This window comes from Musca autumnalis, unplaced genomic scaffold, assembly GCF_047663935.1.
Source record: "Musca autumnalis isolate F117 unplaced genomic scaffold, ASM4766393v1 scaffold_3, whole genome shotgun sequence".
Taxonomy (NCBI): domain Eukaryota; kingdom Metazoa; phylum Arthropoda; class Insecta; order Diptera; family Muscidae; genus Musca; species Musca autumnalis.
The window spans coordinates 255,969,415-256,041,503 of NW_027411866.1; the positions used below are offsets into that span (position 1 = coordinate 255,969,415).

Genomic DNA, 72,089 nt, shown 5'->3' on the forward strand with positions numbered 1-72,089 from the left:
ATCTGTTCATCTGTTCGAGAGTTATCGTGCGCACCAGCCAACCAGAGAGACCGACGGAAGGACATTGCTAAATCGACTGCAAATGGTCTGAAACACACGTCCAAACATACTTGGAATCTAAAACCATTATTTCGATGAGGCACATTTTGCCCGTATGAAAGTGTATATACCCTCGTTAGCATAAATGCTGAGGGTATAAAAATGGAAAAGAAGGATGTACGCCAACCATCAATAGGCTTCTTTCTCAACCCCCAAAATTTCGTGAGGATCCGATCAAAATTCTGACCTGTAGTGTGAATGCACAAAAAATGGAAAAAGGGATGCATTACCGACCATTGAGATATCTCTGTTGTAAAGGTGATATTTTCTACTTTCCTTGCCAGATTTTGCTTTCGATATACCTCTTACAGAAGAGAGATATTCGTTTTGAAATAAAACGTTGCCCTTTTCTCCAAATAAGTTTTTTTCACATTCCGAACCCTGAATAATATCCGACCATTATCAAAATCAATAGGTTTTTTCCTCTGTGGGACCCCCCTTAACACCCATAATTTCGTGACGATCCGATCAAAATTGCAACCTGTAGCGTGATTACAAAAAATGGAAAAATGGGATGTTGCGATATCTCCTTTATTTGGCTAACTACGCCAACCTACTCTGCATCATTGTAAAGATGGGATTTTCTACTTTCATAGTCATACTTTGTTTTCGGAAGGTCCCCAACCAACCCTGTGGTATTTGTCATTATTATTATTTTAGCTGATGGCCATAGTAGCCAATGCTATCTCTTATTAATATTGTATTTACTACATGTTAATATAATAAATAAATAAATAATAAATAAAATTGCAAAAATGAAAAGTTGTGTTCCTTTAGCGGCTATTCCGATATCTTCGTTGTTTGACCACCTACGACAACCTGCATTACATCGTTGCAAAGGCGGTATTTTCTACTTTCACTAGTAGGTTTTGCTTTTGAATCGGAGATATTCGCTTTGAAATAAAACATTGATTTTTTCCCAAATAAGTTTTTATGCCCATTCCGACCCCTGAATATTATCCGACCTTCACCAAAACCAATAGGCTTCTTCCCCTCCTGGACCTTCATCAACACCCGATCGGATTAAAATGGCAACCTGTAGCGTGATTACTAGGTTTAGATGGACAGACGGAATACTCACGAAAAGGCAGAACTGGGCGTGTTTGAAAGAAACATTTTTCGAAAGACTTATGGACCGATATGCGTTGAGCACACTATATGTATCGGTTCTCGTTCCATGAAAACGTAAAATGAAAAGCTTTTTTACATCATCAGACCATTTCTAATTCAGCTTCTATGCAAACCTCAAGACAGCTATTGTCATGTCATACTATGCCGTAGTAGCTAACGTAAAAACAATATTACTTGATATTCAAAGTGAAAACATAGACTGTCCTACTCATGAGCTGGAAATTATACATTTAGCAAGTGTGTATAATATAATTCCGTACCGTGTATAATGTCGCCCAATGTCACTCAATTACGGATAATTACGTCATATTTTCCTAATTTAATCAATATCTCACATACATTGCGTGTTTAGTGCATCGAATACATAACATCGGGCGAAAATATATATGAGAGCTATATCCAAATCTAAACAGATTTTCGTCAAAATCGGTGAAACTGAAAAAGGACTTAAGAAAACATCCCATGTTAAATTTGAAGGCTATTTTTAAAAAATTGACCGAACTATAGCAAAATCGGTGAAAGATATATATGGAGGCTATATCCAAATCTGTACCGATTTTTGCGAACATCGGTAGAGCTACTCTGCGGCCTAAGAAAATATTACATATTAAATTTGAAGGCTATTCGATCAAAATTTACCGAGTTATAGCAAAATCGGGGAAATATATATATGGGGGCTATATCCAAATCTGAACCGATTTTTGCGAACATCGGTAGAGCTACTCTGCGGCCTAAGAAAATATTACATATTAAATTTGAAGGCTATTCGATCAAAATTTACCGAGTTATAGCAAAATCGGGGAAAGATATATATGGGTGCTATATCCAAATCCGAACCGATAAGGACCAAAGTTGAAATTTTTCATTCCTATGCCCTAATAAGTACTTGTGCAAAAATTCATCAACCTAGGTCAACTCCTTCTATTTTTGTCCACTTTTTTATGTGGAAGCAGCAACACTGTGCTATGTGGGGAGGGTATTATAAGTTGGTTTTGGCCAAAAAGCTTGTAACGCATCGAAATAATGGTCGTAGAGCTGAGTCGATCTGGCTATGTGTGTCCGTCCGTCCGTCTGTCCATCTAAACCTTGTAATCACGCTACAGGTCGCAATTATGATGAGATCGTCACCAAATTTTGGGTGTTGATGAGGATCCCGGAGGGGAAGAAGCCTATTGATTTTGGTGAGGCTCGGATAATATTTAGGGCTCGGAATGGACAAAAAACTTATTTGGAGAAAAAGTCAACGTTTTTTTCCAAAGTAAATATCTGTGCATCTACAATGGGTATATCAAAAGCAAAACCTGCTAATGAAAGTAAAAAATATCACCTTTCTAACGACGTAAAGTAGGTTGTCGTAGGTGATCAAACAACGAAGATATCACAATAGTCGCAAATACAACCCAACTTTTCAATTTTGCGATTTTAATCATAATGACGAATATCACAGACTTGGATTTAAACTTTCCAAAAGCAAAGCCTGGGTATGAAAGTAGAATATCCCATCTTTACAATGATGCATAGTAGGTTGGCGTAGGTGGCCAAATAACGGATGTATAGCAGTCGTCGCTAATGCATCCCATTTTCCGATTTTTTTGTAATCACGTTACAGGTCGCAATTTTGATCGGATCGTCACGAAATTTTTTGGGTTAATGGGCGATCCACAAAGGAAAAAGCCTACTGAGTTTGTTGCTGGTCGGATAATATTACCTATTTGGAGAAAAGGTCAACGTTGTACTTCAAAGTCAATATCTCTATTTCCTTAAAAGATATGTATATCAAAAGCAAAACATGGCACGGAAAGTAGAAAATATAGGTTGTCGTTGGTGGTCAAACAACAGAGATTTTCCGATTTTTTTGTAATCACGCTACATGTCGCAATTTTGATCGGATCGTCACGAATTTTTTGGGAGTTGATGTGGGTCCCACAGATGAAGAAGCTTATTAAGTTTAGTGATGGTCGGATAATTTTCAGGAGTCGGAATAAGCAAAAAGCTTATGTGGAGAAAAGTCAACGTTTTTTTCTTATGTGAATATCTCCGCTTCTGGTAGGAGTATTCCAATAGGAAAGGCCGTCGATGGAAGAAGAAAAGATCTCCTTTATATTGATGCAAAGTATGTTGGTGTAAGTGGGCAAACAACCGAGATATCGCAAAAGTCAGTAATATATCAAATTTTTCCATTTTTTTGTAATCACGCTACAGGTTGGAATTTTGATTGGATAGTCACGAAATTTTGGGGGTTGATGGTTGCCCCACAGAAGAAAAAGCCTATTGATTTTGGTGATAGTCGGATAATATTTAGGGGTCGGAATGGGGAAAAACGTATGTGGAGACAAATTCAAAGTTTTATTCTTTGTGAATACATTGGCTTCTAGTAGGGGTATTCCAACGGTAAAGCCTGTTAATGGAAGAATAAAATATTACCTTTACATTGGAGTAAAGTAGTTGGCGAAGGTGGCCAAACAAGAGAGATACCACAATAGTGGGTAATGTATCCAATTCTTCCATTTTTTTCAATTGGATGGTCACGAAATTTTGGTTGCTTATGGGGGTCCCAGAGAGAAAAAGGGAATATTATGTTTGGTGGTAGTCGGATTATATTCCATAAAGGAAATGTTTACCAGTGAAAAGTTTATGCAGAGGGGTACTGGTGTAGGGTATCACATGGTCGGCCCCGTCCCGACTATAGCCTTTGCTCACTTGTTATTAGTTGAGTTCATTTCTGTGTTATTCGGCGGCTGTCGGATCGGCAGTGGCTCGGTAATCGTCTGGTGTGGCTCGGCTCCACACTAATCGGTTTGCTGTCGGCTCGGGGCAGTCGGGTGGCTTTCGACTTGGGTGTGGGTGTGGCTCGACTCTACAATACTCGGGTTGCTGTCGGCTCGGGCTAATCGGGTAGCTTTCGGCTCGGCAGTTGTCGGATGTGGCTCGGCTCTACAAGACTCGGGTTGCACTCGGCTCAGGGCAATCTGTAGCTTTCGGCTCGGCAGTTGTCGCGTGGACTCGGCTCTACACGTCTCGGCTCTGGGCAATCGGGCAGCTGTCAGCTAAGCAGTTGTCGGATGTGGTTCGGTAATGCTTTCGGGTGGCTGTCGGCTCGGCGGTCGACGGGAGTATGACTCGACTCAATGGCATTCGGGTTGCTGTGGGGGTCGCGGTCGGTCAATATTTAGGAGCTGGCTATGAGCATTGAGCTAGCTATGAGTGTAGAGCTGGCTATGAGCGTTGAGTTTGCTAAGTGCGTTGATCTTGCTTGGAGCTTGCTACGAGCTTTGAACTTGCTAAGAGTCTGGAGCTTGCTAAGAGACTTGGAGCTTACTAAGAGCTGCCTTATCCCTTGGCGAACAATGCCAAATCTTTTCCACTAATTAACTAGTTGTTTTAAAATATTAAAACAACAACAATGGGATTAAGCCAGACTATTTTGAAAAAACAAAACTGAAATATACATTCGGGTGGTAACACGAAGTGAATGAAAATTATTGTGCAGCAGTGATTATCGTTAATTGCACCAAAGTTAAATTTGTTCACTATGTTGACTGTGTAGTCGTAATTAATGGTAATATGAAACGGTCACGTTACAAGCTCCACATACAATTTTTCTAGACTAGAGTATGTGAAATGGTACTAAATTGGCCCTGGGGATACATCGGTACAGAAAAAAGTACTATTGTACCTGGTCTACAATGTATTTGGTACTGATGAAAGCTTTGCAGAAGAGAAGTAGAAGCATTTGTCATTAAAAAATACTTCAAAATATCAAAATTGGGATAGCTTAGTGCATTTTGTAATGACTCTGATATTTCACCATAAATGCCAACACAGATGTCCGCAGCGGAAATAAAATTACACAAATCAGAAATAGTGATATCTGAGCGTCGTTGCCTATATATCAAGTATTTAACCACTTTGGTAACACAATTGGGATAAATTTAAACCTCAAAATGTTACGATTGTTATTTTGTTGAAATGCAGCTAACCAAAGCTGGGATAATCGTCATCACAATTCAAGTAAAAAAGGACTTTGCTTTTGGAATGCCCCTATTAGAAGAGCGGAGATATTTCAATATTTTGATATTTTGCCCCAAAATCAATAACCTTCTTCTCTGGGATCCCCATCAGCCCTCAATATTTCGTGACGATCCTAACAAAATGTCGACCTGTAGCGTGACTACAAAAACTTTATAAAGGTGAACGTTTCTTCTTCTGTTGACAGTCTTTGCCTTTGGAATACTCCTACTAGAAGCGGATATTCCTGCATAGAACAAAACGTTGAAATAGTGGTGTCGGGTATAAAAATGGAAAAGTGGGATGTACGCCAACACATCTTACATTATTGTAAAGGTGATATTTACTTCATCCATTGACAGCATTTACTTTTGGAATACCCCTGCTAGCAGCGGAGATATTGGCATAAGAATAAAACGTTGAATTTTGCTTCACATTAGTTTTTTGCCCATTCCGCCCCCTGAATATTATCCCCCCCACAACCCCCCCATTAACCACAAACAAACGACTATTGCTATATCTCCACTGTTTAACCACCTACGCCAACCTATGTACTTTTCATCAATGTAAATGTGATCTTTTCTTCTTCTATCGACAAGATACTCCTACTAGAACCAATAGAATTAATGAAAATTATCAGGTAACCATACTCGTAATAGAAGCGAGATATTCGCATTAGAATAAAACCTTGTATTTTACCCCACATACGTTTGTTTGCCCATTTCCACTCCAGCATCCGACCAAAATTGCGATCAGTAGCGCACAGTGTTACGACAGAGACCAAAAATGGTCAAAATGAAGTACTTCGGATTACAAATATATTGTTGGCAGTTGATAGAAAACATTCCAGTTAGAAGTATTTTGAATTTTGGCCCTTAGCTCTTTGTTCATCAATTTTGTGAAGCAAATTTTAAAATTAGTGGATTGGGAACAAAATTGTATAAAAGGGTATATTGATATTATTTGCTGCTTGAGTTGAGGATACTGAGTACTTCAAATGTATAAAAGTGTCAGCTGCAGAGGTCTGCAGACGAACATATTACTTATCTTTTTCCGTGACCACCTCATTAATGGGTTACCCCCTTTTTTAACAAAGCGTTTTGCGGTGTCGACTAAAGCTTGAAAACGATTGAACCGATCATCAGATATTTTTGTGGGTTTATTAAGTACCTAATAATCTTGCCTTTAAACGAGGGAGTTTTAAAAATAAAAATTTTTAAAATAATATTGAACAGTCAAAATGGAAATTTCGATTTTTAACAAAAAAAAAAAAATTAAACTTTTTTTAAACATTAATCGGTCAAAAAAAAATTTTAAAGAAAATTCTCTTATTTAAGGGCAACGTGTTAATGTATTCAATAAGCTCTCAAACATATATGAAGATTGAGCATACATTTTTAGTCATTTCGGATGGATAATATGGCTAAAGCCTTCAAATACCGAAAATCGGACGGTATTCCATGGGGGCTAAATCAAAATGTGGACCAATTCCAACAATTCTCTCTAGAAATATTTCGCAGGCCTGTCGAAGACTAAATACCAAATATCAGCTACTTTGGTTGGATAATGTGGCTAAAACCTCCAAAATACCGAAAATCGGGCGGTACCGTTCTATGTGGGCTATATCAAAACGTGGACCTATGTCCATAATTTTTATCAGAAACGATGTTTGTCCACTGCGAACAATCAATGCAATAATTCAGCCAATTTGGTCGAGAAACTTAGGTAAAATCTTCAAAATACCGGAAATCGGGAGGTACCGTTATATGTGGTCTATATCAAAACGTGAGCCTTGTCCATAATTTTATCGGGAAAGTTTTTGTTTGTCAACTGGGAACCCTGCACCTCAAAATTCAGCCAATTTGGTCGATAACTTTATCTAAAATATTAAAAATATCGGAAATTGGGAAGTACCGTTATATGGGGGCTATACCAAAACGTGGGCCGACCATCCCAATTTGTTTCCCTCGACATTGTCAGCCAACAATAAGTACTTCTACCAAAATGCATCCACCTACGCCAACTCCTTCTATTTTTGGATACTGTTTATATGAACTCGCTGCATTGTGTAGCGTGATTACAAGGTTTAGATGGACAGACAGACGGACCCACATAGCCAGATCGACTCAGCTCGTGGATACATTAATTTTGGTTTATAAAAGTATGGGTCTACCTACGACCATTATTTTGATGCGTTACAAACTTTTTTGCCAAAACCAACTTATAATACCCTCCCACATAGTGATGTAGGGTACAATAATTACACTATGCAATATTTTTATTGTAATCTTATGCAAAGAGTTTGTTCTGAGGATTTTTTGAAAGTACAGACCCAAACGTCAAAAACCATAGTTGGGTTTTGGATTTTATAGCCCCATCTAAACATGGTCAAATATTGACTTTTTAAAGCAATTCTGAGCTATATCCCTGAAACCTATGTAAATCTTCAACGTCTGTCCGTCTGTTGTAATCACTCTAGCGCTATATTTTTGCACCCCAGTATCTTTTTCCATAGGCAGGTCAAGTTCGAAGATGTGATATATCACGATAAGTCCCTGTTTTGTTATAGCCACCAAATAACGGAATTTTGGGGATTTTAGTTTCAATTTAAAAACGAAGTAGCGTTGCCGTTTAAGGTTCCTAGCGGTCATAACACCTCTCCAGTGAAAATTGTCAATACAGGTCTATGTTTTTGGAATAAGCTCCCATATAAATGTACATCCCACTATTAGGTGTTCTGGGGATTCTATCCACTTTTTTGATCGAACTACCTGTAGTTTGACATTTGACCACAGATTGTCAACTTAGATCCATACTTTTGTATAGCTTTATACATGTAACGGCACCTTCTGATTTTAGGTATTTTGACAATTTCAACTATATGTTTTCACCGAACTATCGGCAATTTGACGTTTGAATTTCCCAATGGTAACAGAACTTTTCCGCCAACAATTATCACTATTGGTCCATGATTTGATATAGACCCATATAAAGTTACTACCCGATTTTAGGTTTTTGAGGAGTACAGCTACATTTGTGGTCACAAAACTTCTCCACCAAAAATGTGCAACATAGGTCAACACTTTGATATAGCCTCATATAAAGGTGCCGCCCGATTGAAGACATTTTTAGATGCATTTGTTACCTTGGTTAGGTATCCGAGGTCGCAAAATATGTCCACCTAAAGGTAAGGACAGGGAAGAAAATAATATTCTATATTTCGTATCAGAATATTTTATGGTGGAGGCTATAAAAAGATCGGCCTGGCCGATCTTAATTTTTTTTAATTGTTTCCAAATGTGTTCTTTTGGAAAAATTTTCGCTGGAATGTAATACACAACTCTTCAGAACATGTCATTGTTGTAAATGCATCTATCACGCAGTTTTCAGTATATCTTTCAACGACGATTTAATAAATTATAACGAGGGTTGACAAAACCTACGAGGGTTTTTGTAGTCTCAATATGTACTTTCAAAAAATACATACAAGAAGTTGTTTGCATTTTCGGTGTTTAGTGCATAGTGTTATTACAAATGTTTCGAATGTTGACAACTGTATAATGGAAAAGTTGTTAGAAAAAGAGTTTTATTGCGTGGATTTTAATGGCCATTTTGAATGCCGAAAATTTTAGAGACCTATTCGGGTTCTTGGCGTAACCGATGAAGCTACAACCTTGTATGCGTTATTGTTGGTGTCAAGGGGTTATATAAGGGAGACTTCTCTCATATCAATGAGTGCACCCCGATTCATATTAGCCCAATGATATGGGACCTACAGTTTATCGTCGAGTCCGAACGGCGTGTCTTAAGACACCACTAGTAGAGAAGTTTTTCATGGCTGAAATACTTAGAAAATGTCGCCAACTTCACTGAGGGGTATTTTGCCACCGTTGGATATTTGATGTTGCCTGACCTGGGAATCGAACCGCAGACCTTCTGAGTGCAAGGCGGGTGTGCATACCATTGCACCACGGTGGCACCCACTAAAATCAATTAAATATTATTTATTTATATTTTATTCCCTTTCCGCATACGAAGTAGCGGGCATTTGCTAGTCTTTTATATAAATTTCGTGCCATTTTTGTTTTGCATCTCAGTTGCAAATGTTGTGAGCAGTACTATATACTACATAAATGTTCCAAAATACTATAATCAATGATTAACATGATAATACGATCGACTTTCGTCTCTTTTCGTTTTAGGCCGTGAAAAGTTATTAATTACTGACTGAATTAAAATGTATTAAAACAGACATGAAACTCTGTTTCGTGTCAATAGCACATTTCAAATTGCTTTTTGTTACATCAGTTTAGTCGATATCCCAAAAGTTGTACGGTTTAAATTGTTTCATCGGAATAGCACATTTTTAATAACTTGAGTAAAAATGTAAATTTTGAATGCTACTGTTACGATTATTAAAAATTGGAATAAATAAAAGCTATTTCAAATTTAAAACGTTAAAATTGGTCGAACTATGACTTTAATACCGAGGAAATAAGACCTTATGAAAGCTGTGGACTTTACTTTTCTATAATACGTTAGCAATTTGGCATAAATTGAGAGTTTCTTCTTAGTTTTAGAAAAAACTAAAGAAAAACGAAGGAATGAAGAGATATGGTGCAAAATAAACTTGAAATTCTACTGAAAATTGGGTATTTTCAATCGAGAAACTTTAAATTCCTACGACTTCTATTCCATAATACGGGTCAATGATGACATTAAGATAAGTAAATCATTAAAATATCAGGTGATTGTTATTGCTCTGAGTCTGAGCCAACATAATATAAAGAAAAAACGAGATCCTTCCTATACACAGAAAGAAACTAGGTGGAATTTCTGTGGCAGGTATACGAGGACAGTTCGGAAACTTCTTAGCCTAGCGCGGTATAAACAGAAAAAAGTTAAGTGTTTTGGAAACTTCCATCTCTGTTATGAACACATGTTAAATTTTGTTTCGATCTGGCAACTCCTTCATATAGAAACAGGTGTTCAAAAAAAGACGCATCCGCAATTGAAATGCGTGCTGTCATTAAATATTTACATAAAAAGGTTTATCGGGACAAGAAATTCATAATGATATGGTGAATGTGTTAGGTGAAAGTGCTCCTTCATATGCAACAGTAAAAAATTGGTTTGCTGAATTTAAACGTGGTCGTACAAACATTGAAGATGAACCACGTAGTGGACGTCCAAAAACAGCAACAACAACAGAAATTGTAGCCAAAGTGCATGATATGATATTAAATGATCGACGAATAAAAGTGCGTGAAATTGCTAATATCATGGGCATCTCAAATGATCGAGTCCATTTAATTTTGCATGAAGAACTACAGATGAAAAAGCTTTCTGCAAGATGGGTGCCGCATTTGTTAATAGTCGATCAAAAACGCATAAGAATGAACATTTCTCAAGCTTGTTTGGATCGTTTTAAGCGAAATAAAATGGATTTTAAGCGTCGTTTCATAACTGTTGATGAGACATGGATCCACCACTATACTCCAGAGACAAAAGAACAATCCAAACAATGGACTTAAGCTGGAGGAAGTGCCCCAAAGAAGGCAAAAACAATTCAATCGGCTGGTAAGGTTATGGCAACGGTTTTTTGAGAGATTCGAAGGTATTTTATTGATTGACTATCTGCAAAAGGGTAAAACAATAAATTCAGAGTACTATTGCAACCTTTTGGATCAATTAAATGTACAAATTCGAGAAAAACGTCCTGGCTTACAACACAAACAAATAATTTTTCATCAAGACAATGCAGCAGCACACAAGAGTGTTTTAACAATGGCTAAAATCAACGAATTAAAGTACGAGTTGCTTGACCACCCACCTTATTCTCCTGATTTAGCTCCCAGTGACTTTTACTTGTTCCTAAATCTAAAAAAATTCCTTGCTGGCAAGCGTTTTACCTCAAATGAAGATGCAATTACAGTTGTAAACCACTATTTTGAAGACCTTGAGGAAAACTATTTTAATATTGCTAGAAAAGCGTTGGACTAAGTGTATTGAAGTTTCAGGAGATTATATTGAAAAATAAAAATATTTTTGAAAAACTAACTATTCTCTTTCATTGATAGGCTAAGAAGTTTCCGAACCGCCCTCGTAATGAATATTATAAGGAAAAACCAGTAGACATTTCCCGAGGCAAAATAATCATTATATGCAGATAATCGATGGCAGAACCTTTCACTTCTTGGTTCTCCTGGAAGAGAAGAACTTAATAGACCATCTGCATTGCCGAGGTGATCGCCTCATGGAGTCAGAAAGTACAAAATATTGCGGTACAAAATTTAAGGTTATCTCCAGTTTATGTCTGTGTAAGAAATCTAACCTATTTTCGTTCTGTGTATGGGAAGGATCTCGTTTTTTCTTTATAGTATGTTGGCTTAGACTCAGAGCAATAACAATCACCTGATATTTTAATGATTAACTTATCGTAATGCCATCATTGACACGTATTATGGAATAGAAGTCGTAGGAATTTGAAGTTTCTCGATCAAAAATACCCAAATATCTGTAGAATTTCAAGTTTGTTTTGCACCATCTCTCTTCATTCCTTCGTTTTTCTTTAGTTTTTTTATAAAACTTAGAAGAAACTGTCAATTTATGCCAAATTGTTAACGTATTATAGACAATTAAAGTCCACAGCTTTCATAAGGTCTTATTTCCTCGGTATTAAAGTCATAGTTCGACCAATTTTAGCGTTTTAAACTTGAAATACCTTTTATTTATTCCAATTTTAAAGAATCGTAACAGTGGCATCCAAAATTTACATTTTAACTCAAGTTATTAAAAATGTGCTATTCCGATGAAACAATTTAAACCGTACAACTTTTGGGATTTTTGAAAAAAAAAATTAAAAAAAAAATTTAACGGTATGTTATCGAAGCCAAACTTTCTGTTGCCAGATACTTCATAAAATTACAAACCAAGATATATAAACTTTCCCGAGGTTATTCCACGGATATCGACTAAACTGAAGTAACAAAAAGCAATTTGAAATGTGCTATTGACATGAAACAGAGTGTACGTTTTACCATTTCAGTGCAGGAATTCTGTAACTTTTATCGATTCAAAATTTAATTTTAACAACTTTTGTTTTTGTTACAACTACAAAACAAACAAATAAAATTGTTGTAAAATAAACAATGAGTAAAGTTGTTAAAGAGTTACAGAATTGCTTAGTATGAATTGAACACTGTAGCCTCGACAACAGAAATATGGAAAGATGTTCTGCAGTAGAGGTCATAATGCCGGATAAAATATGTAACGCAACACCTTGTTATCATGATGTGCTTAGAGTATTTTAAGTTGTTTATGGCGAACACGTCAAATCCTTTGGGTTTGAGTAGGACAATTAGAATTCATTGCACTTATTAAGTTACAGAAGCTAACATAAACAGCTTTTACGAAATGTTTATAGATTAGTGTATAATTCGATGATATAAAAATGCAAGGAAAATCCTCCACACCTCAATCAAAAATAAAATCGTTACTATAAAGCACACAGTATTTATATATAATGCCATGCCTCTGGAAATTAAATAACAGTTCGTTGCCATAAAACTGAAAACTAATTAAATCCATACGACGGTGTAACATTTATAAAACTCCAAGTCAACCAAAAAATATCCATCATTTGGTGTGGAGCATCAATCACACAACCTTCTGAACTTTAAACTTTTTTTTTTTTAATTTGCAAACTAATATTCTGTTGGATTTTATTATTGTTCGATACTCGATTGAAATTGATAGCATTGCCATTAAAACGGCATTGATTTCTAGCGAATGAAAGAATCAATTTCCCCAATCTCTCATTTTATGGTAAAAGTGACAAAGATGAAGATCTTTCATTAATATAGTTTTTGTATTTGGCGACGGCGACAGATATTTGCATATTATGTGTGTTAAATTTTTCATAGGTTTCAGAGCTATAAAATATTTAGGAAAACAGTCAAGACTGCCTAAGTGGAATGTGATGATTTTAGTAGAAGGAAAATATAAAATTCGAAAGTAATGAAATGTGTTCCTGGATTTGAGTTGTGTTCCGACAATTATCAGTTAAGTTATGTGATAAGCAAATATGTATTGATAAATGTAGCTTGACATAAAGAATATTTGCACAGATTTTGAAAAAAATGCGTTTATTTTGTTTGTCTATACCATCCTCAGGAACACCGGAGTATGGAAAGAGAGTTGTCAGATGTCACTTATAAAAGTAAAACAAATTGGGCTACCAGTTCTGGAAAGCATAAATGGAGGATCTACATATTGCGTGCTTCGCCTTTCCCGGCGCGCTAATACACGATTTTTGTGGTATTTTGTTTTGGTTTTTATGAAAAAAATTTGTATTCTTTTTGTCATATTTTCACTGCTCAGAACTTTGAGATTATAGCAAACATGTTTCTTATTCATATTACCCAGAATCCACTGTATATCAGTATATTTTTTGACGAAGCTTTGGATTAAGAATTGCCAAAAAAAAATCGGTGAAAATATGCATTTTGCAATTTGGGTCATTGTTTTCTATTTTCGTGTATTGGGAGAAATGTCGGTTAGACGCCACTGATCCGTAGTATAAATAAAAACATCAAGTCTTCATAGACATCATGTCAATCGAGAATTTTAGTTATCAGCGAACACATTTCCCTCTTCGGCTAAATAATCAACAACTATGAAATTCGTCTGGGGTTTAGTCATTGTTATGCTGGCAGCAGCTTATGTTGTCGATGGTAAGTTAAGGCAGGCCGACGACTCCCAAACTGATTGATAAGCTATTAATGTATTAAAATGTATTTATTTTTGATTAACAGCTCGTTCTATAGCCAAACAACCTGCCAAGCAAGGTCGTCTTATTGCCGGTGCTGTGGCCATCAAGAAATTGGTTTTGTTGAAGTTCAAGAAAATTGTACCAATTTCATTGATTTTGCTAAAATCGAACAACGAAAATGAAGCTGAATTGGTGCCAGTCTATCCCACTTCTGAAATTCCCACCGATGTTCAATTCATTCCCACTCCTAATGGCATTTCTGGCCATAAGGATGTTCAAGCCATTGCCATTCCCACTGAATTCCATCAACAATTGCAAGCTCATGGTATGACCAATTTGGAAGCTATTGAAAATCTTCTCAACGAAGCTGAAGAAAATGAAGATGGTGAGAGCTCAATTGCTGTTGCTGAACCCGTCAATGCTGATGAAGAACCCTTGAACATCAAGGAAGATGATGAAAGCCAACCTTTGAATTTCTCCGACGATGAAGTTGCTCCCAAAAAGACTTCTGGCTCTTCGACCAGACGTTTCTCGGGTGATAACCACAGAACTTCTGTAAAGGCTGAGGCTGCTGTTGAAGAAGTACCCATCTATTTGTATTCCACCTCTGACAATACCCATGTTGTGAAACACAAGATTGGTGCTCGCCGTTATAAGAAACATTAGATTTCAACTGGACTGTTCGATTGCGATTTAATGTAGCGAATAAAGGAAAATTAAAAAAAAAAAACACCTGAAGCATGACATGTTTCTTTATTTGGTTGTTCTTAATAGGTTTTTAAATTAATTAGTGTACGCTGATTGTCGACCCATGAATATTTCCAGACCATCACCAAATCAATATGACCCAAATCTCTGCCAACAATTTCGTGACGATCCGGTCAAAATTGCCTCCTGTAATTCGATTACAATGTTTGGATGGAAAGGCTGACGGACGAATACACATAGCCAGATCAATTCAGTTCGTCGAGATTTGCAAATTTGCCAATTAAACGTATATCCTTATTTCTTGGTGTTACGGTTAGTACAGTCAAAAAATGAATATAAAACCTTAAAAACACCGAAAATCGGGAGGTACCGTTATATGGGAGCTATACCAAAACATGGGTCGATATACTCCATTTTCGAACTTGACCTGTCTATGGCAAAAAGGGTGCATAAATATAACGTCCTTGTTCGATTTTTGCGGATTACAACAGGCGGACTGACGGACATGGGATTGGTAGTACATGGTATCACATATTTGTATGTAATAAGCATAAGGGAACGAGAAAGGCCCACATCTTATCTTAGGAATATACATAGATTCACTTTCTGGGTCGATTTATCCATGATGGCCGTCTAGCCGTTTATTATTTTATATCAGGATTTCGGAGTCGATCCATTTTTAATTCAACTTCGACTTTCGAGTCGACCTTTTCACGGGTCCAGACTCCGGAGTCGACTCTGAGGGTAATTTTCAATACCCCTTAAAATGAATAAGATATGTACAACTATTCAACTTTTTCCTATATGTTGACTTCCTCATAAGATATTCCTTGAGAGAAATTCGTTCTATTATAATACTCAGCTACAAAACTTGCATATAAACCCTGAACTTATGCTATTGAAATGAAAACTCAATAAAACCGATGTTAAGTTCGACTGACACCCTTCACCGTGAGAAAATCTTTAAGCTTTGAACATTGTCAGCTTGAAGGGGCTATAGAAACATTGACCTATAAAAAAAACATCACGTGAAATTAAAATAAAAAAATAAAACCAGTAAGGAAAGGATCATAGTCGGGCGGGGCCGACTACATGATACTCTACACCACTGTGAATATGTAAAATATAGGAGATATATGTATGTTTATCAATTTGAACTGAGTTCTTTATAATATAGTACACTTATTACTAGACAAAATGCTGTCACACATTCCAAAGTTCATCAAAATTCGCAGATATAGGGTGTTTGGTGCAGCAAAAACGTGAAATCGGGAGAAAATATATATGGGAGCTATATCTAAATCTGAACCGATTTCGATATAATTTGGCACATTTATTTTTAGACCGAATGCAGACACACAAACCAAATTTCATCAAATTCTGTCGTATATAGCGTGTTTGGTGCAGCAAATACGTCAAATCGGCCGAAAATATATATGGGAGCTATATCCAAATCTGAACCGATTTCGATATTATTTGGCCCATTTATCTATAGACCGAATTCCGTCTCGCATTCCAAAATTTCATAAAAATCGGACAGATATGGCGTGTTTGGTGCATCAAATATCTCAAATCAGGCGAAAATATATATGGGAGCTATATCCAAATCTGAACCGATTTCGATATAATTTGGTACATTTATTTGTACACCTAATTCCGTCATAAATTCCAAATTTTATCAAAATTGGACAGATATAGCGTGTTTGGTGCATCAAATACCTCAAATCGGACGAATATATATATGGGAGCTATATCAGCCAAATCGGACAACAAATGCGACCTGTACGTTGCGAACGGACGGACGGACGGACGGACATGCATAAATCGACTCAGAAAGTGATTCTAGGCATATCCCTAGAAGGAACTGTAAGTCTATATCTTTTCCTTATGCATGTTACATAGAAATGCACTAACACGTAATACCCCTTACCACAGTGTGGTGTAGGGTATAAAAATCAGACGTATCTCACCCTTACACATCAACAGCAAGCCACATTTTTTTTATTTTTATACCCTCAGCTTGTAGGCTAAAGAGGGTATTTACACTTTGATACGACCAAAAATGTGCCTCATCGAAATACTGGTTTTAGACCCCAAGTATGTTTGTACGATATCCGTTTCAGACAATTTTGAGTCGATCTAGCAATGTCCGTCCGCCCGTCTGCCTGTCTGTCTGTCTGACTGGCTGGTGCGCACGATAACTCTCGAACAGATCAATCGATTCGGTTCAAATTTTGGGCATCGAAATATTTTGTCCATAGTTGATTAAGGTTCGAAGATGGGCCATATCGGTACACTCCTTCAGGTACTTCCCCCACAAAAGTTCAGAAATGTTCGGAAAAATTTTCCGCACGATAACTCTTGAAGGGAGTAACCGAATCAGTCCATACTTTGCACATGGTGACATTTCTACCAGACATAGTTGAGGTTCCAATATGGACCCTATTGGTCCACTCTTTCGGGTACCTCCCACACATAATGTTGCTTAAGTGCAGTTTAAGGCCTGCTCTCGAATCGCTTTGATTTTTGTTACAGCCACTTGTATTCACCACACCCATTACGACGATATATTTTTTTTCAAGAGCAAGTCCATACGAGTACTTCCTCAGAAATCAGCACAAAAACTGCAAACAACCCATATAATGCCATGTGTCGTAGTTGGAGCGAACGATAACTCTCAAACGGATCAACATATTTGGTTCAAATTTTGGGTCTTTCAATATTTTGTCCAAACTTAGTTTAAGTTCGAAGATAGACCATATCGGTCCACTCCTTCCGGTACTCCCCCACAAAGGTTCAAAATTTTTCGCCAAGATTGTGGGCATGATAACTCTAGGAGAGAGTAACCGAATTGAGCCAAACTTTGCTATTGGTAATATTACTTTCAGGCATAGATCGGGTTCTAATATGGACTATATCGGTCCACGCATTTGGGTACCTCCCACACAAAATTTGGAAAAATTATAGTTTAACAAGTCCTCTCTGATCTTATTAATTTGTGATGCAGCAGGTTGAACTTGCGGCACCTGTTACGACGTTGTAATTTTTTTCGTGGAAAAGTGAGATAATGACCCAAAAAGGTCCAGAAAATCCTACCAGCACCACACAAACTGGCTAATGTGTAAAATAACCCTTTAAGAGAGAAATCGATTTATCTCAAACTTTCTAAATTGAAAAGTAAAATTGTAATATATTTAAATTCAGAAAATTAAGTACAACATTTTTAATTATATAGTCTGTAAGGAAAATATCCACAGACTAATAAAGAAAATAAATTATTTCCTACAGGTTTGTATTAGGTCCGAATATGTACTACATCGGATCACTCTACGGGTACACCCTACCCAAAGTTTGGAAAGAATGCACTCGTCTTGTATCATTCTGAATTTTGTTGCAACATGTAGTTTTTTGCGACCCTTTCCACCCTGGAAAATTTTCCCAACAGCTAAAAAACCTACAGAAGTATTATGTTAACTTTTTTTCTTCGGGTACATGGCTGAGGCTATATCTCTGTCGGCTCAGCTGACTGATACTTTCTTACTTGTAATTAAGGAATTTCTGTCCTCAGAAGGTAACACATTCTTATAAAAAAACCAATAACAATGTTAATATCATTTAGCGTTTTTCGTAACCTTATAGTAGGTTTTAGTCATCAGTGACCATCATACTAAAATTCAGAATTTGTACACATTAAAAAAAAAAAATGGTTATATTGTCGTTCATGTAATAAAAAATGGTATCAAATTTAGTTATTTTGTTACAACTGGGTGTAACCTTACAACATTTCCTTCTTATATCAACCATATATACCAAGCGCGATTCTCATTTCCAGCTACATCGGTTCCACTTAACCCAATTATAGTATTTTACATATATGTAAATACATAATACAAAAATTCCTGCTAACTCCTTCACACAATAACTAATTATACCAAATTCTGTAGCATTTAATATTTCTCATAGTATGCATTTCCAAATCCATTTCCAAATCCACCCCACATACCAACAGTGACTCTAAGAACAAATTTTAGAATTCCAGCTATGTTCCTTCACCCAAAAAAACATTTAGACCGCTTTAGTACTTTTCGTAAATTTATGGTACCCATGTATTTCTTAAAACACGGCCGTATACTAACGTTACACACCAATAATCACCCGAACTCCCGAATATACAGATTCCAACAACAAATTAAGTGCCATTTAGTAATGTTCATGTACTTATTGTATGTATTTCGACAACCACATATCTCAACAAATACAAATGGAAAATGTGCATAATGCAAATATGTTTATGAAACAAGGTATATGAACATTAGAGTGGGGCGATTTGAACACCATCACGGGCGCCTGGAGTTTCTGATTTTTGGGATTGTACTGAGCAAAAAAGTCAACTAGACCATATGTCTACGGTGAAAATCGAGCCCCCGGATTTTGACTTGAAGTTTTTTTCCATGGATTTTTGGATATTTTGGCATATAAAAGCCAAACCACTGACTTTTTCGATCCAACACAAAGACAACAATTGTAGCCAAGACAATAATAAAGAACTCTCTAGTACATCGCAAAAGCATTGGAACGCTCCTTCAGGCAGTTATGGCCTCGAGAAAGTGCACATTTTTCGGAAAATATCGATAAATGACACTGTGCTACAAAATGGGACTCAAATTCAGTGGGTAGAAAACTCCTTTTGGAGATGAAAGCCCTTGGTTAGTGTACTAAGAACCCAAAAGGAAATTTTCACCATAGGTCAAGTTTCCGAGATATTGCGTGATTAATGGTTTAATTTTGGCCTCTTATTTTGTGAGAAAATAGCTTTATATCTCTCTAAAGCGTTATTGTAGCTTCATTTTGACATTACATTTCTTCAGTCAAATCGAATGGTGAATCTTTTTGTAGAATATTTCATCCCTCTTACTCAACTCCTTTCATGTCCTTTTCGTCCTTTATTTTTTGAACCGTAGTAAAAGTACCACAAGACGAGATTTTACAGAATCCAAATATTCTACAAAAATGTTGTTCAGAAGATTTTAGATACGGTTCTCATTGATGACCAATCGATATTTCCCCGTTTTCATGGTCCTTCGGTTTAATAAAGCGGTCAAAATCGGTTTAAGAAAGCGGTTTTTTTGTTCTAGCTTCGGAACCAACAAAGGGGAAATATCGATTGGTCATCAATGAGAACCGTACCTAAAATCTTCTGAACAACATTTTTGTAGAATATTTGGATTCTGTAAAATCTCGTCTTGTGGTACTTTTACTACGGTTCAAAAAATAAAGGACGAAAAGGACATGAAAGGAGTTGAGTAAGAGGGATGAAATATTCTACAAAAAGATTCACCATTCGATTTGACTGAAGAAATGTAATGTCAAAATGAAGCTACAATAACGCTTTAGAGAGATATAAAGCTATTTTCTCACAAAATAAGAGGCCAAAATTAAACAATTAATCACGCAATATCTCGGAAACTTGACCTATGGTGAAAATTTCCTTTTGGGTTCTTAGTACACTAACCAAGGGCTTTCATCTCCAAAAGGAGTTTTCTACCCACTGAATTTGAGTCCCATTTTGTAGCACAGTGTCATTTATCGATATTTTCCGAAAAATGTGCACTTTCTCGAGGCCATAACTGTCTGAAGGAGCATTCCAATGCTTTTGCGATGTACTAGATAGTTCTTTATTATTGTCTTATCTACAATTGCTGTCTTTGTGTTGGATCGAAAAACTCAGTGGCTTGGCTGTTATATGCCAAAATATCCAAAAATCCTTGAAAAAAACTTCAAGTCAAAATCCGGGGGCTCGATTTTCACCGTAGACATATGGTCTAGTTGACTTTTTTGCTCAGTACAATCCCAAGAATCAGAAACTCCAGGCGCCCGACAACACTTTTTTCCTTCCATACAAATCGCCCCGGCCTAATGAACATTTTATCAACAACAGGGGTATGTTAATTGGTGTGTCTTTTTACTTACTAAATGTTGCTGAAACATTTTTTTTTAGCAACTTTTCCTTTATAAAACTGTCAAAATCAGCAGCATTAGTAATAATTATTACAAATTATCACGTAAAAAGACGTAGCTAATGTTAAAAACTCCATTAAAGCGCATTGTAGGAAAGCAAAAAGTTGGACTTAGGAATGTATTCCATAGCAGTTTCCAGTTCATTGAATATGAACTAAGCTGTTAAAAACGCCTGAAATTGTTAACTACTTAACAGAATGTTGTTATGATATCGTAGCAAAAGAGCTTACCTCCATCTATTGACAAATGTTAACAATTGGCTTTTCCCATCTCATTATATTTACATCTTTGAGCTGTATCCGTTCGTCTATACTAAATTGTACAAAACTTCCGAAACTTCAGGATTCCAGCTCTATCCGTTGACCCAAATATCTCAATCCTGCATTCCAGCCATAATCTTAATTCCAGATTTCAGGATTTCATCCCTATTCCTATAGTACACATAGGTACCAAAACTACCTGCATATCTCAATCCTACACTCAAATTGTAATCTTCATTCCAAATTTCAGGATTCCAGCTCCATCTGTTCTCCAAAATTTAAATTGTACTAAATTTAGTACTGTTTAGAACTTGTCGTGCACATAAGTGTGAATTTCCCGAATTACTTTAAACATATACTGCAACAGTAATCCAGCTCTATCCGTTCGCCCAAATCCAAGTTGTACTAAATTTAGTACTATTCGAACACATAAGTACGAATTTCCTAAACTATCTCCATTACTCAATCCTACACTCCAAAAGTAATCCTTATTCTAAATGTAGGAATTTCAGCTCTATCCGTTTACCCAAATCCAAGCTGTACTAAATTTAGTACCATTAAGTACTCTTCGTTCTTTACTTCAACAGTAATCTTAATTCCGAATTTCAGGTTTCCAGCTCAATCCGTTCACCCAAATCCAAATTGTACCAAATTTAGTACTATTCGTACACATAAATACCAATTTCCAAAACCACCTCCATGCGTGCAAAATTTGGCCAACCTAATTATTTGTCCGAACTTCGTTTATTTAAGTCCTAAGATGAGCCATATCGGTCCATTCCTTTAGGTACCTCCCCCACAAATGGTCAAAACTTTTCACAAAAATATTTCGGAGCGCACGATAAATCTTGAACAGATCAGCCGATTCGGTCCAACATTTGGCCGTCGCAATATGTTGTCCAAAATTATTTTATGTTTAAAAATGGGCACTATCGTTGCGCACTTTCCGGTACCCTCCCCCCAAAAATTAAAAATAATGCTAAAATAGTACGCCCTATATCTGTTGAACGGAGATAAATTAGATTGTGATTGAAGTAAATATTCTCTAAACACATAAAATTTTTAATATCAAGAATTATTTCTGAAACCTTAGAGCGGTATACGCCTAGTTAAGTCGAAGAAGTTAAGATTTGTATGAAATGCCTTAAACACGTAAAATACATCGCAAAGCATTCGTAGTTAATGTGTAAAATTGAACAAATGAAACTTATAGATGATGGCATTGACAATATTGTTACGGAATTAGATTTAACGAATCTCCGTGTAGACGTTGTTTTATTCCCCGATACGATTTGTACCAAATAAAACAGGGTTCGTTTTAGATTACGTTTCTACAATGCTTTATTTACTTTATTACACTTATTCAGAACCGACTTTAATTACAAAGCACACAGCAAGTCTCTAGTTAGCACGCAGCTATTCTTTAACCGATCTGTTCAGTTCAACGCTTAAAACACAACTCACTCGTCATTGCCAGTTCCCCTGTATTTATATCCCAAAGTCTCCCTGTTCGAGAGTCCTCTAGAAAATGTCTGGCAACTCCTCGAATATGTACAACGAACACACAGACGCACATTCGCACTAAGCGAACAACCAGACTCACATACATGGGGGATGATCAATGACGTAATTACAACAACAAATAAATGCAAGAAAAGAAGTAACAAACTAAACGATAATTACATGATTTTGGCAAAACAAACAAAAGAACATTAACAAAAGGTAATGTAACGACTAGAATGATGAAGAGAGTTCTACATGGTAGTTGTTGTTGCTTAAATAAAATAACTGCGTAATAAAACGTTACGTTACAATTCAAATTTTTAAATTAACGGAAATTAAACTAAATTAACTTAAGCCTATCAGTTACATTCGTAACAATATTTTCACGAAAAAACTTATTCATAATTCGTTTTCTAATTTCCTTAAAAATAAATACTTTGTAAATGGTTTTTCCCATTTTTTGCCCATTTGGGCAACTCCATTTTTTAAAGGGGAAAGTCTCTAGTTTACGATAAACAAAAATCCATCAGCCCCCATCAGCCACCCGGTATGTTATTCTCCTGTAAAATCGTCAAAATTCCGAAAATCGAGAGGTACTTTTATATGGGAGCTGTACCTAAACTTCGACCTATATTGAATTTTTTTTGGAAGAAAGTTTACTTAGAACTCAAAATGCAAAATCACAGCCAAATTGGGTCGAAAATTTGGCTAAAATCGACAAAATACCGAACATCGGGCGGTACCTTTATATATGGGCTATAGGGACCTATATTGAACATTTTTGCAATGTAACACTACAACCAAATTAGTTGTACAATTTTGGCTAACATTCGCAAAAAAACAAAAATTGAGCGGTACCTTTATATGGGGTCTATGCCGAAATGTGGACCTACATCCACTAAATTCATTTTTCTATATTTTTGGCTCGTTATAAACCTATGTTAAAAATTTCGAGGCGATTCACAGAGGGGAAATTTGTATTAAAAGTTGATCAAAAGCCCTAGAAAGCTTATTTATAGTCGGATTGATATAAAATTTTGCACAAAGCATATCTTCCGTACAAGGATTAATCCTATAGAAAATAATGAAAATCGGTCCAGATTTGGATGCAGCTTCCATATATATTCGCATCTGATATGAGATAAAAATGCACCAAAATCACTGAAATTTGACACATGCAACCTGAACTGGCCTAAAAAAACATTGAGCCAATTTTCAAACAAATCGGTACAGATGTATAAATAGTCCCATATACATATATTTCATTCCAAAATTTATTTTTTGAAACTTACTTAAATTAAATTTTTCTCAATTCACATGAGAAAAGCCGTGAATGTTTTTGAATAATTCAAACATATTTGATAGGTGTTGGTTTAGTCTGATAAATAAGAGTCCCGGTTATAAGGCGGAACAAAATTTAGTGTGGGTAAACCTTGCAATTCCATATAAAAATATTTCATACTTTAGTTGAGAAAAATTAGATTTTTTCGGAATGGCGCAAATATGCGCAATTTTTTATGACTGAATCTGATATTTAAGACTCAAGCGCATAAAACATTAGAAGAAACTATGGTCGGGAAACGACGGGGAAATAGACATTTTCTCTATTGAAATTGTAGTAATCTTAAAAATTATCATAAACAAGTTTCATAAAGAGGATATGTATCACCATTATTAAAAAGCAAAGATGTAAAATCAATATGAAAATTTTAAATGCTAATCTTGTTCGGAGACTGTACAAAAACAATAAATCTTGAAAAACATAAATTTTCGCGAAAATAATGTCATTTTAATGTTCACCTAATTTCTTAGTTTTCGAAAATTTACTTTTTGTTTTCAGTATGGCTTAGTTCAATCGACTGCTGCATTGGATTGGTTAATCTTACAAAGTCGAGGACGGTTATAGCAAATGTAGAAAAGAGTCTAGTTGCCGTTTATCAACATTTTTTCATAAAAAAACGATTTTCATATTTTGAGTTTTGAGCAACTTTAGGCCTATGTTTCCCCTCTGTGTGATTGCTCGATTAGAACTAATTTGGCACCTCTTTCCATATATGTGGGACCACTGTGCAACCGTCCAAATTTTTGATCTCCTAATATTTTGTCCAAATGTAGTTTTACGTCAGAAATGGTCCATATCGACTTCTCTTTAGGGTACCTCCCCCACAAAAGTTAACCATTTTTGTTTAAGTGCAGTTTAGAATCTGTTCAATGATCCTTTGGAAAATTATACCGATACTACTGCTTGTGGACCTGTTTAGGCGATAATATGTTTTCGTGGGCAAGTCCGTGCTTCCAGACATAGTGGTGACCAACTGAAATGGCTGGTGGGCTCAATATCTATATATATATATATATATATGTATATATATATATATATATATATATATATATATATATATATATATATATATATATATATATATATATATATATATATGTCGAATAACACATTTTTAAAAGTTTGCGTCAATTTGCGACTTTAAACAAATCCATTTCCAGATTACGTAATACTTCAAAATTCCGATATTTCTAATTTTTGGTTGGAAAACCATCAAAAGCTTAAACATGTAATAGACTGCATTTCTGGAAAATTTAAGGGGAGAGTCAACGAAAACTATTTGGCGGAAGTTAAAAACATAATAACTATTGCGCGCAGCAAAAGACCAGACTCGGAAACTCTATGGTACCCAACACTACTCTAATCAAATTAACATTAAATCGGATGCAAATATATGTGGGAGCTATATTTAAATCTGAACTAATTATAACAAAAAATTGAAGGCTTCTCTCTTGTCTGAATTCGGCCAGAAGTTCCGAATTTCATCCCGATCGGACTTATTTTACGAATTTGGTGTACAGTAAACATCAAATGGGATGAAAAATGTGTATGGGAGATACATATATCCCAATCTAAATCGACATACCATGGCAAATTTATTTCTGGTCCGAATTCCGTAATTTTCCAGAATTTTCCTGTTTGGCCCATCAATTACATGAAATCGGGCGAACATATATATGGGAGCTATATTTGCACAGATTTCGATATGATTTGGCAAACATTTTTCTAGGTGTAATTTCATATATAGCCTGACTGGCGCATACCTAAAACTGGCGTATAAAAAATCTATATCCAAATCTGAACCAATTTCTATATAATCAATCCTTTTTCTAGACCTAATTCCGTCACACATTATAAATTAATCAAAATTGGAAATAAGATTGTAGCACCAAATACCTAAAATCGGCCGAAAATATATATGGGAGCTATATTCAAATCTGAACAAATTTGAATATAACTTGGCAAACTTATTTCTAGGACGAATTCCGTCACATTTTTCAAATTTAATCAGAATTGGACAGAATTTGCGTGTTTGCTATATATGAACCGATATTCACCAAATTCTACACGGAATTTTGAAGGTCTAGCTTGCCACTGTGAGTTCTTGCCTGAAAACCCTGGCTGGCCCCACAGTGCAGTGCAGTGATTAACACTCTGGTAAAATTTGAGGACCTCATTCTGACTCCTAAATATCTCGGGTTTTTTTCTGCTCTTTATTCTTCTTTCTGACAATACTCTTCTCTTTTCTCCTCCTCCCCCGTTATTTTGTTTTGACACTTCGGGTTGCTCTGTATGCAGCGTTCTTCTGCCTCTGTAGCTTTACGACAAACCTGCTAGTACTATGCATTTTTAGATGGTGGTAAGTCCTGTCGAAATGGGAAATGTTGTAGAAGATTTTCACAGCTACAATATTTTCTTTAGTCCCATTTCGATAGGACTTGCCGCCTACAAGTAAAATTCTGAAAATCTAAACATTTTAAAATCCCTCCTGCGATTTTTTCTTATTTTTGGATTTTTTCATCTATGAACATTGCCGTTTCAGAATCTACAAAAACTTCCCAGGTGTAAGCGGTTTTCACTTAAAGTTAGTTAAGGGCATGGTGCATGACATTGTTTTATAAGGAGGCGATACAGTCTGTGCATTGTCCCAATTTGAACTTCTATATCTCAAAAATGGTAAAACCTACGTAAATACCATTAGGGCCAATCTTGTAGAAAATTTTCACTGCTACAACATTTTCTTAAGTCCCATTACGATAGAGCTTGCGTTTTCCAAGCAAAACTGTGAAAACATAAAAAACCGCTAAAAATGTGAACTTTGGCCGCGATTTATTTGAAAATCCCTCCGGCGATTTCTTTGGTTTTTTTTCATCTATGAATATTGTAGTTTCAGAATCCGCAAAAACTTCCCAGGTGTAAGCACCTTTCATTTAAATTTAGTTAAGGCGCACCTGGTATTTTATTTAAAATTTTAGCATTCAAATCTCCTAGAACATTCCCAATGTCATGGTCAGGTCACCTGTGATATGCTCCATCCAGGCGCTAGTAGAATATATCATTGATCTATTTTTTCTCTTCCGTGCTTTCTTACGAATTGTGGCAATTCTCTCATCAACCGGAGAGGTTTTTAATCCTCCTCAGGGCAGCTATAATACAATGCGTAATTGGTAGTGATCTTTACGTTTGTCCGATTCCATAGCACTTCGTACTTACCAAGCTCATCCGCCAGTGTGCAAATTTCACCCACTCTGTAGTCCGGACTAGATGCAGATTACCAGATAATGGTCCTTAACCCCCGTTTGCGGGGGTCGTCTAATTTTGAGGGGTTCGTTACTTTTCTTTATCTTTGTTTTTCATAGTACGATGTTGTTTTGTAGGGTCGGTTACTAGCCCCTCGCTCAACCCAAGTTTTTATCGCACTTATGGGTGTTAGCTCACTACCTCTAAAGGCAGCTCCCAGGTGACACCATGGGGAGGTCAGTGTCTAATTGAGATGAAAAAGGGACCACGATAAGTCCTCGGCTTTGCAATGTTAAAGCCGGTCAATATTACAATAACTTCGGTACGAGTATATGACAAAGGCATTGTCAGAGAAGCGACTTCCACGCCTGTTGTGCTGACGAGCTGCGGCTTTCCTTTTCATTTGCAAAACATCCTCGATTATTATGCTCAATTCTAACGAGAAATTAATTAAATTTAAAAATTATTGTTTTCTTTTCTACTGAATTTTATTTATTTAACATAACTAATTGCTAGCAAAAACATCGTATGTGCGCGTGTGCGTCATATTGCCTACTTTAATAGCTAAGACCGATTTATTCAACAATTTATGCTCAGTTTTCATTTTGGAGTAAAATGTGCACAAAACCGTTTAAGAGGAAATTAGTCACCAAAATTATGTGAGCGTTTATTAAAAATATTTTGTAAATTAAATGCCACCACTAAAATATACATACATATGAATGACTTTCTGAAATATTTTAATATTTAATTCCATTTAAAGATAAACGAAATTTTTTAACGATTTAAGCAAATTGGTTGATCCAAGTCAATTTTTGATAAATTATGAATAAATTTCGCAGAAATATTTATTGGCAAATGTCAAATTTGCAGGAAATTGAAAAAAAAAAAAACGGTTAGAAAGCGCTGCAGATCAACGTTATATTTTTTGACCTGACACGCTTTCACGTCCGCTAATCATGCATGACACTAGTACTGCGAATTTTAGGGGGTCACATTCCAAAAAAAATAGAACTTAACCTTTGTTGCTGATGTTGTTGTGCAAATTAAAAAAATAAAAAAAAACAAATTAGCAAAACTTTCACTAAATTGAGAAATACTACCTGTTGCGGGTCTGCATGTACTTACATTCCTTTGAGTAGATATGGGGGTGCTAATCAAAGCAAAGGATTTATTGTAATACATTATTGTTTTGATAAAACATGATTTATTTAATTGTTGATGTTTATAAGACTCTCTTTCTCTCGCAATAAAACACAAATTCGTTCTCTTGATACAAATGAGTAGTTTGTGTTACACTGTGAGAAATATGTTGTTTGTTCCATAGTCCATATCTCAAAAAAAAAAACATTGTTCCACAACATACCATACGGGACAAGGGAGACTTCTCTCATATCAATGAGTGCACCCCGATTCATATTTAGCTCAATGATATAGGACCTACTGTTTATCGCCGAGTCCGAACGGCGTGTCTCAAGACACCACTTGTGGAGAAGTTTTTCAAGGCTGAAATACTCAGAAAATGTCGCCAACATTACTGAGGGGTATTTTGCCACCGTTGAAAAATGTTTGATGTTGCCTGGCCGGGGAATCGAACCCACGACCTTCTGCGTGCAAGGCGGGCGTACATACCATTGCACCACGGTGGCACCCATAGTCCATATCTACATTAGGCAATTTTCTTTGTGGCAATTATCACTTTGATGGAGAGAGAGAGAGGCATATGGTAACCTTTGCCTCTCAACACCCTCTCTCACCGACTAACTAAGAATTGCCGCAAGGAAAATCGAATAATGTAGATATGTCCATATACCGGTATATCTACATTTTATTCCACTTTTGAAAACATTTAAGACAAGGAATAAATATTTATAGCATTACGATTTATTCGAGAATTCTACATCGACTTGGGACTACAGTACATATTACAGCGGGTAAAATAGGACTCAACGCAGAAAATGGCAAACATGGAAGGATGAAAAAGTTTCGATGACTGTGATGCAGAATCGTTAAAGATAACTTTGTTACTGACTATCGGACTGAAATTCCTGAAATTCCACTAACCGGATTTTTATAGTACGTTTTAGTAGTCGTAAAGCAACCTACGAAGTCGTTATGTCGTGTATCACACAATTTTGTGAATTTTGAAGGTTTTAGCTACCTTATCGCAAATCTCAAAGGTTTGGCTATTATATGTAAAAATATCCAAAAAACGTCAATAAAAAACTTCAAGCCAAAATCGGGAGACTCGATTTTCACCGTAGACATATGGTCTAGTGGACTTTTTTGCTCAGTCCAAACCCAGGAATCAGAAACGCGAAGGGCCCATTAAGGTTTTCAAATCGCCCAGGCCTAGTATTGATACTCTCCGACTTTCGGAATTTTGAAGGTTTTAACTGCATTATCCCACTGAAATAGCTGATATTTGGTATTTAGTCTTTGCCTGGGCTATAAAACCTTTCTCCAGAAATTTGCCGTTGCATGTTAACGTTTTGATATAGCCCCACATAAAACTTAACCACCCGTTTTGAGTAATTTTGATTTCTTAGTCAATTATCCCATCGAAATGGCTTAAATTTGGTATGTAGTCGCCGCTTGAGCTACAAAATTTTTCTCCAGAATTTGTCAGTGCAGCTCAACGTTTTGATATAGCATGCATAGAACCGTACACTCCCATTTTGGACATTTTTAAACTTTTATCTCCATTATCCCACTGAAATGCCTGACATTTAGAATATTGGTAGGACACTTAAAAACTTTTCTCAAGAAATTTGTCGTTCTGATATATCCGTTCCGATTCTAGGAATTTTTAAGGTTTGAACTACAGTATACAACTGAAATAGCAGACATTTGGTATTTAGTTTTCGATTGGGCTACAAAACTTTTCCCTAGAAATTTATCGCAGCAGATCAACTTTCTGATACAGCCCCCATAGAACGGTACCTCGCGATTTTGGGAATTGGTAAGGTCTTAGCCACATTATCCGACAGAAATATCTGAAATTTGGCATAAAACAATTCCCGCAGCTCCGCGTTTTTATATACCCGCGAACAGTAGCCCCCAAATTTCCATATTATTAAGTCTCCGTTGGAGCAGAGAATTATCGGTATAGGTCCACGTTTTAGTGTAGCCTCTGTAAAACAGTACCGCCCGATTTTAGGCTGAATTCAGAAGGTGTGCAAAGTTGGGCTAGGCGGAAATTTACGCTGTTTATACTTGGTAAAGTTTCATTCACATCTACAGCCCGGATGAAGTTAACGCTGTTTTTACTTGTTTCTTATGAGCAAGCAACAACCACGGGACCACATAGACACCCCTTACCAAGAAGGCACTATTCTTTATCCTTCGATGTATTTTTTCAATGGTTTTATGACTACCATTAGGTCAATCACCCCGTATGTCTTATGGCCGAAACACTTTATGTATCACTTGTTCTCTCCATCGAAACCGTGGCCTGCCAGTTCTGCGTGTATCGCTATGTGGCCTGAATTTAAACGCCTTTTTAGCGGGTTAGTCATCACTCATTCTTATGATATGGCCTAGCCAATGCGGTCGTTGCATCTCGATACGCTTATCTGTACTTATGTCGTTGTATAGCAGATACAGCTCGTGGTTCATACGACGTCGATATTCACAGTCAACGCATATTGGCCCGTAGATCTTACGAAGAATTTTTCTCTCAAACACTCCAAGCACTGCCTTATCTGCTTGCGCAAGTACCCAGGCTTCGGAATCATACATTAGCACAGCTAGTATCAGTGTTTTGTAAAGCCTTGTTTTTGTTTGACAAGATGCGGCCTTGTTTTTAAACTGCTTACTTAATCCAAAGTAGCATCTGGTGGCCAAAACAATTCTTCTCTTTATTTCACAACTGTTTTGCTTGTTGTGTTTATAGCGGTGCCGGGGTAGACGAAGTCTTTTACTACCTCAAAATTATAGGAACCAACTTGCCCTGTTGGTACCAGCTCTATGGGCGCATTGCACGTTGACACCATCAACTGTTTTTCGCCGTTTACTGCCAGACCCACTTTGCTGATCCTCCTTTGACCTTCTTAAAGGCATCAGTTAGTTCCTTTACTCATCGCCACATGATGTTAATGTCATCAGCACGAGCAAGTAACATGTGGCTGTTGCTGTATATTGTGCCATTTCTTTTGACATTTGCATTTCGTATAACCTTTTCCAGCAGGATGTTGAACAGGTCACACGAAATGCTGTCGCCTTGTCTTAAACCTCTTTTGGCACTGAATTGTTCGGAGAGGTCTTTCCTATTTTATCTGAGGACTTAGTATCAGTTAAAATCATCTTACAAATCCGAATGAGCTTTGCGGGGATACCAAATTCAGACATGGAGTGAAATACCTTTGGGCGTAGGGGGCTGTCGAAGGCTGCCTTACACTCGACAAAATGGTGGTAGGTATCGATCGGCATCGCTTGGGTCTTTTCCAGGATTTACCGCAGGATAAATATCTAGTCAATGGTGGACTTGCCAGGTCTAAAGACGCATTTGTATGGTCCAATTATTTTATTGACCATTAGCTTTAGTCGTTCGTATAATATCCCTGACACTTTCTTGTGGACGGGACATAGGATACTCAGGTTCCAATCGTCGGGTACGCGTTCTTCCTGCCAGATGGTGCTAACTAGCTGACGTATACACCTTATCAGCATGTCGCTTCCGGTTTTGAACAGCTCGGCTGGTAAGCCATCGGCTCCTGCTGCCTTATTATTCTTTAGCCGGTTTATTGCTGACTTTAGCTCATCTTGGCTGGGCGGTATACATTCAATACCATCTTCTGGGATTGGATCTGTGGTATCTTCGTAGTCTTCGCTACTATTGGACATCAACAGTTTGGAAAAATGCTTTTTTCATATCCTAAGCACACTATCTGTATCAGTTACCAAATTACCTTGCTGGAGTTACCGTTACCAAATTACAGGACGATGTGCCTGTACTAAAGCCATCAGTTTGATGTAGAACTTTCGGACTTCATTCTGGCTCCTGTACATCTCGATTTGTTCACACTCTCGCCTTTCCATTTCTCTCTTTTTCCTTCGGAGAAGACGTTTCTTTTCTCTCCTTTTCTCCTGATACCACTCTCGTGCGCTACGCGTTGCTACTGATTGTAGAGTAGCCCTACATGCTGCATTTTTCCCATCGGTAGCAGCTCCTTGGTGGAGGACTCTGGTATCCAAGTATGGATTTTGCGGCTGTTTGCATGGAATGGACAATACTCTGCCATTGTGCTGATATGTTATCGGGACGTTGAATGCTTTGATTATGCAATTGGGCCAATTGAGTAGAATATGCTGTGGTATGATGTTGTCATTGCATCTTACCGATGTCTAACTTTCGTACTTTATTCGCTACGTTTAACCAGGTATGTACCTTTGCTGCAACAAGGTAGTGGTCCGAGTCTATGTTTGCTCCTCGGAACGAACGTACTTCCAACACGCTCGATGAATGTCTCCCATCTACCACAACGTGATCAACTTGATTTCAAGTTTTCTGATCCGGAGACAGCCAGGTGCCTGGTGCTGCTAACTACCATGTTTTTGCCGCTGCCTCATTCCGCTGTCTGATGTTTCACTGTGTAGACTGAATTTCCCGACTGTTGGGCCAAAGATATTCTCCTTTCAAATTTTGTCATTAAATCGCCTAGAATAATTTTAATGTCATGTGCAGGACAACGGTCGTATGTTTCTTCTAAGCATTCATAGAACATATATTTGGTCTGTTCGTCTTTGTCTTCGGTTGGAGCATGAGCGCAGATAAAGCTAATGTTGGAGAATTTTGCTTTTATCCGTATTGTAGCAAGTCTTCCATTCCTTGGGGTGAAGCTGGAGACCAGATGTTTTAACTTCCGACTAACTACAAATCCGGAGACATACTCATGCTTAGTGTCATGGCAGCTATAATGCAGTGCGTCACCTTTAGGTGTTGTTGTGAGGGGGTCGTCAACTTTAGAGGGGTTTGTTTTTCTTTTCAGATGATTATGTTGTATACAAACCACCCACCTATAATAACCTCAAGATTGCAATAAGTTGCCTAACGAATAAGAGAGCAGCAGTTGCCTATAGTTTACAGCTGTTCAATACTGAGGGAACGCGCTGATAAGGTATACATATCACCTAATTATTACAACCTGATAAGACCAATTCATAGAGAATGATTGCAACTCGAATAAACTATAACCCTTTGACCAAAAAGGATGAGAAGGAACATACTACGGGAACGACTAAAACCTGCCGTCAACGAAATAATTGGGCCGGTTGACCATATCTTCGCCAATCTATGGAAATAATGGAATAAATAGGAAATAATGACGAAAACGAACCACTAATGACAGTCAACCCATCTAGTACATCACCATACCCAGGATTCAATTGGGTATTTTAATTCTAAGCAATGTGGTTGGATTTTAAATACTTCCAATAGTGTCCCAGATAAAATTACAACAATCAGTGTTTTAATATGTTCTTATTAAAAAATGCTAATCAGAATATTTAACCCTTCGTCGACTGCGATAACTTGTTGACAAATGTTGACTTTATCAGAAACAAGCTCAAACTTGATATCCAAAATAGCTGCAGATAACGATCTTTAGGCATATTAGAATGTTATTTAAAATTGTATATACAAATTAATGTCAGTTATTTAATGCACCTCTTAGGTCGTAACAGCTCAACTCGAAAGAGAATAAAATGTTTTCCCTCAAACCTTTCAACAGTTTTCCCCTTTTTTCACAGTGTACACCAATTTGCCAAGAATATATTATCGAGGTGAAGTTAGATATGAAGAATATTAGCAGCGTTACTGTTGACCCGTATGTAACACGCACATCATCTGTGTATCTTAACATTAGCATCAGCTAATCAAACGCTACGTTCACAGTTGGGTCGTTAGCCGGCAACATCATCACCAAAAAGAAGAGGGCAAAAAAGATCGCCGAGTCGAATAACAACAAAAGTAAACGCAAAATAAAAAGCACAGGTTTGCTGTTCGCTCGAACAGTTCAAATTGTGTATCGCGTGTCAAAACAAGTGTCAGTCAGATAGTGTGAGGTGTGCGTGTGTGCTTGAAGACCAAAAAGAACACCGAGTATAAAACCGAGGTGATAACAAACAATTGAACCAGTGATTACAAATAATGTTCAGACTGCCCTCGTACTGAGCAGATAAAATAATAGAGTGCGAGAGTGTGTGTTTGCGAGTGCGTTAAACAAAATAATGAATAAAAATTTTAGCCTTTTCACCTGGGCAGTGATTGCCCTGGTTCTAAGTTGCGGGTGTGCAGCATATCCCACTGAAAGTGATGTGGAGGAGTCAACTGAATCACCCATTGCCGATATGGCCTTGGTGGGTAAGTAAACGACAAGTGACATTTACAATAGATTTTCAGAATTTTCTTAATCCCATTGAATTTTTTCCAGACACTACAATGAAGGACAGTAAAACTGAATCTCAGGCCAAGGAAAGTGGCAAACAACAGTCCATGATGGCTGATAGCGCCAAACCTCAAACAATTGCTGACTTTGTAATTCATCCCTTGATTGCATTGAAACCAAGAACCCCTGAAGATCCAATGGCTGAAGGCAAACAAGCTGGCAGCACCACTACCCCAGCCCCTTGGCAGTTGTTTGGCTTTAATCCTGCCCAAAGTTTGGGTTCATCTGTATCCTCCCTGGCTGGTACTGTTACCGGTTGGTTGGGCAATCGTATTCAAATTCCCGGTTTAATTGAAACACCTGTTGCCGAGAGCACTACAACAACAACCACTACAACTCCACGTCCCGATGTCATTGTCAGAGTCCAACACAGACCAACTACTCGTAGACCTTTGATGAACAATAATATTCCCAATCGTCCACATCGTTTCAGTGACAATGGTGGCTACGACTCCGAAGAATACTACGATGAATACGACAACGATTATGATTCCGATTATGATAACAACTTTGACAAAAACGATGATGACTTTGAACGTGGCGATGATGACTTTGACAATGAAGATGATGATGAAGGTTTCGAGGATGACGAAGAACAAGAGGAGGAGGAGGAAGAAGAAGATGATGAAGAACGTCCAGTACGCAAACGCCGTCCTAGCAGTAGTAGCAGCAGTATCAACAAAAACAAGAAGAACAAGAAGAAGAGTGAACAAAAGAAACGCAAGTCCACCAAAGTTCGCAATGAGAAACGTAGACGTCCCGTGAAGGAAGAAAGCGAAGAAGAGTTTGATGACGACGAGGATTCTGAACTTGAAGATTTGATTGAGGACTATGAAGATGCCATCAATAATGACTTCTTCTATGGCAAAGGCCACGCCTCCACCAAACGTTCTCAAAATCAGCAAGGCTTCATCCAGTTTGGACAACAAAATTTGATTGATCAAATTCGCCAATTGACTAGAGGACAATCTGCTGTCGAATCTGGATCCAGTGTACGCAAAGGTTCCACAACGAAACAAAATCGCCCCCAAGCCACACTGATTATTAACCGCAATGGTCAGACGGTATTCATAGGTCCCGAACCCGTGGAATTGGCCCCACTTAACAACAATAAGGTCTCACAGACCTCAACAGCATCTACTTCCTCCAATCGTCGTCCTGGCTACAATTATCCACAACCACCAATGACAGTGCCTTTGAGACGTAAAGGTCAACCCACCCAATACATTACCATTCCCTGGAGTCAATTGGGCATTTCAACCCCCAGCAATGTGGTTTCTGTCACCGATGGTATCCAGACACAACCCTTGATTTTGAATATTCCCCAAAGTGCGTTGCAGGCCATGCAAAACCCAAGACCCAACAAAAATAGGCAACCCATAATTACCTCTGATGCTGTGCCCCTGTTGGCCGAAGCTTCTTTGATGGATGTTTTCAAGCCACCACAAATCCCCCCAGCACGTACACCCTCTGCTACCAGGAACACATTTAAGACCACGTCCACTTCATCTTCCGTGAAGCCAGTAATTATTACTACCAAAACCAAGCAACGTATTCGCCCCGGTACAATTGTAGAGAAAGCTCCTGAAATGAATGAAATGGAAAGCCAAAAGGAGTCCAACATGGAAGAACAACAAGAGATGAATCAGGGACAAGAACAACAACAAGAGCAAACTCAAACCCAATTCATTGTCATTGGCGAAGATGGTGAGCCAGGATTGGGTCGCAGTGCTTATGGTCATTTTGGTGATGCTCGTAAATATAAACAATACAATCCCTATTTCCAAATTATCCAAGGACAACCTATTAATTTGCGTAGAGGACGTGATTTGGAGGTTAGCGGTGAAATGAAAGCGGAAGAGCCAGTTATGATGAAAGAACCAGAGATGATGATGATGGAGGAAGAACCAGTCATGAAGGAGGAATCTGAAATGATGATGGAAGAACCTGTTATGATGATGGAAGAACCAGTCATGAAGGATGAACCTGCCATGAAGACGGAGCAAGTTATGGTTGAAGAACCAGTTATGATGGAAGAAAAACAGGTTCCAGTAGAAAAGAGAGAAGTTATGATGATGGAAGAACCTGCCATGATGATGGAAGAACCCGTAATGAAGGAAGAACCAGCCATGATGGAAGACAAACAAGTTCCAGTAGAAAAGAGAGAAGTCATGATGATGGATGAACCAGTTATGATGATGGAGGAACCAGTCATGAACGAAGACGAAGAACCTGCCATGATCACAGAACCAAAGATGATGGAAGAACCCATCATGATGGAATCTGCAACTCCCACAGAAAAGCAAGACCTGATGGAAGAGCCTGTCATGAAAGAGACACCAAAAGAAGCTGCCATGATGCAAAATTCCGAACAATTAATACCCGTACAAGTTGTAACTGAAGCCGAGGCTGAAAGTCCCAAACCAGAAGAAGCCAAAGCTGAATAGTTAGAGATATTTCTTTAATTTAAGGAAATACAATTTTAAGTACGATTGATTAAGGATATTTAATGATAAGAAGTATTAACGATAAAAAATAATAATTTTGAAAACCAAAAATAAGCGTTTTTTTATTGCAAGCGGGACAAATTTAATTGGCAAATGGATGTTTAGAGTAACCAAAGTAGGGCTTTTGGAGCCGCAATTTTTTATGTAGACATTAGTGATGCAACACAGACAGGGTAGTATCATTATAGTCTTCTAATCACTGACACCAAATTGGTGGTATATAACATTATTTTTACTTTGAAGACCATCAAACGGTCAAAACCATTTTTTTTTCTATTCGCGTTGTTCTATTTAGGTTAATTTTATGCTATGGAATTATTGAAATTCATTTTTTTTGCAAAAATTTTCATAATTAATGCAAATATTTTGAAGTTTTCGCAAAAAATACTAATTAGCAAAATGCCTCGAGCATTGACCTTTTTCATTGGCAAATTTCTCCACATCTGACCTCCAGCTGAACTTTCTTTTAAAAGGTTTCAACATCAATAACCCGTAGGTGAGCAACTAATTTATGCTTATTTACAAAAAGCAAACAGCTAATCAAAATATCTTCGAAATATTAGTAAAAACGCTTTGTAAGGCTATGAATTAACAAACACACAATAAAGAAATACCGTGAAAAATTCAATATTTCTAAGAAACCGGTAACAAAAACAATGTGCTTTATCTCAGCCGTTAGAAACAACGGTATCAACGCCAACAACAAAATGTCTGGTCATAAGTGGTGGGTTCACGCATAACCAACCTCTCATCATATCACAGATATGATGGTTATCATAATGGGCGCTGTTGTTGTGGCTGCTCGTTTGAAATTATTTAAATTAGGTTGGATACAGCAGCACTTGATTAATGATGAGAGGCGATTTCAACGCAAACTCATTCGCTTCCCCTGCTCCACCTTTAGCTTCGTGTGTTTTGTAAAATATTTGCCATACAAAACGGATTGTTGACCCCCGTATTGTGTGACACCAACAAAAAAATAGCTTAAGAAATAATCATAACGGTAAAGTGTTATTTTGCGGCTGGCTAACACGCTTAGAATATGTGTCAGCCAGTATGCATGATCACAATCATTATAAAGACATTTTGTGTTGTTCTGAAGAATATTTGCCCTTTTCGCGAAAGCTGATCATCACTTCAGTCATACTCGTAGTCATCTGTGAGTAGATCATCTAACAGAACTTCATTCAAAAAAAAAAAAAACAAAAACAGAAATTTTAAAGAAATACAATACAACTCAATACATTTCTGATTATTTATTACCTCTTTTGGCAATAAAATGTTTTTTTTACAAGAAAAGGTGTAAAGACCTATTCATTACACCAAATTAAATCCATCACCTTTTATCTTTTAATTTACATAAGAAAGATGTTAAAAGCCTAAATATGAATGTGAAAGTTAATATTTTGTTTGGGCAAGCTGGTGTAGGCATCATTATGAGACAATAGTAATTTTACTTCGGATGGGCTCATTAACAAAACAAATTGCCAAATATGAAATTGCCGCTATATTTTCTTTTAGTTTTTGTCCTTATATAACCAATATTTAAAAACAATATTCAACATTTTCAAATCTGGGAAATTTCCCCTTGAGCTTGGATTTGAATAATTGTCGAAATGAAAGAAATGCTTAGCAATGCTTAGCATCACTTGTTCTTGTTCTTACGTTTTGAACTCTATTTTCTAGCATTCACTTTAGTTGCCTTGTCCCCAGTCTAGCCCCACTGTTGGCTCGAGTATTCTTTTGATGTCATGATGTGTGCCACTGTGGTGCAGTGGTATGCACACCCGTTTTGCACGCTGAAGGTAATGGGTTCGATTCCCCGGCCAGGCAACATCAAACTTTCAACGGTGGCAAAATACCCCTCAGTAATATTGGCGACATTTCCTGAGTATTTCAGCCATGTAAAACTTCTCTACAAGTGGTGTCTTAAGACATGCCGTTCGGACTCGGAGATAAACGGTAGGTAGGTATCTTGAGCTAATATGAATCAGGGTGCACTCATTGATATGAGGGAAGACTCCATTGTCCTGTCTGGGATGTTTGTGGAACAATTATTCTTTATTACTTTTACTTGCCCCGCCGCTTCTGAAAAATTTAAAATTAGCTTAGTTCCAGCTTAAAGGCTTTTCTTGGCTCGCATTGAATTGCTTGCAACACAAAGGAGACTATAACAGTAATTTCGTATATAAAAGTAGCTAAAAGCTTCAAGAGAGCGAACATCGGATGGTACCATTCTATAGTGGCTACAACAACGCGGAGTTGTACCGACAATTCTTTGAAAGAATGTTTTATATCCCCCAAGGAGACTAAATAAAAAAAGCCGCAGAAACCAAAGCCCTTCAATTATCACAGAAATGTATTTACTTTCCCTTTTAAAATTTTGATTGTCGTAAATGAAATAATGTTTTAGTACTTTCAAATATTGATAAAACCATATCTTGCATATACGTTTTTTACTAAAAAATTAAAAAAAATGGAAATGAATAAATCGACAACTAAAGCCTCCAACGAAATGTGAGAAAACAATTAACTTTCGTCAAAATATATTTTTGCAAATTTTCGCGGATTTTTCGCGATATCTCAAATAAGATTAAATATGGCACACCCTTCATTGGATAAATATAAACATTTTAAGTTTTATACAATAGAAGATATTAAAATCCGACCCGATTATCAAAATTTTTTGTAGGAATTTTTGTCTAGCCACAGAAATGAACTGGCAAAAATGTCTCAATGATTGGACAATAAAAGGGCCTCTATAGCAATTTCGTGAAAATTCACCTTTGAGGCGCCAGGGGCACTTGTTAACATATTCCAATTGTGCTCAAACTTTAGCAATCTTAACAGAACTAAAAACATTTTTTCCCTTTAAGTTAAAACCATTCTAGTATATACATACATTTACAATACCTTTAAATATAATGAATTCAGATGACCACCTTGAAAAAAATCACCACGTTTTCCGCGTGGAATAAAAACATCAAACTCACTTTTCTCGAAATGCCATTTTGAAGTCTGTTTTAACTCTAGCTCAAAAGCGAATGGACCGATCTCTTATCTATAAAAATCGTCTCTTTAGACGAGGAAAAATATTATTATATTTGTTTACCACTTTTTGACCAAAACGGAGATTCAATTCACAGAGGATGAGCCGACTGATACTTTTTTACTTGTTCGTACTGTTTTTCTCGTTGCCTTAAAATAGTAGGTAATTTTTATTTTTGGGTGCCACCGTGGTGCAATGGTATGCACGCCCGCCTTGCACGCAGAAGGTCGGGGGTTCGATTCCCCGGCCAGGCAACATCAAACAATTTTCAACGGTGGCAAAATACGCCTCAGTAATGTTGGCGACATTTCCTGAGTATTTCAGCCTTGAAAAGCTTCTCCACATGTGGTGTCATAAGACACGCCGTTCGGACTCGGCGATAAACAGTAGGTCTTGCCTAACTGTATGTTCCAACAACATCCCCGAGGGGAAAGGCAGACTTCTCGATATCAATGAGTGTACGCCCATTCATATTGGCTCAATTATATGGGATCTACTTTCTACCGGCGTGTCTTACGACCCCGTTTGTAGAGAAGTTTTTTATGCCTGCAATACTTAGGAATTGTAAGCCAACACTGCCCGAAGGGGATGTTATACCTTCCCCCATATAATCGAGGGTATATTAAGGGTTTATAACCTGTTATTGAACACCATTTTCATGAATTGTTTAATGAAATCTACCAAATCTTAGTGGAAGATTTTTTTTCATCAGAGGGATCACAACCTGAGCTTCTTTCGGATTTTTTTTTCTTTTGTTGCAAAATATTGCATAGTTTTCTGACCAATGCTCGCCTACGAAACAGAGTTTTTAATAAAACGGTGCGGTGCCCACTGTAACTCGAAAACGAATAAACCGATCAGCATATATTTCTGTGGAATCATAAAGAACCTAATGAATATTGTCTTTAAGCGAAACGGAATTTAAAAACATACATTATAAAAATGTTCGATTTAAAAAAGCATAGTTTTTTGCCATAAATACGTCAAAGAAATTAAAAAGGTCTCATGCTTAAGGAAAAGTTCTTTTTTATCATCCGTTTTCGTGCTACAGTGAACTCTGTTTTCAAAAATGTCATTTCGAGAAAACCGAAATTGGAAATAACGATTAATTTTCCCGTTCTAATGCTCATATCTAAGCCATTTTTGTCCGATCTACTGTAAATTTTTTGCAACATATTCTACTTTACCTGTACTTCAAAATGAACCAATGAAAAATGTAATTTTTTTATTTTTTTGTAATTCCTAGAAGTAATCATTTTAGATCGCACAAAGTATATATGTAAGTTAACACATAAACATAAAAAATACCAACTGAATTGAGTTAACACATAAACATACAAAATGCCAACTGAATTGCCAGACACAATTTGTATTGATGTAACTTGCATATTGAAATAAAGATTTTGTTCAAATCAAAATTTGAAAATTATATTGATGTAACTGGCGCCCAACACTACCCACAAAACCGCCCAACGACAATTTTACTCACCATTTTACAACCATCATCGTGGAGTTTACAAAACAAAGAAAACAACAACTTGGATTCTACTCAAAAGAGCGAACGTTAACCAACATCTTAAACTTAATTTAAAAACAAGTAAGAACAGACTATAGTCGGACGGGGCCGACCATGTGATACCCTATACCACTATCCCTGTGCACTAGCTTTCCGGGCTAGCTGTTATAAGATGTGCATTAGAAATTTTACCAATTTTCACACAAAAGTTTTTATCAATTTAACCCGCTAAATATTATCCGATCATACCGTTGACTTGCACGCTACTTCTTCATCTCAAACCAAAACTACGTTTAAAATTTCGCGCCGATCGGACTATTATTGCGACCTACAGAGCGGCTACAAAATCGAGCAAAAATTTTGTTTTTGGTCCATTTCATCCCTTTAACATTTCACGATCATCGCCAAAAACTAATCAGTTCTATTCTGGTCCAAACCCGACCTCCATACTAAATTTCGTGACAATCGGTCCATAATTGCGGCCTCTAGCTTGATTACAATTTTTAATGGACGGACAGACGGACGGACGGACGGACACACATCGCTAAATCGCTTTATCTCGTCGAGATATGAAGTTTGGTATACCACATGAGGGGTCTACGACGAATATTTCGCGGCGTTACATGAATTTTTGGGAAAACAAACTTATTATACCCTTTTCCACATTGTGGTATAGGGTATAAAAATGTAAGTAGTGTGTTTATTTATAAAAAAAGTGAGCATAAAAAACATAAATAGCTGTAACTGATAAAAAAGTGGTACTTTTCAATTTAAATTTCGGTATTTTTGGTTCTGTTGAGGATAAAAAATTGGTACTTTTCGATTTAAGTTTCGGTATTTTTGGTTTTGTTGAGTATACAAAATTGGTACTTTTCAATTTAAGTTTCGGTATATTTGGTTCTGTTGAGGATTTGTCGAAAATTGAAAACAAAAAATGGCACTGACAGCGGAACAAAAAAAAAAAAACTATTGTTGAATGCGCTGTAGCAAGCGCTCTTGCCAAACACGAAGAGAATTTGAACCGAAAATGCCAGAAAATTGAAGATAATTTGCATTTTGCAACAATAAGTACTATAGAGGAAGACATACAAAACTTCTACGAATCTAATTTTTAAGCATAATCCCCTGTTATGCCGAAGTAGAAGTAGAAGATATTACCGATGATCTTTTAGACTTTGACAAAGTCAATTTCAAGAAAACAAAGACAATATATTGTGACAATGAGGCCTCTATTAACTCGGAAACTATAAAATCACTTTTAAAAAACCGATTTGGTGTAGAAATTATTAACGCTCCACCTCTTCATAGTTGCTCAAATGGACAGGTAGAGAGGTTTCATAGCACCCTGGTAGAAATAGCACGGTGTTTAAAAATGGATAGAAATATTGACGACACAGTTGAATTAATATGTCTTGCTGCCACAGAATACAACAGAAGTATTCATTCCGTTACAAACAAACGACCGATTGATGTAATTCATCCTTTGACGTCAGAACACAACACAGACATTAGCGCAAAAATCCAAAATGCTCAGAACGTTCAGTTGGAAAGGTTAAATAAGATAAGGCAAAATAGAATTTTTGAAGTAGGAGAAAAAGTCCTTGTAAAATCATTTGAAGATGAGGTGATGATCAATAACTCCACATACCGGAACTAAGAAGTTATGTTAGAAAATCTCTAGCACCGGCCGTGTCAACACTCGTTAACATAACAGGCCATGAAGAAATTTTGAGTTTGCCATATTTGCAAAGGTTAAATACACAGAACCTGCAATACTTTGACGACATGGAAAAACAGTTCATAAATTGGACTGTAATATCCGGAATTGTCATAATAGCATTCTTGATTATATGTTATGTTTTGCTTAAAAACTACCAGAACCACTAAAAGAGCAAACGCCGACAAAATCTTCAAGTTGTTATTGATGGTCTCAGGGAGTCCGGGGACGTCCTCAATTTAAACGAGGGAGGAGTTAACACCTAAACATAAAAAATACCAACTGAATTGAGTTAACACATAAACATACAAAATACCAACTGAATTGCCAGACGCTGAGCTTGCAGTTTGCTGCGAGAAGTAAAATAAAATGAAAATGCTGATGTTGGTGGGAAGAACATTTTCAAAACAAAGAGTGACACTTACTCTGCCGTCACAAGTCAAGAACATAAGAGCCAGCAACGCTGCTCGCCCAACATAATTAAAAATAAAACACACAACAATTTGTATTGATGTAACTTGCATATTGAAATAAAGATTTTGTTCAAATTAAAATTTAAGAACCTGCATTGATGTAACTTGTGTATGTATTCTTGATCGGCGTGAAATTCTACATCAATTTCGCCATGTTATTCCGTCTGTGTGGCCGCCTGTAAAAATCTCTCTAACATCCACAAGCATGTATGGATGTACATATTGTAGGTACATAGAACTATTGGTATTAATAAAAACGGAATATACATCGGTCCCAGTATAGCCCCCATATAACACGCCGCTTTAAGCTATTTGGGATTTTGTGTTTCCAGAAAAATAAAAAAATTCTACCAAAAATATAGAGCAACGCATAGATTTAAAGTGTTTTGAAGGTTTCGGCCATACTCACATACCGAATTGGTTGTAATATGGATTTTTATGTTTCCAGATCCTAGAAAAAAAGGTATTTTGAAGGTTTCAGGTATTTTAACGGGGTTTTTGGCTAATACAAAATGTATTTAATTTCTTTTGGGGTATAAAACTTGCATAGAATTGTCGGCATAGGACTTCATTTTGATATACTCGCTCGATTTTCGGTATGTTTAAGGTTTTAGCCATATTGTCCAATGGAAATAGCTTAAACAGGTATATTGTCTTCGTTGGGTATAAGACATTCTTGCAGAGAATTATCAATGTTCTTCTTGATATAGCCACTATAGAACGATACCTAAAAATTGTTGCTACTATCAGGCTTTTAACTACATTTTCCGTTTGGGGGTGTTACTCAGTATTGCGGGGGTTTCTTTATATTACGATACGTTTGCGATTGATTTCTCGTACTTTTGTATTATATAGTGCGGTGATGTGAGATGTGTGATCCTTTCTTAATGGGTTTTGCTATATATTTTTGGTTCTATTCAGAGTTTTTGAGAACATCTAACTAAGAAATTAAAATAGTTTCCTCCAAACATAAATATTTTGAAGCACAACTACATAAAATATTGCCCCACAGTTGCTCTAGCAAATGTAGAATTTTCTTGTGACCATTATTAGGCTCCGCAACGTGTAATCCTTTAAAATTATGGCATTTCCTGGAACTGTGTGCTTTTATATTATTTTCTCAATAAGTCAAACAAGTGTTCAAATGTAAGAAAATGAACCAAAAGTAAAATTTTTTTATAGAAAATGTAGGTGGCGCTATTATATTTTCGTCTATTTTTTTGATAGTTTTTGGTTAAAGCTGCCAAAAACAAATATTTATAATAATATGCATATAACTTTTATTTTTATAAAAGGGGACACCTTAGGATATGAACCTAACAACAACATTAGTGGAAACAAGAACAATCTTGATTGTTTTTGTAGTGACAAAAGATTGTTCATGGTGGTGCTATTATTGTTTTCGCAACTGTATGTATGTGTGTGGACGTCAATTAAAATTTAACGAGAATAACAAAAAATGTTCATAGTCTGACATAAGACTACACGGTGCTCTTGAAGCAACTTTAAATGGAATGTGCTCTCACCTGGTAAGTTTTTGTGGATTCTAAAACTACAATGTTCATAGATTAGAAAAAACAAAAAAAGAAAAAAGTCGCCGGAGCGTTTTTTAAATAAATCGTGATTCAAGTTGACATTTTTAGGGGTTTTTTTTAAGTTTTCACGATTTTGCTTGGAAACAGGAAGTTTTATCGAAATGGGACTAAAGAAAATATTGTAGCTATGAAAATTCTCCACATAAGTGACATTTATGATAATTTCGTAGGTTTTACCGTTATTGGGATATGTCAAAAATGTCAACTTGAATCGCGATTTATTTAAAAAGCGATCCGGCGATTTTTTTGTTTTTCGATTTTTCTCTTCTATGAACATTGTAGTTTCAGAATCCACACTATGTATCAAACAAATAGAAATTTTACAAAGTCTACTTTTTACTTCGATTATGTAGCCCTATTATTGCCGCTATTTAAAAGTACAGTTCGATTTTATGCACTATAAGGTAGTATCCCCATTTTTGAGTTGCTGTAATTTGGTATAGAGAAATCTTAGAGGATACAAAACCTCAATTTGAAAAATTGTAAATATAAGTTCAATTTTGAAGGTATATTCCATGATACCGTCCGATGTGAGATTTTTTAATGGGTTATATACCCCAGTGACTGTAACTTGGTATTTCGGATTATTAATGGGTAGACAGCTGTCCAAATCTGGCGTTAATAATTTTTATCCAAACTTAGTTTAAGTTCGAAGATGAGCCATCCTGGTCCACTCCTTCAGATACTTCCCCCACAAAAGTTCGAAAATATTCGGAAAAATTGTACTCACGATAACTTTTGAAACGGGTAACCGATTTGGTCCATACTTTGCACATCCTGAAATTTCTCCCAGATCACAGTGGATCCAACCATTGGCGAAAACTAAAAAAAAAATTCAAAATTTTGGTACAACATCTGGCAACTCTGACAGCTATGACATGGACCTTTTTAAAAATATATTATTTTTTAATTAATTTCTCGTTAGAGACGAGCTTACTGACCAAGATTATTTTTGAAAAAGGAAAGCCGACGATACGAACCCACACAACCACCACTGTGTGACATGACATGTTTCGCCTATGGTTTAGGAAGGCTCCTCAGACACATCGATTGTGGGGCGGCTTCGCTATCATCTAACTTTTTTCCTCTTTCAAATGCAATTTGTTTTTTACAAAGTTGAATTTTTTGTTCAAATCTTTGTATGGCTTTTATGACAAACGCTTAGCGTAGCCTTTAAATTTGACTTAAGGTTTTAGTCATGATGCCCACCAGTGCCCACTTCGAGAATAATTTTCCAAAGTAGGTCATGAGTTTAACATTATTTTGTATTAAAATCAGCTGCCATCTAGTGCCAGGCTATAAATGGAGGGTCGCTGACTAAAGCTGCCCTAGAATATGGTTTCTATGGATATATTAGCGTATAACTCTGTTATTTGACCACGTAAATTAACATGATTGGCACCAGTGGCAAGATGAAGAAATCTTCTTCCAAATTTGTCTTTCGTTTGCGGTATGTGCCTTCCAGGAAGAACGCTATAAGATCTATATTAAAAATTTTCCACTTTTCAGACAAAAAATTTGATTTTTTTAATACGCAAAATTGGTTGGATTTTATGTTCTTTTGGAGATTGTTTTGTTTCCCCAAGCATAGAAACAATAATTCTAATGGAAACTCCAACAATTTATGACATATTTATTTATGACACCCAGATGATTGGTTGGTTTACGGAGTAGCTATAGCATTCCTAGGCTCAATTAGTATGTTGAATATTCCGTTTTAAAAATCACTCCACTTCCTTTCGAGAAGCAAACGAACACACTTCACAATTCATCTAAGATCCACTCATGTATACCATGATGACCATCCATCCATTCTTTCTTGCTTTGATTTGGCTGATCCAGGATAACAATGATCAGCATTAATTGCTATTTTACTCGATAGTTTCTGAAGCACGCAAGCTTTATTTCTCCACTTTCCTAGAGCACATAGCCTTGCAGTATTACAATCCGCACTTGCTTTGATTTGTATATCTATTGGCCGAATCTGCATCATTATGTTGATGGCTTCAGCCAGATAAGTCTGCATTACCCCTGTCACTCCGATGTATGCGGATTTCGGATTTCTTGTGATATTGGTCGCTGCTTGCTCAACGTGACAAACCCGTGTTATTGGGCCAAAATATTATATTTACTTTTCTAGGGAATTTGTTTACGAATACCTGGACTTTCGTTCTTACTGTATTTGTTACCTTCCATGATTCGCAAGCATATAAAAGAACAGATTTAACGCTTCATTTAAATATTTGCTTTTTATGGTGCTTTGAAATTTGCGCTGAATTCCATAGTTTACTAAGGGAAGCCTATGCGCCCCGAGCTTCGTTTATGCGATTTGTTACGTCTACATCCGTTCCACCGTCAGTCAAGGTGATGCTACCCTAGGTATGTAAAGCCACTGATGTCAACAAGTTCAGTCCCATTTAAGATTTGTTTTGAGGTATTCATTTTTAGACCGACTCTGCGTCCCGTTTGCGTTGCAGGCCTTCGAGCGAGTGTGACATTAAGCAGACGTCGTCCAAGTAGTCCAAAACTTGAAGTCTTTGGTTAAGATGATATTCGATACCTAATGGCGCTTTGTCTGCTTTAGGACTTCGTCCAATACGATGAAAAAAGACAGGTGATAGGCTGCAGCCCTATCTGTGCTTATAATGAATGGTTTGCTCTCTTGTCCTTTGATGCGGACTTTGCATGATGCACCACTCTTAGCTCCTTTATGAGCGATATAAGGTGTGCCGGTATGCCGATGTTATGTAATGTTGACCAGTTGGCATCCCTGTTTATGGTGTCGAATGCTCCCTCAAAATCAAAAAATAATAGGAACAGTGGAGAGTTGAACTCTGACGACTGTCCTTTAATTATCCTTAAGGTGTTTAAGTGGTCAATACATGAATGGTTTGACCGGATGACACTTTGTTCGCTGCGGAGAGATGACTCCATGGCTGGGGATGTAATACGCCTGTTCGATAACCCAAAGGTTTGTAAAAATTTTTACAAACTTTTACAAAATGCTGTTCGATATCAAACTTGTTCAATGAAAGAGGAATGAGAAGTTGTTGCAAGTACGTATGTACAAGAACTTGCAAATACTTTTTACTTGCGAAGTTATCGAACAGACCTTATGTCTTGTCATATGAATCAATGCGACATCTGTGTTTATGGTGTAAAGGAGGGTGATGCCTCTCCAATTACGGCATTCTGTCAGGTCGCCTTTTTGGTAGGGTTATGATGTCTCCTTCTTTCCACTCATCGGGAATTCTGCATGAGTTCCATGCCTCAACTATGCCTCGGGTGGTAGCCGTTCCGATCCGTTATGTTATGTTTTATGTCAGGAAGTGTATGTGGCGATGTTCTTATATCCCGCCTGTGGTTTCTTCTGATTGGAACCGGAAGCGGTGAAAACTCTCCGATAGGTATGGAGGAAATCTCAAAGAATTTTTTCCAGTTGTGCGTCTCTATGTATTATTAGATTGCAATTGCTATCTTTGATGTTTGGTTTAATTGTTAGCTTTGTACGTTCAGATTTTGGTCGCTGCAAATATTTTTTCCCCTCGCACTAGATTGCTTATAGTTCGCCATGGGCCAGAGTTTGATGATGGTCAGAGTATATATCATCGCCCCTTATGGTCTTTACGTCTAACAAGCACCCTAAGAATTTTCATCTAATCAATATGTGGTCTATTATTTGTATATTTATGGATGTCTCGATGAGGGAATCTAGTTCCACCTACGAAAAGTTGATTGCACATACACAGGTCTAGAAGGCGGTTGTCATTGTCATTAAAAACTTTACCTAGTCCTTGTCAGACCCAACTTTAGCATTTGCACAATTTGTCCGCAAACGAACTGTAATTAATCGTTCCGAAATCGGCCTAAAATTAAGCATTGTGTCAGTTAGCAACAGAGCGACTCCATTTACGTGATTGTTTAGATTTTCACTAAAAAAGTGATGACTTGTGGGTGTTTCATTTCACCATTTTTCTTCAATCTCACTTCACATAAACCTAGGAGAAATAATCAGCATCGGTTCATTTCTCGACATGTTTGAGTCGTCACTTTTTCTAAGTAATGACCCTGCGTGCAATGCTGTACAATACAGCAGTTTATTTTACGTAATTCGTAAAACACACAGAAGCTTATTACAGATGTAAAGTTGTTCAATAATTTACGTTAGGATCGCCGTGAATAAGCAAATAAACGTAGATGAAATTAATTTTATGAGGTGTTAAATACATGCATACATATTTATTTATGTTTTACACATACATCAAAACTCTTCAATGTGACAGTTATTATAATTTTTGGTCCAAAAATAGATTTTTTTACAACATTAATCTTAAAACAAATTAAAAATAGCAATAAATTCGTTAATGACTTAGGGCGAATGTAGATCAACTTTATGGGAAGAAGCTATTTAAAATAAATTGATCAAATGTTTATGTCTTTTGTCGATAAATATTTGAAACACATTCACCTGTATTAACATGTATTCTTCCAACAGTCGATCAAAACATCATTAATGGAACATCAAAATTGGAACACAAACTGTTTCGTGAAAGAAGAACTGGACAACTTTATAATCTGCTTATGTCGATTAACATTCTCATTGACTACTGTTTTATGATCTTTTTGTTTTTTGTTGAACTAAATAATAGTCGCGCTTGATGAGTTTCTAACAAAACATTATACCAAACATTGAATTAAAAAATAATAAAGCCATAATTTGAATGAAAGAAAGTTATTTGGTTTAGAAGGCATAAAAACACTTTTTGATGAGAAGTTTTTTCTTTGTTCATACATATTCTGCTCCGAATAACCTAATTTTCTTAAATATAGGTTAATATTATTTAGAACAAGTGAAAACAAGAGATATAAAGACATAATGGAAAAAATATATATTTGTCATCCATTCTCTTATTTAACCGAATTCATTATCTTTTGAAAATGAGCGTAAGGATTGACATTATCATTGTGTTAGTTGTCACAGTTTTTCCACTTTCTATAAGGATCAATTAAATTTCCGTCAATGAAAAACATATTTCCGCACAGTAGAAAATGAAAGATTTTCCACAGATTTTCAGGTGTTATACATACATACACAATATAAAATCCTCTAAGATCTGTCGCATATTTACTTACAGTGTCAGAAAGACCAAAGAAATTAATTGACCTATTAGCAAGTTCGAAAGAGCTTTCTGCAAACATTAGCTTTATGTAATCACTATTAGGTTGTTTATATACTTATTTTTTATATTTCTTGCTTGAAATGATATCGCCGGATAATATTACATATGCAATACACAGTTCGTAGTCTGTGTAATCGCACTATATATTGTGTTCATAAATAAGGGGTATAATTTTAAGGAAGCTTATTTTATATATCGATGTAACTTAAGCATATTGGATTGCGTTATAACTGAACTCACTATTGAGCAATAAGTAAAGCAAACTAAAATGCTAATTGCCACAACATATCAAATAGCATAACAAACAAATGATAAATTATACCACAATAAAAGTCTAAACATACATACATATAAATCATAATTAAATGGCATTTGTTCCCAAAACAAACAATTACTTCGCAATCTATGCCAAAAGTAAAGAAAACAACAAAAAAACCTCTAACCAAATTTGAACGCCATAAATGACGATTGTCTTCGTCCCAAGCATACATCTAGGCTCTAAGACAGATTTGATTCTATTTTAATAAGGTTAAAGACCTCTCCTGCTCTCACAGGTTAGTGTTTGCGCAGACGCACAAACATTCTTGACCACAGCCTCTGGCATTTTGGCAATTATGTCAAGTAGAACAGAACCCAAGAGTGTGGCAACAACAGCAATATGATGATGATCATGATGATGGTGATGAACACAGACCAAAAATAAGCCATCAACAAACCATTCAGTGGACGACGGTTAACTCCCATATTAGAATTTATAATAACTACCGGTCAACTGTCAAATGTTTACGGAGGTAGGAATATAAGGTTGAGTAGAATTTAAAAAAAAATAATGGTAGCTCATACCACTACGTGGGGTTTTGGCTTAAATGTTTGCAACATACCGAATTAATGGTCAAATATCATATATACCAAAATAAATGTCTGAGCTGAGGCGACATGAACCGATATGTGTGTCCGCCTGTCCATCTAAACCTTGTAATCCCCCATCAGGTCGCGATTTGGATCGGATTGTCGCGAGTATATTGATTTTGATGGTCAGACAATATTCAGGAGTCGGGATGTGCGTCAAATTTCAGTGTGGAAATAGTCAATGTTTTTTTTTCTAAACCGAATATCTCCCACGGTCGCCTGAACCAACTTTAAATAGAAGGTCGTAAGACCTGGGAAGATTTTGCGTATTCTGAAACTACAACATCGTCAGAAATGGATTTTCCTGGCCAAAACCTCAATTTTTTGTTGTAACCTGTTTAGGTTTTATTTATTTATTTGGTATCCCACACGACAACAACTGAGTGTTATAAAATAGTGTGTGGGTTATTGATTTTACATAACGTATAATGAACAATATGTAGTAGATATAGGTTAGATTGAGTAAACAAAATAAATGAGGTGATTAGAATAGTGACAAAAATTTGGATTTAGAACAATAAACAATAGTAATAATGTATGGTTAAAAAACAACTGGCGCGGAATCCAATGGTAGCAGTGCAATGGAGTTATATTTATTCAAACGTTTGGAAAAATATAGATTTGAAATCTTTAGCATTGCCTTAAAGTTGAGTACTGCCTGGGAGTTGGTTCCAAAGTTTAATTGAGTATATAAAAATTGCCATTCCGAAAAATTACTACAATGTCGTTGGATGATCAGTTTTTTCCAGGGTTTAAAAACCAGTATCTTAAAACATTAGCATTAGCTGTACACATCAACTGCTACACAATATTGTCACAAACTGCTAAATAGGCAACCGAACGCATATTTATTTTTGTACATTTTTGCTTATTTCGTATTCTTACGCCTAATATTTTTTTCGTTAGGCGCAGCGAATTAGCAACCGAGGGTGTTTTTGTGATTAGAGTTGCCAACGCAGCAATAAACAAGGTGTAATTTAATGACAAAATGCCTCCATCATATGGTAGAACCTAAAGAATACTAATTATTATTGTTTAAAAAAATGTACATATTGAACGGCTTCACCAAAAATTCACATGTCCCATGAACGAACAAGTGGAATTAATTATATCGTGATTTTTAATGCATTACACTTGTAACCCTGATCTCAAAAACTATTGATTGGTGAAAACCTGGCTAAGTCGTTGAAACTTTGTTGCTTATTCTCTTTTCTGATATGTGTTGATCATGTGTGCTGCAAAATATGAGTATGCGTGTCCGATGCTGTTTTATTATAGCAACAATATCAAATACTACCAGCATTGCTAGCAATATTTTTGTGAAATTTTTTGAGGGTGTGGCGTGCTCCTAAAGACGACAATTTTTTCCAAATTTTGGAAAATACTTAATTTTTGTAAATTTCTGGAGAAAGAAATAGCTTTTTCTCGGAAAACGGCACCAGATATTGTTATCGTTGTTATACCCTCCACCATAGGATGGGGGTATATTAAGTTTGTCACTACCTTTGTAACTACTCGAAATAATCATTGTAGACCCCACAAAGTATATATATTCTTGATCAGCGTGCAATTCTACATCGATATAGCCATGTCCGTCCGTCTGTCCGTCTGTGGAAATCACTCTAGCGTCCGAACGGATCGACGTAGGTTGATGAAATTTTGGGAAAATATGTTATATTTACGTAGGACTTTTGGTATTGAAAGCGGGCTATGAAGGTCCACGCTTTCGTATAGCCCCCATACAAAATGACGCGTGACGCGTCCTCGTTTTAAGGAATTTTTAAGATATTTGGCCCATTTTACCACCGAATTGGTTGTAATTTGGTACTTTGTGTCTCCAGAGGCCAAAAAATATTCCTACCAAAGTTGGGTTATATAGGTCCACGTTTTGGTATAGCCCCCATATAAGGCCCCATATAAAGTACGCGTCATTTTAATATATTTTGAATGTATTCGACCTATTTGACCACAGAATTGGTTGTACTTTGGTATTTTGTGTCTTCAGAGGCCAGAAAACATTCCTACCAAAGTTGGGTTATATAGGTCCACGTTTTGGTATAGCCCCCACATAAGGCCCCTTATAAAGTACGCGTCATTTTAATATATTTTGAATGTATTAGACCCATTTGACCAAAGAATCGGTTGTAACTTTGTATTTTGTGTTTCTAGAGGCTAAGAAACATTTCTACCATAAAATGTTTATATAGGTCCACGTGTTGATATAGCCCCCATAATACAATATCTCCCGATTTTCGATATTTTGAACGTTTTAGCCTCATTATCACACCGAGATGGCTGAAATTTGGTATTTAGTCTTCTTTAGGCGTATAAAACTTTCCCCCAGAATTTTGTAAGTATAGGTCCACGCCATCATATAGCCCCCATAGAATGGTACCTTTCGATTCTCGGTATATTTAAGGTTGTGGCCACATTGATCCACCGAAATGGCTGAAATATGTGGTGGAGGGTATAAAAAGTTCGGTCCGACCGAACTTAAAGCTTTTCTTACTTGTTTTTTGTTAAGTTGGTCGGATTGTTGCCTTTAGGAATCCTTTTAAGAAATTACTGAAATCCAACATTTAGTAGACTAGAACTTTTAGAGAACATGGAACATTGAACAAAGTTTTGTTTTGGCAGAATGATGCCTGAGAGTGTCCTCTTTCAGAGTACACTGACGGCCAGCTAATTAGGGACAATAAATTCAGTTTAAAAAAAATTTAAGATTTTTATGAAATAAATTTTGTGTATAAGGTATTGGTATAAGCACTATCAAAACAAACAAAATGTTTTAGCAGTGGAAATTTTCTTTACTCCCATTTCGAAAAAGCTTGCGGTTTCCATGCGAAATCCTGAAAACTTAGAAACCCTAAAAATTTTAATTTGATGCGATTTATTTAAAACTTACTCCGGGGATTTTTTGTGTTTTGATGTATCTCATGTATGAATATTGTAGTTTTACCCCCTGTAACTATTTTTTGTTCGTTCGTCTATATTTGTAATAATTTGGGTATCCATAGCTCAGCCCCTAGATGACATACAGACTTAATTCTTCATAGACACGTTCAATATATAGTTAAGAATTCCCCATTCAAAAAGCATCGTTCCAAATTTGCGCTAAGGCGAGTAAATCGATCTACAAAATTTGGCAATTCGTGTGAGAACAATATTTTTTTTACAAAAAAAGGTGGTTAGTATCCGCAAAAACATCCTTCAATTTAAAGTTGATTCAGGCGCACCGTACTCCGTTTCTATTAGATACATTTCAAAAGGACAGACAATAAAAGTAATATTAATATAATTGTTCCACAAATATCTCAGAAGGGAAAAGGCAGACTTCTCTCTTACCCAGCCAAAATTCGGATCCGTTAGTCATTATGTAATCCATTACAACCCATCTTTGAACTTAAACTATGTTTGGACATATATTACGAAAGCCAATTTTTGGAGCGAATCGGCAGATCCGTTAGAGAATTATCTTGCGCTCCAACCACTACACACGGTGTCATAGGGGTTTTTTCACCTTTAAGTCTATTTTCTCAGGAAGTATGGACCTGCCCCTGATGAAACTTGTACCGTCGTATGCGGAAGAGTGAGCAGGTCTTAAACATAACTTTTCTGAATTTTTGTCTGGTACCCGAAGGAGTGGACCGATTGGACCCATGTTGGAAAATCATCTAAGTCTGGTAGAAATTTCACGATGTGCAAAGTATGGACCTAACCGATTTGGTTTGCCATCGTGAAAGCTTATTTGCTTACTGTGATAACTTATAAGGATAGGAAATTAAGAGTAATATTGAAATTACAATCATTCAAAAAATGTGAAAATTAAATAGTCTATTATTCGCGAATTAGTTAAAATCAGTTGATGTCGATCAGTCGATATCTTTTTATATTTACGCATATTTTATATTTACCCATATTACTCGCGAATCTCTGTAACTTATGACACGCGTATTCGCACATATTATAATCGCGTATAATTGATTCCATTTATGTAAAAAATGTTAAAGAAAATCGCGGTTAAAATACGCCGATTTGTCAAAATACATTTTTGCCGATTTTCCGATTTTCAAGGTATTTATATCCGCGGTTTTAGTAGATGAATTCGATCGCGGAAGGCTTCATTAGAACCGTGAAATTGAATAGCACTTATAAATTTTAAACGCAAAAAATAGGTTTTTTAAAAAAATGCACGCATCAAATATTGGCCTTTAGACTCCAATTACTAGGATGCTGTAAGGAGCACACTCATGAGATATGCATTAAAATCACGAGTTCTATAATCCTATTATGAGTTTTGAATATTATCCTGTTGCGCGTCCGAATTATTAAAAAAAATCAAAAAACCCTGAAATTCCGGCTTCAAATTGTCAGCATCAATGTCAATGCAGTGGATATATCGAAAAATGATGCACACGCATCATATTACCCATGAAGTATTCTTTGAGTCTTTCTTTGGGCATATGTCTATAAAATGTAAGGTTGACCAGAAATCGAAAGGGAGTATAAAAAACATGTTGGCTTCAACCCATTTTTACCTATTTTTCTACATTGATACCAACACAGCTTCTTCGTAAATTAATTTTAATGGTCGACCTTATGGGATTCCTCCTAAAACACTTCATTTTAAAGAATTTCAATCATACTACATAGAATATGTTAACAGTTCGCGAATTCTGAATGGGTGAAACTCGGATTCATCGATTGTACAACATTTTTGGTATTCGCCATATGCCATCGTTACCGTCGGGTATAATTATAAAGGAAATAGTTTTCTTTTGAAATTGTCATAGATCAAGAATCCAGTCCATGGGCGTAGCCAGGAATAGCTCCCCCCCTAAGCTGCCCCTCCCTAGCTATTACAAAACAGTTCATTTGTATGTCAAAAGTTATAAATATTACAAAAAAACAAAAATTTGCTCATTGGTATGAGAGAAGTCTTCCTCGTCCCCTATTATGATACAAAGCATGAGTTCCGGATTTGTATTGTAAAAAAATCTGGTCTACAGCTTCAGCCCGGTGTATGAAAGACTTGCTACAATTCGATTTTTCAATTTCATTTGCGTTCATGTCCCCACTGAGAACAAGGACGAGTAGCCGAAAGATATATGTATGTTACAAGCGCTCAGAAAGACCTGCACATGACATTAAAATTATTGTAGACGATTTTTATGCCAACATTGGAGACAAATTTTTTCAAAATTTTTTATAAAAATTTTTTACAAAAAAATTTATTTTTTTTTTAAATGAATGAGTATTCGGTTTTCATAAAACTTATATAACTCGTATAAGAACTCATATACTCTAAAAAATGTTAATTTGTGTCAAAAATCTGTAATTCATATGGAAACAGTATAGAAAAACACACATTTTTACCCAGGTAATTTCAATAAATTGAAAAAAGTGTTAAACGGACGGAACGGGACGGGTACAAAAGTATATATGGACTGAAAGAGGAGACTCCCGGTCATCTTTCTGTGAAAGCAGAACTTTGTTCCATGTTATTCCACAAAAGTTCTAGTCCACTAAATTTGGAATTTCATAAAATTTAGTACCTGAGGAAAAATAAAATAGCTCATGTTGTGTAAACGGTACGGTGATTTACTAAAGCGATCTTTTAAGGCCACACTTACCTTACAAAAGAACAATGAACACAAATCGGGTTTACCGTAATATGGGGCCAATACCAACACATGGAAATACGTTGAAAATTTTTGATATAGAAGTTTGGTGACTACTGGGAATCTCAAATGTCAAAGAACAGGTATTTCGGTTAAAAAATTTAGCTAAAAGCCTCGAAATCTAGATATACCGTTATATGTGGGCTAAACCAAAATAATGATCTATGTTGAAAATTTTTGGTGGAGAAGTTTCTTTACTGCAGGGAACCTCAAATCTCAAATTAAGTCAAAAAATTGAGCTCAAACCCTCAAAATACCGAAAGTCGGGAGGTATCGTTATATGTGGCCAATACGCCAAAACATGGACCAATATTCAGTGGCAAATGTCCTTGTTATAATAATGGGTTAGTAAGTTGATCTGTAAGTAGTTGCGACTTCCACAAAATTCTATAATAACCTGTTTTTTGCAGTGAGATTTTTTCTCTGTAATGTTTTTTACAGTTAAATGCCATAGTTACACAGCGTGAATATAGTTTTTTTACGCCACGGATCTAATGAGCCCTTTCGCGTTCGAATCCATCCACCTAAACGGTGGATATAGATACCTTGAAAATAGGAAAATCTGCAAAAATATATTTTGACAAATCTGCGTACTAAGCCGAGATTTTCTTTAAAAAAAAATTTACATATATGGAATCCTTTATGCGCGATTATAATATTTGAGAAAAAATCATGTCATAAATTACAGAGATGCGCGAGTAATGTGGGTCTTATACCAAAAATAGAATATGGAATAAATATCGAAATATGCTGTATCCAAAAGCGGATGCGTATCAGCTGATTTTAACTAATGCGCGAATAACAGGCTTTTTAATTCTCATATTTTTTGAATGATTGTAAGTTGGATATTACTAGACAGCGGAATATTATGCAACCCCTATTTTTGGTCCGATTCAGTAAAATTTTGGGACTGGCCATATATTTGGCTTCTGATTTAATCGAAACGTATGACATATACAAAATGTATGTATTTTACATATTTTCTTATGCAACAAATATTTCAATAATGAAATGTTTGTATGTATAATTTTTCTGTTCAAAATTCTTTTCAGACAAATCAATAAAATAGAGAAATGTATAACCACAGCCTCAACCTTCAAAATACCGAAAATCGGGAGATATCGTTCTATGGGGGCTATATGAAGGCCTGAACCTAAACCGACAAATTATAGGTGGAAAGCTTAATACCCCCAAGGAAGACTTAATACCTTCTAAATACCAGAAATCCGGAGGTACCGTTCTATGGGGGTTATATGAAGACGTGGACCTATACCGACAAATTTTAGGTCGAAAGTTTTATACGTCAAATGAAGACTTAATACCAAATTTCAGCCATTTCGGAGGGATATTGAGGCCACAACCTAAAAATACCAGAAATCCAGAGGTACCGTCCTATGGGGGCTGTAAAGACGTGGACCTATATCGAAAAATTACAGGTGGAAAGTTTTATGCCCCCAAGGAAGACTTAATACCAAATTTCACCCATTTCGGAGGGATATTGAGGCCACAACCTTCTAAATACCAGAAATCCGGAGGTACCGTTCTATGGGGGCTATATGAAGACGTGAACCTATACCGAGAAATTTCAAGTAGAAAGTTTTATTCCCCCAATATCAGTTATGGTCATGAAACAATTAGCTGGTGGCTTTTATATTTTTGCAGATTATAACAGTTGTTATTTGTAAGGGTAACATTTAACGGTCTCATAGGTGAAAAGCGCGACAAACTCGCACCGTCAACCCAGGAATAATAGCATAAGATATATACGTTCCCACAACATTCCTGAAGGCACAATGAGACTTCTCTTATATCAATGAGTGCACGCCGATTCATATTGCCTAAATTATATGAGGCTTAATTTTTATCGGCGAGTCCGAACAGCGTGTCTTGGGACACCACTTGTAGAGAAGTTTTGAAACACCTACATTACACTCGGGGGATTTGAAACCGCCGAAAAAATTTGCTTACCACTACATCACAGTGGGTCCCCAGGATATTTACTACAAACCCTTCCGTCTATTTTCGCTGCCGTTTGTTCAATTCACATAAAACTTTCTTTAGATTTTTTTATTTCCCAAACTTATTACATGTACCTCATATTTCTACAATCGAATGAATGCATAATCCAATAAAAGAAAACAACAATGGTCGACCCAATCCCAACCAACGAACGAATAAAAGAAACAGAACGCATGAAAAGAAAGTCAAGTGTAGAGATTGATGCTCATTAGATATTCGCGTTAGCTAGTTCTAAGCTGAGCGTGTCAGAATTAAGGTACAACAACAAAATTTGCCAACTTTGCGGTTTACCTGAGCTATTGTAATAAAGTTCTTATAAAAACCGACAACAGTTCTAACACCTCATTCCCAATCTATACGCTTATACTTCAAGAATACTTGGAGAGAGAGAAAAACTGTGGCACAAAGGATAATTTTGAGATACAGAAACGAAACAAAAATGAAATTTATTTTAGTCTTGTTGCTGGCCACTGGCCTGGCAATTGCCTTGGCAGGTGGGTCATAATAAAATCATCAATCAATTACAAATGTAATATTTAATTTTATTTTATGTACATTGCTAGAACCCAGACAACAACAACAACCTCGAGGAGTTATTCACCAAATTAAGGCTGGAGTTGCGGGTCCAAATCCCTATATTTTCCTGTCCGTACCCCATGGTCGCTCTCAAATGATCCAGGGCTTTGAAGTTGTCGATGGCGATGATGATGATGAACAAGTTTTAAAAATCGAAAATCATAATGATGACGACGAAGTTGAGGAAGAAGATGATGATGAAAATATGGATGAAGAAGATTTGGAGGAAAATATACAACACGACGATGATGATGAGGATGACGAAGACGAGATGACACTTGATGTTATGAAAAATATCAATGCCAATACCCAGGTTAGAAAGACCCAACATGTTTCTTTGCCCTTGAAAAATGGCAAGAACACCCAAATGATGGTGTCCCGTGAACACGCTGGAGCCATTATGGTGCCCGATGAAATCATTGAAATCGAAGGCCAAAGCGTTATCGATGAAAAGACCGGCAAACCAGCAATTCTATTGCCCCGCTCCATTTTGGACTCGATTCCTGATGGCAGCGTTGTTGCCTTGATGGAACGTCCGGTGGAGGGTCGCTCTGCTGGAGAAGAACGTGCCAACCGTGTCATTGTACGCAGACGTCGCCGAGGTTCCCGCCGCAATGTAAAGCGTGGTCGTCGTGGCAACCGTCGCCGTGTAAATCGCAGACGCGGTGGCAACCGCAGACGTAACAGTGGAAATCGTGTTCGCGTTGTACGTGTGAACGGTAATCGCCGCCGTGTTGTACGGGGTGGCAATCGCCGTCGTCGCGTCATTCGTGCTTAAGACCCAGAAAGATACCTGTGGCAGGTTATCTGCCTAGCGCCTAATTTTCTAGTATTACTTAGTTCTTAGTCTAACCTATTTTATACTTCCGTTTATTCCCTCTGACCCCTCTCTGTAGTTGCTTCTTATGGCTAATTCGATTAAGTTTAACGACAACAAAAAACAAACACAAAATAAAAAAACAACAAAACATGTTAATCTTGGTTTATGTATGTATCTAATTTGCCATTCATTAGATATGGTCATCTTCAAAGAGAAAGTCGGGTCAGGGTACAAAGTTGGGAGGTTATTTAAAAGCCGATATGAAACGAAAACATCGATCGGCATACAATCTAATGAAGCACACAAACACACAATGCTAAGCACAGTTATAATCGGCAACTTTCTTTGACCATTTTTGTTGTTGTTGCTGTCTTATTTTGCCAAATTTATTGTTGTTCACCTAAAAATGTGTTTGCTTCGATTTAAATCTTTGCGCGGCTTTCAAGTCGGTTTCATAACTTTGCTTCTTTTGCTTCGTTGATCATCTTGAATTTTTTGTAAGAATCCAGCTTGTTATGTTAATGATGTTGGCGTTTAACCATCCAATTACAAGCGAGGCGATATAAACTCCGACGTTATCAGTTCGCAACGCATTGCTTGGCCACGGATGTCAAGCTTAAAAACTCTCTCTAGTTCTTTTTTAGTTTCATTTTAATATAAAATGAAATTTGTGTACTATTTAGCGGTGGCCTTTTGTGCCTTGGCCGTAGTAACTTGTTCCCCTTTATCAGGTAAACTTCCAGAACTTTCTAATGGTGATTATGGAAAATATAAATTCAATTGCATTTAACCGATATAGATGTTAGAAACAAAAACCAACCTCAGGCGAAACATGAGGATGTTTTGGAATCAAAACTTCTCAATGAAGTTGAGGCCCATGAAGAAGGTCCAGAAGATGATGTTGATGAAGATGGCATTACTGAAGCTGAGAATAAACCCCAAGAAAATTCGGACTTAGTTGATCTGGAAATTACCGAAAAAGATATTGAACAATTCAAAGAGCCTGGCATGGTAAGTGACACACTAGGGAACAACAACAAAAAAACTAAGATACTAATTGCCACACTAATTGTAGCAACGCCTGGCTCGGGAACTTCGTGATTTCCACAACAGTAACTTGTTGCAACGCAGTAACAATAATTTGGACAAAGCTGATAAGGCTGAAGATGATGCCATCCCCGAAGAACGTGCAGTACGCAGACGTCAACGTGTGCGCAGGCGCAGAGTCAATAATGGGGTCCGTCGTGTCAACAACCGCAACAGGCAAATGAACAAACGCAGGCAACAAAACCGACGCAAGCAAAACAACAGAAATGGTGTTCGACGCCCAAACAAAAACAACAAAAGATTTAAAGTGAAAAATGTTAAAAAAGGAAATCGCACTAAAAATGGCAAACGTCGCATAAATCGCCGAAATGGCAATAAGAAGCGAAACAAGAACCGCAATGGTATCAAGAAGAACCAGAAGCAAAAGAATAGAAAACGCAATGGATCTCAAAACAAGAGAAGGACGAACAAAAATCAAACTCATGGTCCACGTAAATCGGAAAATGAAAAACTAGAGCATTCCGTTGAAGAAAATAAAGAGCAAAAAGTCAACGCAAATGAAGTGAAACCTGAAGTACCTGTCAAGGAAAATACTGAAGCTGCAGCGGCCTAAAGACTATGTGGTGCGAACAATTAACTGATAGAATAAGTTATTTATTCATAAAATAAAAAATCATATTTTTATGTAAATTTTAATTTATTTACCGGGCAGCGAAATAGTTGTTTTAGGAAGCAAATGTCGTATTTGTGATTTTCTGAGAAAGAAACATACGCCACTTTTGAGGAAATAGTGGCGTAACTCAAAATTGCGTTTTCTGAGTTAGCAATTTCTATTTTTTCTACGATTTTTACTTTACTTCGTGTCAAATTTCCATGCTCATACCTCTAAAACTAAACGAGTTAGAGCTCATTTACTACGGGCTTCAAGACTTCAAGTAGTTATTTTACTTTTTTATGTAATAATCTTTTTAAGTTGGGAAGTCAAATTTCAATCGCCATCATAAAAAGCGTTTTTTCTCGAAACTGGATTTTTGGGATGTTTCACTCCTTGAGTAAATGAGCGATATGTCTGTCGACCTAAGTTTTTTGAAGTTATTCTAGCAAAAATCCGTGATTGAAATAAGTAAAAAAAGTATTAGTCGGCTTTGCCGACAGAAATATACTCTCAGCCTGTATGAATTGAAATACCTCTTTCCCAAAAAAACGTATGTATTTAGAGGGTTTCCAGAATATTGGGCGTATGAACAGAGTACGTAAAAATACTTTAAATAACATTTCCAATCGTTTCGTTTCGTATTTTCCATAGCAACAATACAAAACGAAACATAACCCTCGTTGGCCGAGCTCGCTGTTTAGTTTTGTTGGCTTAAATGTCGTTTAGGGGCACCTCTCGGATCGGGCTGAAATTTTTACAGTAGATAGCCCTTGGCATCCTGAATACAACGATATATAATTTTCCGGGGGGAAGTCCATACTTCCCGAGATATGGGTCTTGACATTTCGGAAATTTCGTACTTTCACACCTTTAGGTTGTTTAGGGGCACCTCTCGGATCGGGCTGAAATTTTTACAGTAGATAGCCCTAGGTATCCTGAATACAACGATATATAATTTTCCGGGGGGAAGTCCATTCTTCCCGAGATATGGGTCTTGACATTTTACAATTCTAACGTGGGCAATATGGGCATCGTTTTAAAGCTTATGGAGAGTACTTTTATGCACGCGTTTTGTTCGCGTAGCCCACTTTTGACCCTGTCCATAGGAGAAAGTCTTAAATCCCCGGCCGAAGGCCGGCTACTTAAGAACACTTTCAATTTAAAAGAGAGTTTTGATCGCGTAGCCCACTTTTGACCCTGTCCATAGGAGAAAGTCTTAAATCCCCGGCCGAAGGCCGGCTACTTAAGAACACTTTCAATTTAAAAGAGAGTGTTGATCGCGTAGCCCACTTTTGACCCTGTCCATAGGAGAAAGTCTTAAATCCCCGGCCGAAGGCCGGCTACTTAAGAACACATTCAATTTAAAAGAGAGTTTTGATCGCGTAGCCCACTTTTGACCCTGTCCATAGGAGAAAGTCTTAAATCCCCGGCCGAAGGCCGGCTACTTAAGAACACTTTCAATTTAAAAGAGAGTTTTGATCGCGTAGGCCACTTTTGGCCCGGTCCATAGGAGAAAGAAAAGGCGGCATTGGAAAGTACTCTTCGTGAGCTTTAAAACGATGCCCATATTGCCCACGTTAGAATTGTAAAATGTCAAGACCCATATCTCGGGAAGAATGGACTTCCCCCCGGAAAATTATATATCGTTGTATTCAGGATGCCTAGGGCTATCTACTGTAAAAATTTCAGCCCGATCCTAGAGGTGCCCCTAAACAACCTAAAGGTGTGAAAGTACGAAATTTCCGAAATGTCAAGACCCATATCTCGGGAAGTATGGACTTCCCCCCGGAAAATTATATATCGTTGTATTCAGGATGCCTAGGGCTATCTACTGTAAAAATTTCAGCCCGATCGGAGAGGTGCCCCTAAACAACCTAAAGGTGTGAAAGTACGAAATTTCCGAAATGTCAAGACCCATATCTCGGGAAGTATAGACTTCCCCCCGGAAAATTATATATCGTTGGAATCAGGGTCCCAAGGGCTACCTATGGTAAAAATTTCGGACCGATCCCAGAGGTGCCCCTAAACGACACTTGTTCCGTTTTGTTTTGTTTATATTCGTGAGTGCGAACAAAACGAAAAGCGAAAAGTACTCAACTCCACAAGAGCAGATAGAAAACGGAATAGTACTAAACACATGTGAATAAATCAAAAACGTTTGGTGGTTGATAAAATTCACTGTGGTATGCTGATTGGTGGTTGATAAAATTTACTGTGGTATGCTGATGCTATCTTATAGGGTTGTTAAGCAATCACATGTGTGTGTGTCTGAGTGTGTCATTGACAATACGCACGGCAAACGTTTCCCAAAAATACTTATTGTTTCGGTGGTGAATGAAACAACTCGGCAAAGCATAACCGAAGTTTTATTTCCGCAATCGTACGGTTTCCATCCTTTTACATTGAAAAGTTTGTGTTTTTGTTTTGGTTGTGAGAATGAAACGATTCAGAGAAGCTGAAAAGTTTGTGGCTTTGTGTGATTGGTACGCGAATCGTTTTGTTTGTTTCCGTTCATTGCGTATGAACTTGCTGACAAAAATATGGATTTGGATTAAAGCTCAACAGTTTTGCGGGGGAGACACCTAAAGTAATGGACCGACATAGTCCATTTTTGAAAGGGTGTCTTTTTTTAGTAGTCATTCCTCTCTATAGATATGGCGCCCACCAGACATTTCAGTTCGAACTTGATCTATGCCCGGTAAAAATGTTACGATGTGCAAAGTATGCATGAAATCGGTTAGTCCCTTTAGAGAGATTTATCGTGCGCATAATTTTTGCGAAAAAGTTTGAACTTTTGTGGGGGAGATACCCGATGGAGTGGAATATTACGAAAGCCATTTTGGACTAAATTCGAGAGTTATCGAGCGCTCCAACCACCCAGACAGACAGACAGACGGGCGGACATAAATCGACTTCAAATTGCCTGAAACGTACTTGGGATCTAAACCCATTTTTTCGATGAGCCACATTTTGCCCGTATGAAAGCGTATATACCCTCGTTATCATAAATGCTGAGGATATAAAATTGTTAAGTTCGGCCGGGTCGAACATTTTATACTTTATACACTTTATACAACGGATGTACCGTTATATGAGGGCTATACCCAAACATCGACCTGTGTTCACAAATTTCAAATAAAAAATAGTAGTAAAAATCCTATAAATACCGAAAATCGGAAAGTACCGTTACACGTTATAATTTGTTTGTGCCCAAACAAATATATGTTTGCAACATTTTGTTACATATCTCAATTTTATTTGTTTGGGTACCAATATATTTTCTATGGTAGAACATACATATTTTTTATGTTTGGAGAGAGGATTTTTGTCAAAGAGAGTAACAACAGCGCTCTCGCGAATGCGGAATGCTGTTTTATAATAAAGAGCTGTGTGTATGGCATGGGGATTTGGGATTTTTCCCCAAATTGGGGAATTTTTATTTGAAATGGGGAAAAAAATTTCGACTTGGGGATTAGGGAAAATGTTGAGGAAATCTGAAAAATATTTGGGGATTTTTGGGGAATTTCTTTTTTGACTAATTACTTCAGATTATCTGATCTTTTTAATTTCAGTACGTGAAGCGTAGTAGCGCACGCGTGACGCACAAATAACACGCATTATATACTAACTGGTCGCAGCTGTAATAATTTATGACAGATTTGAAAAGTTATCATGCGGTTCGACGAATGACAGCGTACTAGAACAGTGGGTTGAATTGAAATAACATTTTCCATCATTTCTACTGCTGAAGGGGACTTAACTGCAGAAATCATTTCTGGATTGATGGGCAATGATGAAATTAAACTTTATTTAACATTCATGGCTCCAATTATAAAAGAGATAAATAGCCGATATCGGACAGATAACCTGTTTTTTATTCCTACAAGTTTGCTTTAATAATAAGTGTCAGATAAATTAAAAGGAACTTTGTGTTCTTTTTAAAATTAAAAGTGCGCCCAAAAAAAAATTGAAAAATTTGAGAGCGAATTCAAATCAACCAATCGGATTTGAGTAAATTTGATGTATACAGACTGTTTTGTTTGAAATGGAACTTTATTCCTTATTTTTCTTAAAGTAAAGTATAACAAAAAGGGATTTTAAAGAAACGATGTAAGAACGGGCCTTAATCTAAGTTTTCAAACCGATGCACACTGCTAATATGCATTTTCACCTGTGCACTAGAATATTGAAACGATTTATAACAAAATTAAAAAGATTTTGAAAACGACTCGGCATATTTACCATGAGGAGCAATGGATCTAGGGCCTAGATTCTAGGCTTTAATTTTGACTTGTACTTTTTGTGATAAACAATTATTAAAGTTAAAAAGACCAGTGCCGAATATCTTAAACGCTGTTAATACAAATGCAGAAACCGATGCGTACAAATATGCAATTTTTAAACTTACAAGCAATTTACTCCAATATTTGCAGCAATTCACTGGGTCAACACAATTTTAGCTTTATACGAACCTTTTTAGAACCAGCTGTCAACACAAAAATCTCCACAATTGTTTACGAATCGCAATGGAGCAAGTTATGATAACTTAAATTGGATTAAGTTAAGATTAAATTGATAACGTAAATTGGAAATGGTATTAAATATGCTTCCCGTTCCAACAACTAATTCTTAAAATGCAGTACGAGTTACTAGCATAAATAATCAATTTTCTAACAACTCCATTTGTTGTAGAAATTTTGACACACCTAAAGAAATGTTACAACTCTTTCAATATACAAATTTATATAAATCCGTTTTGTAGCTTGCGTCAATGTCATAAGTTGCCAATACTTTGAATACATTCACATGTTTGTGTGGCCGCTTCTTGGTATTGGGAGCCACCGTGGTGCATTGTTAAGCACGTCCGTCTTGCACTCAGAATGTCTGCGGTAATATATTACTGTTTGATAGCCGTAAGTTCTACCAAATCATCCTACTAACCCATTATACTAAAGCATACGTGATCACACTCGGCACGACGATCCCACGGCAGCGGGTTCTTTGTACCGGATTGACCCGGAACTACACAACATCATTGTTCCGGCCAGCAGCTGCCACCTTAGTGTACATATGTTTGTATTTGTTTCGTTTTTTGTGTTGGGAGCAGGATATCCCGGAATGCCTGCTCCGAATCCTTTTGGTTCGTGCCGCGACGGAGGACCAATATATTTGTGCTCGGTTTGCCACATCCGCATCTTCACCCACATCCAGCCTTCGGTGAGATGCAATAGTTGTCAGGAGTGGGTGCATCTAAGAGGTTGCTCTGGACTTGTCCACGTGAGGGACTATGCTGTTGCATGCTGTGTGAATACAGTCCCAGGTGTTTCGTCATCGGATTACGAAACTCCCTCGTCGTCTGATTATGAGACTCCCCCGCAGTCGCCTCGACAACAACAGCACATACAGCCTTTAACACCAGTCTTTGCTGTCCCAATCCCGGAAGATGCATCCTTTTTGCAATTTAATTGCAATGAACTCCGGGTTTGGTTGGTTGGTTGGTTGGTTTACGTGGTGGCTATACTTTATAGCCTCAATTAATATGTAAGAGATACCGTTTTGAAAAACCACACCACTCGTTCAGAGATTGCTATTTCGTTGTTGCATGTTGGCAGTTAAATCCAGCCTGATGAGTTAAGGAATCGCAGAAGGTCTCCCAGACCTACTTCTGTTATCTCTGTGATATCACGAAGGAACGGTTGTCTTAGAGCTTTGAATCGTCGTTGCATTTGTGCAGGGCAGGAACAGAGGAGGTGCTCAACAGTTCCCTCCTCTTCTTCATTCCCGCAGCTACGGCAGTGGTCATTGTGCGGTAGATTTAAACGTTTTGCATGGTTACCAATTGCCTAGTGACCGGTTAACACTGCAATAAGTCTTGCAAGGTTCCGGGGTAAGATCGAGGAAATAGTAGATTTCATGAGTCGGAGGAATATCAAGGTCGCTGCGGTGCAAAAAACCAAGCTCAACAACGTTGCGATGGTGGCAACGTGCTAAGGAAGGATCGCACCAGAAGTGGAGGTGGGGGATTAACTTTCCTATTGCACGAGTCTGTCCAATACAGACCTATATCGCTTGAGCCTGTCTCTAATGACCCGTACATGGAATGTATGGGGGTAACAGTCAGGTGTGGAACTGCCGAGATAGAGTGGCTTAACGTATACATCCCGCCGATAAATGTATCTCAGATTACGAGCCTGACATTAGCCCGCTTTTGGAAGGTCATAATCGTCTGATCCTGGGGGACTTTAATGAGCATTATGAGATGTGGCATTCGGTCCTCGAAGACGACCAGAGGGGTACTGCGCCGGCTGAGCATATTGATAGCTCTACGTTTTGCACGGTCAATAAGGACGTCCAAACAACGTAGTTTGGAAGAGAATTGAATATCGTGGTTGACGGTAGTACACCACAAACTGCCCCAAAATTTTAGGTGTCACATTAGACACTACTTTCAAATCGCAGCTATCTGCGACATACTGAAAAGCAAGAACAAGATCCTCAAGTCCCTAGCCGACAGCACTTGGGGTGCAGATAAAGTAACCTTGTTGACACATATAACGCGATCGGTCGGTATGTGGTAAGCTATGCGGCTCCAGTTTGGTCCCCGGGATTATTTGATACGTATATCATTATTTGTATGCATATATCAGTATCAAAATTTACATCCATCTGCAGATGCACCATAATTTCTGAAATTTGTTTCTAATCAAATCAAAATCAAAAAATCAAATCAAAAAAAAAATCTGGGAGCAAATCTAAATTATACTGCCTAAGAGTCGGTATAAACCTCTGAAAAATAAACTAAAAATACGTACAAAATCTAGACAACACAAAAATATGAAACCAAAATTATAAACATTAGCTCTATGTATAAATTGCATATTATAGCAACAACAAAAGGGAAAAAATATTGTTAAAATATTATACCAAATATATTTTTTGGTTCGATTAGAAAAATTAGAAAAATAATTAATGTATACTGCTAAAATGTCATCAAGAAATATGCTTTACCATCACAGAAGCTTAACTTATAAGGATAGGAAATTATGAAAAAAAAAAAAAATATGAAAATTAAAAACCCTGTCATTCGCGAATTAGTTGAAGTCGGTTGATGCGCATTCGATTTTGGATACAGCGAATCAATATCTTTCAATATCTATGCAGTGCCGTCAGTTACATCTCACAATGCCAAAAACGTCAAATTGGGTAAAAGTCACGCAACTTGCATACGATTTTGATGCGCATTAATATACACCTATTTCAAATAGATTGTTCAAGAGCCGCGGATGTGCCTTCACATTCTATTTTGCGTAAAAGACCCATATTACTCGCGTATCTCTGTAATTTATGACTCGCGTTTTCGCAAATATTATAATCGCGTATAAAGGATTCCATTTATGTAAAATTTTTTAAAGAAATAGCGGTTTACTTCGCGGATTTGTCAAAGTATAGTTTTACTGATTTTCCTATTTCCAAGGTATCTATATCCGCGGTTTTAGTGGATGCATTCGATCGCGAAATGACTCATTAGATCTGACGCGTAAAAAAAAAACTAAATTCACGTGGGGTTCAAAGGAAATTGAATGACACTTGTAAATTTTAAACGAAGAAATTGTTTTTTAAGAAAGTTCACGCATCAAATGTTGCCTTTTAGACTCCAATTACTAGGATACTGTAAGGAGCACACTCATGAGATATATATTAAACGACGTAAATTCACGAGTTCTATAATCCTATTATGAGTTTTGTTGCGCATCCAGATTATTAAAAAAGTCAAAAAACCCCGAAATTCCTGCTTCAAAATGTCAACATTAATTTTAGGGGGATGCAGTGGATATATCGGAAAACAATACACCAGTATCATGTTGCCAATGGAGTATTCTTTGATTCTTTCTTTGGGCATAGGTCTATAAAATGTAAGGTTAAACCAGAAATCGGAAGGGAACTTAAAAAACTTGTTGGATTCAACACAGTTTTGCCCATTTTTCTACATTGATGCCAACACAGCTTCCACGAAAATTAGTTTTGATGGTCGATATTATGGGATACCTCCTAAAACACTTAATTTTAAAGAATTTCAGTCATACTATATAGAATATGTTATGTTTATACAGAGTTTATATGCTCTAGAAATATGTTAATTGAGATCTAAGGTACATTTTTGAAGTTGGTTGTTTGCTTCAAATTTGATATCTGTAGACCAAAACACGCGAAAACATTTTAAAATGAATTTCAACTTGACAATTTTAATCCTGGAGATGAAGTTTGATGGATTTTATGTGTTCACGATTTTTCTTTTTGAGAAGAGCTACAACTTTGTCCCTGAGATTAAGCCAAATTTCTTAACGGTTCGGAGGATAAAATCCTGACAAAGTGATCCCTCTTGACATCAAAGCCTTAAACTTTTGGAGGCCTATAACCGCGAAAGTCTTCTCTTTTTTGTTCTTCTATCACGCTGCTATGTCAGAATTTGCCTTCAATCCTATTTTAAATGAATAATTCTGTCTGCCGGAAAATAAAAAGTTTTTGTTAAATTTTGCAAATACTTTTTAAAAAACGAAAAACGCCGCAGGCGATATTTTAAAGACATATCTTCACTATTTAAGAAAATGAAAAGTTTTGTTAAAATTTGCAAACAATTTGTGAAAAACAAAAAGCACCGCAGGCGAAAAAAATTCTGAAATATCGCGCGTTTTTTAACAAAAATATTTTCACAATTTAAGAAGATATAAAATGTTTGTAAAAATATTTAAATCATTTTTGAAAAACAAAAAGCGCCGCAGGCGAAAATATTTTTGAAAAAATCAAGCGATTTTTGTGGAGAAGTTTCTTGATCACTGGGAACCCTAAATGTCAAATTTCAGCTAATTCGGTCAGAAAAAGTATATAAAAGCTTCAAAATACTTTAAATCGGGAGTTACTGTTATATGGGAGCTATACCAAAATGTGGACCTATCTTGGCAATTTTTAGTAGAGAAGCTTTTTGGTCATTGGGAACTTCAAATGTAAAATTTCAAAATTTCAAAAAATGGAGCTAATCGTTTTTTTTTGATCTCATGAAATTGCCACTTTGACCAAATTGGAGCCAATTCGGCAGGAAAATGTAGCTAAAATCCTCAAATTCTTTAAATCGGGAGGTACCGTAATATGGGGGTTATAGCAAAACGTAGACCTATCTTGACAATTTTTAGTGCAGAAGTTTCTAGTCCATTAAGAACCTCAAATGTCAAATTTCAGCTAGTTTGGTAAAAAATGTAAAAAAATCTTCAAAATACCTTAAATCGGGCGGTACCATTATATGGGGGCTATACCAAAACGTGGACCTATATAGCCCATCTTCGAACTTTACCTGTCTATGGAAAAAAGACACTCGGGTGCGTACGCTAAAGTGATTACAAGAGACGGACGAACAGACGGACATGGCTAGATCGTCTTAGAATTTTTTCCTGATCAAGAATGTATATGATTAGGTTGATGTGTGTTATAAACAGAAAAAAGACGTAATATACCCTTCATACTATGGTTTAGGGTATAAACATTTTTTGTAGAAATATTGAAATTATTAAACGAAAAATCGCGCGATTTTTGACAAAAGTATTTTCACCATTTAAATATACAAAAAGTTTTTGTAAAATATTTAAATACATCCAGAAAAGCGAATAACGACGCTGCATAGTGGGAAAAATACCGAAAATAAAAAATGATCCTGAAAGAAACTTTGAAACGTTAGTACAGTAATGAACTAGAGTGTTGACTGTACTTAACGGCATATATAATAATTAGAAACAGTTAGTCAGAACGGAATAACCGTACATTTA

The 72,089-nt window shown here is 36.7% G+C and overlaps 3 protein-coding genes across 3 annotated transcripts; all 3 read left to right on the forward strand.

The window, feature by feature from the left end:
* Positions 1-12,009: 12,009 nt before the first annotated feature.
* On the forward strand, positions 12,010-14,677 carry LOC141398488 (uncharacterized). Its single transcript, XM_073975774.1, has 4 exons — positions 12,010-12,116; positions 13,414-13,557; positions 13,666-13,973; positions 14,055-14,677. The coding sequence occupies exons 3-4, from the start codon at positions 13,916-13,918 to the stop codon at positions 14,675-14,677; spliced, it is 681 nt and encodes a 226-aa protein (XP_073831875.1). The 5' UTR covers positions 12,010-12,116; positions 13,414-13,557; positions 13,666-13,915.
* A 19,440-nt stretch (positions 14,678-34,117) lies between these two features.
* LOC141398489 (uncharacterized) lies at positions 34,118-36,977 on the forward strand. The gene is made up of 2 exons (XM_073975775.1): positions 34,118-34,445; positions 34,516-36,977. The coding sequence occupies exons 1-2, from the start codon at positions 34,313-34,315 to the stop codon at positions 36,975-36,977; spliced, it is 2,595 nt and encodes an 864-aa protein (XP_073831876.1). The 5' UTR covers positions 34,118-34,312.
* Positions 36,978-57,497: 20,520 nt separating this feature from the next.
* Positions 57,498-60,530, forward strand: LOC141398490 (uncharacterized). Its single transcript, XM_073975776.1, has 3 exons — positions 57,498-57,501; positions 59,509-59,670; positions 59,740-60,530. Exons 1-3 carry the CDS (start codon positions 57,498-57,500, stop codon positions 60,528-60,530), a joined length of 957 nt encoding a protein of 318 aa, XP_073831877.1.
* Positions 60,531-72,089: the final 11,559 nt, after the last annotated feature.

Coding starts and splice junctions, on each gene's coding strand:
- LOC141398490 (XM_073975776.1), top strand. Junction 59,671..59,739: donor CCTGGCAATTGCCTTGGCAG/GTGGGTCATAAT, acceptor GTACATTGCTAG/AACCCAGACAACAACAACAA.
- LOC141398488 (XM_073975774.1), top strand. CDS start 13,916: ATGAAATTCGTCTGGGGTTTAGTCATTGTTATGCTGGCAGCAGCTTAT. Junction 13,974..14,054: donor AGCAGCTTATGTTGTCGATG/GTAAGTTAAGGC, acceptor TTTGATTAACAG/CTCGTTCTATAGCCAAACAA.
- LOC141398489 (XM_073975775.1), top strand. CDS start 34,313: ATGAATAAAAATTTTAGCCTTTTCACCTGGGCAGTGATTGCCCTGGTT. Junction 34,446..34,515: donor TGCCGATATGGCCTTGGTGG/GTAAGTAAACGA, acceptor AATTTTTTCCAG/ACACTACAATGAAGGACAGT.